At 41.3% G+C, this 70,638-nt stretch overlaps 6 protein-coding genes, 1 non-coding gene and 1 pseudogene across 11 annotated transcripts; 7 read left to right on the forward strand and 1 right to left on the reverse strand.

The window, feature by feature from the left end:
• Window positions 1-4,538: 4,538 nt before the first annotated feature.
• LOC120024579 (alpha-1,6-mannosyl-glycoprotein 2-beta-N-acetylglucosaminyltransferase-like) lies at window positions 4,539-7,144 on the forward strand. The gene is made up of 2 exons (XM_038968864.1): window positions 4,539-4,644; window positions 4,742-7,144. The coding sequence occupies exon 2, from the start codon at window positions 5,030-5,032 to the stop codon at window positions 6,272-6,274; it is 1,245 nt and encodes a 414-aa protein (XP_038824792.1). The 5' UTR covers window positions 4,539-4,644; window positions 4,742-5,029; the 3' UTR covers window positions 6,275-7,144.
• A 2,790-nt stretch (window positions 7,145-9,934) lies between these two features.
• LOC120024580 (BRO1 domain-containing protein BROX) lies at window positions 9,935-17,875 on the forward strand. Of its 4 annotated transcripts, none has more exons than XM_038968865.1 (13): window positions 9,935-10,041; window positions 10,579-10,712; window positions 10,795-10,901; window positions 11,070-11,166; window positions 13,353-13,448; window positions 13,610-13,682; window positions 13,988-14,093; window positions 14,424-14,513; window positions 14,655-14,740; window positions 15,277-15,358; window positions 15,475-15,625; window positions 15,742-15,901; window positions 16,104-17,875. In XM_038968865.1, exons 2-13 carry the CDS (start codon window positions 10,612-10,614, stop codon window positions 16,191-16,193), a joined length of 1,239 nt encoding a protein of 412 aa, XP_038824793.1. In that variant the 5' UTR covers window positions 9,935-10,041; window positions 10,579-10,611; the 3' UTR covers window positions 16,194-17,875. The 4 variants fall into 4 exon arrangements, with proteins under 4 accessions (XP_038824793.1, XP_038824795.1, XP_038824796.1 ...); XM_038968866.1 differs by having other exon boundaries at window positions 9,999-10,041; window positions 10,582-10,712; XM_038968867.1 differs by lacking the exon at window positions 10,795-10,901.
• A 633-nt stretch (window positions 17,876-18,508) lies between these two features.
• Window positions 18,509-21,032, forward strand: LOC120024584 (protein FAM177A1-like). 2 transcript variants are annotated; one of them, XM_038968872.1, is made up of 5 exons: window positions 18,509-18,722; window positions 19,355-19,510; window positions 19,608-19,662; window positions 19,823-19,917; window positions 20,215-21,032. In XM_038968872.1, the coding sequence occupies exons 1-5, from the start codon at window positions 18,702-18,704 to the stop codon at window positions 20,407-20,409; spliced, it is 522 nt and encodes a 173-aa protein (XP_038824800.1). In that variant the 5' UTR covers window positions 18,509-18,701; the 3' UTR covers window positions 20,410-21,032. The 2 variants fall into 2 exon arrangements, with proteins under 2 accessions (XP_038824800.1, XP_038824799.1); XM_038968871.1 differs by lacking the exon at window positions 18,509-18,722 and having other exon boundaries at window positions 19,277-19,510.
• A 2,489-nt stretch (window positions 21,033-23,521) lies between these two features.
• trnas-gcu lies at window positions 23,522-23,603 on the reverse strand. The gene has a single exon. It is a non-coding gene; the product is annotated as a tRNA-Ser (tRNA).
• Window positions 23,604-23,898: 295 nt separating this feature from the next.
• LOC120023975 lies at window positions 23,899-25,517 on the forward strand (annotated as a pseudogene).
• A 679-nt stretch (window positions 25,518-26,196) lies between these two features.
• Window positions 26,197-30,098, forward strand: mep1a.1 (meprin A, alpha (PABA peptide hydrolase), tandem duplicate 1). The gene is made up of 14 exons (XM_038968860.1): window positions 26,197-26,272; window positions 26,411-26,435; window positions 26,533-26,577; window positions 26,709-26,749; window positions 26,904-26,979; window positions 27,120-27,237; window positions 27,467-27,642; window positions 27,851-28,072; window positions 28,286-28,432; window positions 28,559-28,774; window positions 28,874-29,338; window positions 29,459-29,632; window positions 29,753-29,830; window positions 29,994-30,098. The coding sequence occupies exons 1-13, from the start codon at window positions 26,213-26,215 to the stop codon at window positions 29,800-29,802; spliced, it is 1,815 nt and encodes a 604-aa protein (XP_038824788.1). The 5' UTR covers window positions 26,197-26,212; the 3' UTR covers window positions 29,803-29,830; window positions 29,994-30,098.
• A 2,181-nt stretch (window positions 30,099-32,279) lies between these two features.
• LOC120023976 (meprin A subunit alpha-like) lies at window positions 32,280-35,957 on the forward strand. The gene is made up of 13 exons (XM_038968071.1): window positions 32,280-32,295; window positions 32,516-32,572; window positions 32,677-32,717; window positions 32,955-33,030; window positions 33,194-33,311; window positions 33,507-33,682; window positions 33,773-33,994; window positions 34,154-34,300; window positions 34,475-34,690; window positions 34,828-34,962; window positions 35,070-35,375; window positions 35,628-35,798; window positions 35,890-35,957. The coding sequence occupies exons 1-13, from the start codon at window positions 32,280-32,282 to the stop codon at window positions 35,955-35,957; spliced, it is 1,749 nt and encodes a 582-aa protein (XP_038823999.1).
• A 2,165-nt stretch (window positions 35,958-38,122) lies between these two features.
• Window positions 38,123-47,038, forward strand: mep1a.2 (meprin A, alpha (PABA peptide hydrolase), tandem duplicate 2). Its single transcript, XM_038968072.1, has 14 exons — window positions 38,123-38,185; window positions 38,292-38,316; window positions 38,402-38,455; window positions 38,591-38,631; window positions 38,725-38,800; window positions 38,891-39,008; window positions 40,403-40,578; window positions 40,851-41,072; window positions 41,257-41,403; window positions 43,060-43,275; window positions 43,426-43,875; window positions 44,112-44,288; window positions 46,152-46,365; window positions 46,888-47,038. The coding sequence occupies exons 1-14, from the start codon at window positions 38,123-38,125 to the stop codon at window positions 47,036-47,038; spliced, it is 2,130 nt and encodes a 709-aa protein (XP_038824000.1).
• The last annotated feature ends 23,600 nt before the right edge of the window (window positions 47,039-70,638 follow it).

The following is a 70,638-nucleotide window of genomic DNA, read 5'->3' on the forward strand; positions in this document are numbered from 1 at the left end:
CTAGTGGTAGCATGAGACGGAGTCTACAACCCACACAAGTGGCTCAGGTAGTGCAGCTCATCCAGGATGGCACATGAATGCGAGCTGTGGCAAGAAGGTTTGCTGTGTCTGTCAGCGTAGTGTCCAGAGCATGGAGGCGCTACCAGGAGACAGGCCAGTACATCAGGAGACGTGGAGGAGGCCGTAGGAGGGCAACAACCCAGCAGCAGGACCGCTACCTCCGCCTTTGAGCAGGAGGAGCACTGCCAGAGCCCTGCAAAATGACCTCCAGCAGGCCACAAATGTGCATGTGTCTGCTCAAACGGTCAGAAACAGACTCCACGAGGGTGGTATGAGGGCCCGACGTCCACAGGTGGGGGTTGTGCTTACAGCCCAACACCGTGCAGGACGTTTGGCATTTGCCAGAGAACACCAAGATTGGCAAATTCGCCACTGGCGCCCTGTGCTCTTCACAGATGAAAGCAGGTTCACACTGAGCACATGAGCACATGTGACAGACGTGACAGAGTCTGGAGACGCCGTGGAGAACGTTCTGCTGCCTGCAACATCCTCCAGCATGACCGGTTTGGCGGTGGGTCAGTCATGGTGTGGGGTGGCATTTCATTGTGGGGCCGCACAGCCCTCCATGTGCTCGCCAGAGGTAGCCTGACTGCCATTAGGTACCGAGATGAGAACCTCAGAGCCCTTGTGAGACCATATGCTGACACATGCACATTTGTGGCCTGCTGGAGGTCATTTTGCAGGGCTCAGGCAGTGCTCCTCCTGCTCAAAGGCGGAGGTAGCGGTCCTGCTGCTGGGTTGTTGCCCTCCTACGGCCTCCTCCACGTCTCCTGATGTACTGGCCTGTCTCCTGGTAGCGCCTCCATGCTCTGGACACTACGCTGACAGACACAGCAAACCTCCTTGCCACAGCTCGCATTGATGTGCCATCCTGGATGAGCTGCACTACCTGAGCCACTTGTGTGGGTTGTAGACTCCATCTCATGCTACCACTAGAGTGAAAGCACTGCCAGCATTCAAAAGTGACCAACACATCAGCCAGGAAGCATAGGAACTGAGAAGTGGTCTGTGGTCACCACCTGCAGAACCACTCCTTTATTGGGGGTGTCTTGCTAATTGCCTATAATTTCCACCTTTTGTCTATTCCATTTGCACAACAGCATGTGAAATTTATTGTCAATCAGTGTTGCTTCCTAAGTGGACAGTTTGATTTCACAGAAGTGTGATTGACTTGGAGTTACATTGTGTTGTTTAAGTGTTCCCTTTATTTTTTTGAGCAGTGTATATAACCTGTCAGAAATGTCCAGATGATCAACTACTAGCCCATGTTAGCTAGATCGGTAAATTAGGCTAACCAGCTGTCTAAACCTTACAAATACTGTCTGTGTGTTTGTGTTGTGTCCGTATGCGTGTGTGTGTTTTGTGTGTGTTTATGTGGTGTATGTGAATGTGTGTGGGTTTTGTGTGGGAATGACAATGGTGTGTATATAAAGTCTAATGGGTGTTTATAGGGTCAGTGAAAAAGAGTCAGCGGTGATGCAGCCAGTCAAGATGCTCTCGATAGTGCAGCTGTAGAACTTTTTGAGGATCTGAGGGCCCACGGCCCCAAAATTTCAGCCTCCTGAGTGGGAAGAGGCACTGCCGTGCCCTCTGCACGACTGAGCGGGTGTGTGTGGACCATGTTAAGTCCTTAGTGATGTGGACACCAAGGAACTTGAAGCTCTTGACCAGACCCACAACAGCCCTGTTGATGTGGATGGGGGCATGCTCTCCCCTCTTTCTCCTATAGTCCACGATCAGCTCCTTGGTCTTACAAGCACAGAGCTTTTTCCATGGGTTTCCTGAATTTAAGATGGCCCTAGTGGCCCGATACTTCCCCAACAGGTAACCTTTACCTAGATGTTTTCTACATTTCCTCAGGCTCTACATGTTTATGTGTTTTCTTTCTTTCCTGATTCTTGGCTTAATTTCTCTTTTTGAGAGTATGGGTTCCTTCTACTAACAAACCAAAATAGGACGGCACTCATTTTACAAACATCAAATGTTTTCATTTTTACTTGTGCTTTGTTCTAGTAGAACTACATCTATGTCTTGTACTATCTAGTATTGGTATTTCTATCTGATAGTATGACATCAAGTGTCCTATATGGATACGCCAGATTATCACAGGTGTCTATAGCTACCTTACAAGTTGTTTACCGACCCGTGCCTCTGACTCTTTGGCAACACATTTCCCATTTTGTAGACGGTTCTGATTAAGAGGTTGTCATTTGCATCGCCGAGCAGTGACCAATAAATAAATCAATTAAAATGTTAGATGCTAACATTGCTAGATGCTAACATGGTAACACCCCCCTCCAAAACCAAACATGGATTCCATGTTGTCTTCTCACTTTGTGTGCACAGCTGTCTGTGTTTCACACCTGACTGTCCTAGCTAATCAGCCTCATAATATGGGCATCATGTGCCACAGACAGGAAGCAGACAAGAAGTAGAATGGACGTGTGTGCGCAAACATTGACATCCATGTTCTGTTTTGATTTGGAGTTGGGTGGTAGCCTCTAACAATTGGATTTCATAGTTTCTTGGGTACTGCTCGGCGATGCAAATGTCAACCTCTTAGTCTTACAGATGTACATTCGGATGTACATTTGGACATAGGAAAAGTGTCGCCAAACAGGCAGAGGCCCCGGTTGGCAAATAACTCGTCAGACACGTGCTGCTAAACAGGTACAGTCATTTGCCTCCTTCCTTGGGGCCTAAGGCACTGCATTTCAGTGCTAGAGGTATCACTACAGACCCTGGTTCGATCCAGGGCTGTATCACAACCGGCCATGATCGGGAGTCCCATAGGGCGGCGCACAATTGGCCCAGCATCGTCTAGGTTAGGGGAGGGTTTGGCCGGGGAAGGCCGTCATTGTAAAATAAGAATTTGTTCTTAACTGACTTGCCTAGTTAAACAAATACAAATTACTTGAATGCTTCTCCAATGTTATTCCCTAAGATGAAAAGTTACTGTTAAAATAACTGTACTTACTGTTAATAACTGTATATGTGACGGCGAGCTCTGTAGGGCTATGTGGAGATATGCTCTGATGAAGGTTGACTGACCGAAAGCTTAGCCTCTATTAAAATAAATGCGCTAGACTAATTTAGCTATCTAAAAAAAAAATTGCTGACATGGGCTAATTGAATGACTGACAGTGACTGACACCATGAGGAAAACTGCTGATACACAATCAAATTTCGAAATTGCTCCTTGTTTATTCTACTATTCTGTCAACAGTATGCTGAGACCCCGAGCAAGGGGGATTGATCCTGGGGCCTACAAAAGGGGGAGCCGCCAATAGCCCAACCCTGGTCTAGCTACTGTATTTTCTGTCTGCTGTCGCCATCTAGAGGTGAAAGTGATTAACATGTTTTCACTAGTGACTCATTACTTAGTAACTTATGACTCAGCAACATTTTTTAGGCTTGAGTCTGACCTGGAAAGTTGGCTATACTGACGAGGGTTGGTGCCACTGGTGGGTTTGACCATGCTGATTAGGGTATGGGTGGGGGAAACAGACAGATGACAGCAGTGCCGGGTGGGGTGTTAACAGATCCACGCCAGATCCGCTTTCTGTTATGGAATCCAAAACAAACTCCATGTAAATGTGTGAGTGATTATCATCAAATGAATATGGGTGTTTCTCTGTCCTCTGGAATATCATCCAACTGTAGACAGAATTTCACACCCGTCTGGTCAATTAATACCCTATGTAATCACTAGTGTGGAAGACTACAAGTGTACATGTGTACCGAGACTAGTTAAATGTTTGATTGAATAGTTACAGGAGGCTTAGTTTGATGAGGAGCATTTGTCTTCTGGAAAATTTAGGCACAGCTATATCATTCATTCAGCACTGCAGCATCCATCACACTCAGACACACCCACAAACTGACACAGTGAATGGAGATGGTAAATAGCTGTGTTAAAAACAACTTTGTTTTCATTGTGTAACTCTCTAACAAGTATGTTTAGGCAACTAACTACTGTTATCAACAGCCCCTAACACATACACCCCATGTGGGTATTGGGCACTTCTCATTCATACCAGCTGGGTAGCTTTAACCAGTTCAGCCTGACTGAAGAGGCCCTTATTGCCAAGCCTGGACCAAAGCCTGGAAAAATGTAATCTAATGTAGACTGGAATCTCATTCTTCATTGAATTCATATAACACTGAATAGCATAAATCATACCATGACTTGCTGATACTAAAACTTCCTTTACTCTCAACATATCTCCTCCAAAGTAATGGATGCTATGGTGTAGGATTACATAAGCATCGGTAGGACACTTATTCGTTGACGAAGAAGCCAGTCTGTTCCTGTTGGCTGAATAGTACACGTCAGCACTCAATTTTGTAGGTTACTCGTACGCTATACGGCAGATATGCCACGTTCAAATGCTAATGGTAATTATGAAATTCAGACATCTCCGACTTGCTAATAGGTTGTAGTTATACACGTGCCGCGTTTAACCAGTTAGAAAGTCGGATATTTTTGAGTTTTCTAGTTCCCGACTATCACTTGAACGCGGCAATAGTTCTAAAACACCCTTACTTCCTGATAGCGGTTTACTGACACATGACACTCTGTTGGTAAGTCGACTCAACTACTGTAAATGAACTTCCTGAATGGAAACAAAGCTAATATGTCTGACAATACATTATTTCATTATCTTGTTACTTTTCTCAGGTGATACCACCGAACGCTAAACTTCTAAACTGCAATAGCAACAGATTATATCAACCGAACTGACAGATATTTGTGGCAGCAAAAGGAGTCATCATCAATACACTTATTTTTTTCGCGTGCCAGTTTGTAACGTTCTGCGGAAACCGCTGTCTCTGGGCTCTGGGTTCCATCGAAAGTTACAATGTTGCAACTGCAAGTAAGATGAAACACACGATGTGGACGCTTTCAATAGTCAGGTGATTCAAGTCATTGTTATTGTATTCAAAGTTTGCCTTTACCGTTTCTAAAATGAGGTTACGATTCTTTAAAAAGAACCTGCTCATTCTCATGGGTGTTTCTTTAATTATTGCCACTGTCATGATCATAACACGTGTATTAATTTATGATGAAGTCACAGGTGTTGTTGCTCAGGAAAACATGTTGTCTGATGACATGGCGAAGTTTCAGTATGGTTCTGTTCCTGAATTGATGAAGTCGGTTTACAATGCCAATTATCACCAATACGTTCAGAATGCGGACACGTATCCTGGGGAGCCTAAACTGGTCCTGGTTGTTCAGGTTCACAACAGACCAGACTACCTCAAAATACTCATTAAGTCATTGGAAAATGCAGCTGAGGTCCACAACTTTTTGCTGATTTTCAGCCATGACTATTTTTCAGAGGAAAACAATGACATAGTGCAAGGGATAACTTTCTGCAAGGTTTTACAAATATACTTCCCCTACAGCACACAGCTCTATCCTAGTGAGTTTCCTGGGCAGGATCCACAGGACTGTCCACGAGACATATCCAAGGATGATGCTTTAAAAACAGGATGCCTCAACGCTGAGCATCCAGATTCGTATGGCCACTATAGGGAAGCCTCCATCACACAGACCAAACACCACTGGTGGTGGAAACTTCACTTTTTGTGGGAGCGAGTGCAGGTTCTTCATGGTTACAGTGGCTTTGCAGTTTTCCTCGAGGAGGACAACTACATCTTGCCCGACCTCTACCACCTTTACAAAGAGATGGTTGGATACAGGAAGATCAGCTGCCCTGACTGTGACATGCTGGCGCTAGGCAACCACAACAGCCTGGCAGAGTTTGATAAGCTCAGCAACAAGGTGCAGACTGCCGGGTGGATGTCTACTAAGCACAACATTGGCATGGGCATTTCCAGAGAGGTGTATTACAAACTGATGGGTTGCAATGATGACTTCTGCACCTATGATGACTACAACTGGGACTGGACCCTCCAGCACCTGTCAGGGACTTGCATCTCCAAGCCACTCAAAGTGCTGGTGGCCCAGGGATCCAGGGTTCTCCATACTGGGAACTGTGGGCTGCACCAGAACAAGGAGGCCTGTCGGCCTGAGCTGGCCCTACAGAAAGCACAGGAGTCTCTTAAGCTTGCCAAAGTCTCCCTCTTCCCTCAGTCCCTGGCCCTAACAAACGCAGAGTCAATGGAGCACAAGGCTCACATGAAAAACGGCGGATGGGGTGATATCCGTGACCATGTTCTTTGTAATAACTATGCTAAACGTCTATGAACTAAGGGCTTCTCACTTTCATCTTTTTGATGTACTGAGGATTGAGGAATTAAGTGCCATTCATACATTGAGTTCCAAAGACCGCAGTGTGTTTTACTTGTGGTTTTAATGAGGTCTTCCAAGGGTTAGTGAAACTTTGATTTGGAATGTTTTGGTGTGTATGCAGCAGTGTGATTTATAGCTTGGTTGTTATTACCAAAAGTACCATGATTGCCAAATATATTTCTTTCTTTTTTAAAACAGATTATGCAAGCCTATTCTTATGGACTGTAACATCGTTTGCTTTATATTTTCTAAAAATGAAGACCACATTTTTGTTGAAGTAAACTGACTGTGTTAGACTTCATGAAAACAACATAATGTTTCAACGCCAGCAGCTAATTATTATGGTACACATAAATGACTTCATATTGAAAACAAAACTAAATCAGTGATACATCCTTGGTTTCGACTACATGTTAGATCATTGCCATTTGTATACATCCTTCAGAACAATTAAGAGAGTTGAGCCATTTTCCCATTTAATGTGACGCATGTCCAACTTCAGGATCTCTTACCCATTCACACAAAATCTAGAATATAATATTTTTCCTTTAATTTATGTGGTGCATACGGTACAAATAGAAAAATAACAGCAACAGTCATTGTTCGGTATGTAATGAACAAACCTATAGGTTATTGTACAATAAAGTGACAATCTTGAAATTACTTAGTTTTATATATTTGTCAATAAACCAATGTTCACTTTGTATCTAACAATTGGTTTTACTAGTGAAATACTTACTGTACATAGCTTACAGTATGTCATTTGTTTGACATGTGTGGGTACAATAAAACATGTTTTACATGGGAACAACAGGAATTTACTGATATTGGTGTGTGTGTTTTTTTTTATTGTGATGGTTATGATTTCTTATCATTATGACCTTACAATGATGACCGACCTATTCTTGCTAGAGCAAAAGAGTGTGATGGGTCCACACTCAAAAAAACTTACTTAATAAAAAATTTAAAATATACAGTGGGGAGAACAAGTATTTGATACACTGCCGATTTTGCAGGTTTTCCTACTTACAAAGCATGTAGAGGTCTGTAACTTTTTATCATAGGTACACTTCAACTGTGAGAGACGGAATCTAAAACAAAAATCCAGAAAATCACATTGTATGATTTTTAAGTAATTCATTTCTCTCACAGTTGAAGTGTACCTATGATAAAAAATTAAACATCTGGCAGAGCGCAATCCCCTTTTGATTACAATGGCTTGCGAAAGTATTCACCCACCTTGGCATTTTTCCTATGTTGTTGCCTTACAAACTGAAATTAAAATAAGATTTTTTGGGGGGGTTTGTACCATTTGATTGACAACATGCCTACCACTTTGAAGATGCAAAATATATATTTTTGTGAAACAAACAAGAAATAAGACAAAAAAAACAGAACTTGAGCGTGCATAACTATTCACCCCCCAAAGTCAATACATTGTAGAGCCACCTTTTGCAGCTGCAAGTCTCTTGGGGTATGTCTCTATAAGCTTGGTAAATCTAGCCACTGGGATTTTTGCCCATTTTTCAAGGCAAAACTGCTCCAGCTCCTTCAAGTTGGATGGGTTCCGCTGGTGTACAGAGATCTTTAAGTCATACCACAGATTCTCAATTGGATTGAGGTCTGGGCTTTGACTAGGCCATTCCAATACATTTAAATGTTTCCCCTTAAACCACTCGAGTGTTGCTTTAGCAGTATGCTGGAAGGTGGACCTCTGTCCCTGTCTCAAATCTCTGGAGGACTGAAACAGGTTTCCCTCAATAATTTCCCTGTATTCCTTCAATTCTGACCAGTTTCCCAGTCCCTGCCGATGGAAAAACATCCCCACAGCATGATGCTGCCACCACCATGGTGGTGTTCTCGAGATGAGAGGTGTTGGGTTTGCACCAGACATAGCGTTTTCCTTGATGGCCAAAAAGCAACATTTTAGTCTCATCTGACCAGAGTACCTTCTTCCATATGTTTGGGGAGTCTCCCACATGCCTTTTGGGGAACACCACATTTTTTTCTTTAAGCAATGGCTTTTTTTTGGTCACTCTTCCGTAAAGCCAAGCTCTGTGGAGTGTACGGCTTAAAGTGGTCCTATGTACAGATACTCCAATCTCTGCTGTGGAGCTTTGCAGCTCCTTCAGGGTTATCTTTGGTCTCTTTGTTGCCTCTGGTTAATGCCCTCCTTGCTTGGTCAGTGAGTTTTGGTGGGCGGCCCTCTCTTGGCAGGTTTGTTGTGGTGCTATATTCTTTCTATTTTTTAATAATAGATTTAATGGTGCTCCGTGGGATGTTCAAAGTTTAGGATATTTTTCTATAACCCAACCCTGATCTGTACTTCTCCACAACTTTGTCCCTGACCTGTTTTGGGAGCTCCTTGGTCTTCATGGTGCCGCTTGTTTGGTGGTGTTGCAGACTCTGGGGCCTTTCAAAACAGGTGTATATATACTGAGATCATGTGACAGATCATGTGACACTTAGATTGGACACAGGTAGACTTTATTTAACTAATTATGTGACTTCTGAAGGTAATTGGTTGCACCAGATCTTATTTAGGGGCTTCATAGCAAAGGGGGTGAATACATATGCATGCACCACTTTTTTTTTTTTTTTCTATTTTTGAAACAAGTAATTTTTTTCATTTCACTTCACCAATTTAGACTATTTTTTGTGTATGTCCATTACATGAAATCCAAATTAAAATCAATTTAAATGACAGTTTGTAATGCAACAAAATTGGAAAAACACCAAGGGAGATTAATACATTTGCATGGCACTGTAGCTATTTTAAGTTTGAGCAAATATTTCCATGGGCTTCCACGATCTTCCTCTATTGGCAAACATTATTTTCACATAATTTGCCTAAAAGGGAAATATTTGTATTTCCCTCTCCTATGCCTGTGAATATGACAATGTACCTGTGTTTTTGAAAACCAGATGACATCATTGGATCTGTGGTTAAAAAGAGGTGGAAATTTAACCTGCGGTGCTCTGATGAGTTTCCCTTCAGTGGTGGAAATGTGTAGGATGCAGTTACTTTTTTTCTTATTTTTTTAATCAGTGCCTCGTAGAGATGCCCCTTTCTGCTTCTTATATCATGTGTAGTTTAAGATTGCATATGCAATATATTATATGAATGCTGAATGCAAATTAATGCTAAATGTCATGAATGGTTGCTCCCCCACTTTTTTATTATAAAGCACAATTTTTCTGAGATTTTTCATTTTACCACGGTTTCTTGTTGGGTGGCTGATCCACATTCCTTTTGGGAAATTGCTTTATGAAATTATGTTCAGACAACAAGCTTGTAGGCTACTATAGTTCTGTTATAGGTATTATAGCTGTCTATTTGCTTTCTCATCTCATCATTTAATGTTTAACAATATGGGGAAATAAAAGATGGCATTGTCAATCAGTGATACCATTCTTCAGAATCCATGGTTTGTAAATGGGCTTGGTTTGAATAACATGTCTAGATGTGAGCAAATTACTTTATGCCCAAAACGCTCCCATATTTGGTACAGTCTATACTTTTAACAGGTTTATGATCAATTTTAACATTTTAACTTCGATTGATTAACATTACAGCTAGAGCAGAAAAACGGATCCTAGACCTGTCGTAAGAAGCAACGTTGGTCACATGACTCAATACGCTCTTTCCACTGGTCAAGAACCATTCTGTGCCTTTATTTCCGGAAGTGCATCTTCAGATTGTCAGAGTTCCCAGATCCAAGGTTCGTAAACATCACTTTCACAATATTGTACAAACTAGCTTAATGATCCATCATGAAAAATATCTGAATTTTGTGGTTTTAGATTTTCGATATTTTTAGTCCATTAGGCAAATGGCAAGCTAGACGCCAATTTGTTTACATTAGCAAGCTAGCTAGCTAACGTTGGTTGGAGTTGCTGTTGTCACATTTGTATAGATGTTACGTAACAAGCCACTTATTAATATTCATGTCTATTTATTTTTGGTAACATTATCTAGTAACATTATACGAACAATGTGGTGTGTAATGTGTTTACAATAGCTACGTCGTCTTGCAATATGCTAACCCGACTAGCCTATATGGAAACTAACGTTAGCTAGCTACCTACGCTTAGCTATTGTAGCTAGCTAACTATTTGTGTGTCATCAAGGCACAGCCAGCAGTTAAGATACGTTTACTGTCATAACATAAGTATTTTATTTGTAGCTAATCAGGCCGTTATATGTCCAATTTATTTATGTATTAAATTGTTAATTAATGTCCCTGTGCCTAATCTAGCAGACATCCAGCTTTTACCATCCAAGCCACAGAATGACTCATTGGTTCCACCGAAACCCATTGAAAGCAACTGCACCTGTCTCCTTCAACTTCTATGGAGTTGCTGGAAGCCCATCAGCAAACAAGATATGCAAGTATGTAGACTTGGCAATTGATATCCATTCTTAGTATGGCAATTGAAAACAAGTTTGCTTACATGTATATATTCCTCATCAGTGACTTGAGAACAACAAGAGCAAGACTCTTGGAGATGTTCACAGATACCACCTGCAATCCCGAAATCATGAAAAATGGCACTGATGCTTATTTCTCCCTCTTACAAGGTGAATTTGCTGTTTTGTTTGTGCATTTTTCTCCTCTCTTTAGCTGGGCTCACTGTTTTGTAGTGTTTTTGTGTGGTCTTTTAGCTACACTCAGCTCATCATGCTTAACTATTTTCCTCTCGTTGTTATTAACAATTAGTTGGCGGTCTTTTGATTGACATGACACAGGATTCATTGCACCTCTGGATGGCACCACACAAGAGAACAAGCTTCGGTTCATGCAGAACTTCAAGTGGACTGACACTTTGCAAGGAAACACCCCAAGGTAAAGGCTTCTAGCCCATAGGTGGTTTCACAGAGGTGGTTGGTTACCTCCATCTGCCCACAGTCAGGTCTCCAGTCAACACATACATTTTAGTTACAATAGGCTTGTCTTGTTTTTTTTGCATTTCCTGCTGATCCTGTTTTATAAATGTGACGAGTGGCTCGATTCGGTCTTATGAAGCAAAATGTGAAATGTTTTTTACATTGGTTTAAAAGTAAAGACTCAGGGCTAGACAATGGTATATCAAACTCCACAGTTGAGTAACAATGGGAAAGTAATTCTGCTTTGAAAGTTGGCTCTTGAATGTTTTGGTACACCTACTTGTTAGCAATTTATGTCATTCTTCAATAACACAAACTCCAAGCAAATCAGAGGGAGGAAAATAGGTTTATTCAAAGAGGACAAATCATACGGGGAGGTAGATGGTCATTCTCCCCTGTCCTCACTGGTTCTTTCCAGTGATTCTCTTTCCAGAACAAAGGGACAGCATGTAGTTTTATAACCCAGCCCTAGCCTGTGGTTGACCAACTAGAATTCCTTCCATTAAAACTAGCCAATGGCCAAATAACAAGTATCCTATTTCAGAAGATGTCTCTTGATCAATAATTCCCTATTACAGAAAAAACACTATTTCCCTTAATCGTTATTACTCTATTGACTTCTCGTCCTTTTGACCTCTCGTCCTCTCTCTCTGCATTCTGTATTTATCTTTGACATATTCTTACATACTGGAGAGCTCTTGTCTACACCCATTCAGCATATTTCACACCTTAAGTTAGCCAGTTAAAATAATGATCATATAGGTGACAGCGTCTTAACTTTAGCTAATTTGTATTAATTATTACAGGAAAATAAACTCACAAGATCATTATTTACAAGTCAATGGTGAGCATTTTAGAGAATTTTAGAACGTTATATCCTCCTTTGTCTTTGGTGCAGGTCGTGTTGTTTTTCAAATTAAGGTCTCTGGTAAACACACACTATATCAAATAAAATCTGTGTATTTGTCACATGCATAGGATACAGAAGGTGTACACGGTACAGTGGAATGGTTACTTGCATAGTGGAGTCTTTTGTTTAGACATCTAGCTAGCTAAACAATGAGCCATATCAAATTGATTTTATTGGTCACATACACATGGTTAGCAGATGTTAATGCGAGTGTAGCGAAATGCTTGTGCTTCTAGTTCCGACCGTGCAGTAATAGATTTCCTGGGGTAACAGTGTAAGAAATAATACATAAAAAAAAAAATACTTCATAGTTTCCTAAGAACGCAAAGCGAAGCGGCCATCTCTGTCGGCGCCAGATGTACTTGAACTATAATCCCAACTCATAATGTTAATACCCTGCATGGATCTGCTGGTAGCTAAACTAACCAACTAGGTTCAATGTTAGCTAGCCAGCTAGATTCTCTTAACCATATACATGGATGAATGCTTCTCCCTCTCTGTCATTGATGCCATGGTTGCCCTTATTTTGGAGATGTAATCTGGAGACAACTGTTTTATACAACAGCCTTCTGTGTTCTCTTTTCGACTCCCTCCGCATATTTGCAATCAAACGGCAGAATTCTCCATCTCCTTAGTTATCATACTCTGCTTCCACCGGACATTCCACTGATTTCAAAACTTGGTCCTCCAGGAAGTGGAGAGCATTAGCTAGCAACACTTTTGCAGTTTTGCGTGATGTCTTTCGAAAAAGCTATGTTAGAAAGGATTACCTACACATACCAAGCAGCTCATGTTATAGACAGAAGCGTGGTACATGTCAGCATGTCCAGCCCAGCCATTATCTCAGCCAATCATGGCTAGCGGGAAGATTCCTGTTTTTTTTCCCCGTGGCTAAACCAACTAGGCTTGTAATTTAACAATTGTATTCATATTTACAGATGGCATACAAGTTTGTTATTAAGACACATGAAAGTTCACATGTTCCAGAAGGCATTTCTGTCAAACACATTTTGATAGAAAATGTATGTTTACATTCAAATGCCTCTCCTGTGAAGTGACGTGCGACATACGCCTTGTTTCCTGAAACAAGTCACACGTGTTATTACATCATTACTCAGGTTCAACATTTGCATAGTTCTCTCACTGCAAACAGATGTCTCCGTTCATTATGGAAATACAGTCTCTCTCCAATATTATTATTGTTATTAACATCCTGTCCCATTGCCTCTTTACAGTGCCCAACAAGATGCTATTTTTGAACTGATCTCCATGGCCTACAATGTTGCAATTTGGCACACCAAGTTTGCCTCAAGACTTGCAGGAAAGGAAAAGTAAGTGTTTATTTTCTGCGTTACTAATTTATTATCTTACAATGCATCTGATTATGCAAATTAGGTCATTTATGACTTTGATGTCAATTCACACTCATTCTATTTACATATCAATATTGTAAAGGGTACACATTGACATTGTACATTTCTTCCCTTTTCAGTGTAACAGAGGTAGATGCAAAAGATGTCCACAGGAGCCTGAAATTTGCTGCTGGGATTTTCAAACACCTCAAGGTGATATTATTATTATTATTATTATTATTATAATAATAATATTATTATTATAATAATAATAATACATTTTATTTTAAGCACTATTCAAGACACCCAAAGTCACTTTACATAGATATAATCAGCAAGTTAAAAAGTACACTCTGATAAACCTAACAAATATGGTTCTTATATTGCCCACTTTACATTAACCTCAACACATGGTGAATAAATTACAGTATCATCAACTTGGACACAGGTCACTGGTTGTTGGTGCATGGTTGTGTTTAGCAGCAGACTCATTCTCCTCTCTGGTCTCTCCTCTGTAGGAGGTCCACATCCCCCGCCTCATCACCCCAGCAGAGAAGGGCCGGGACCTGGAACCCAGAGTCATCGACACCTACATTGTCCAGTGCCAAGCAGAGGCACAGGAAGGTAGCTACACTGGACCCAGTCAACTGTTCTGCATTATGCTTAGGGTCAGGAGCTGACAATGTGACTTGGCCAGGAAAACTTCTGGGGCCTTAGGGCAAACTCATGTTCCCATGTATTAGTCAAATCAAATTTTATTTGTCACGTACACATGGTTAGCAGATGTTAATGCGAGTGTAGCGAAATGCTTGTGCTTCTAGTTCTGATCATGCAGTAAAATCTAAGTAATCTAACAATTAGTGTGTATGTGAGAGAGGGAGAATAGCCTACTTATGAGTGTTTGCATTGAATATGATATTAGCAATTATTAACCCATTTATTTTCTGTTTGCAGTGACGATTGCCAGAGCGATTGAGCTCAAGCATAACGCCACTCTCATTGCAGCCTTGGCCTTCGAGACTGCAAACTTCTACCAGAAAGCTGGTAAGTATTTAGGTCTGTCCTGTCACTTCATTACAAAAATGCAACACAGTCAAGATCTTAAATTGTGTTGGAATGTCTGGATCTAACCATTGTTGGTCCTCCTGATCACTCAAATGAATGTTATCCTCTCTGTTTTCCCAGACGGCACACTGAACACCCTGGAGCCAGAGTGCAGCAGTAAGTGGAGGAAGTACCTCCAGCTGAAACAGCACTTCTACATGTCCTATGTAAGTCATTGTGCAGTTCTAGACCGTTGAGAAAGTCTTCGTTTTGTTTTTGACTGTTCTGTAAATTTCGTGGTATCGAACTGGTAATTACAGTCTTGTCTCATCGCTGCAACTCCTGTACGGACTCGGGAGAGGCGAAGGTAGAGAGCCGTGCGTCCTCCGAAACCCAACCAAGCTGCACTGCTTCTTGACACAATGCTCACTTAACCCGGAAGCCAGCCGCACCAATGTGTCGGAGGAAACACCATACACCTGGCGACTGTGTCAGCGTACACTGCGCCCAGTCTGCCACAGGAGTCGCTAGTGTGCAATGGGACAAGGACATCCCTGCCGGCCAAACCCTCCCGACCCAGCACGACGTTAGGCCAATTGTGCGATGTCCATGGGTCTCCCGGTCGCGGCCGGCTGCGACAGAGCCTGGACTCGAACCAGGAATCTCTAATGGCACAGCTAGCACTGCCTTAGATCACTGCGCCACTCGGGAGGCGAAATGTGTTTCTAATGATGCTTATGCCCTTCATTTGTCACTTTTTCAGGCATACTGCTACCACGGACAGACTCTCCTCTCTAGTGACAAGTGTGGGGAGTCAATAAGATCTCTCCAAGAGGCAGAAAAATGTTGGTATTTCTGTTCTAGAGATGATACATCATGTTTTGCCTTTTTGAAGCACTTAACAGGTGTCTCTTCATCTTAAGAAGTGTAAATATTTACAGGTCTTGTTAACTGTGTTTAGGCTACTCCAGAGCCGAGACTCTGTGCAAAGAGTACCGTCAGACCAAAGGGCCGGGTAGCACGGCCAAGCCCTCTGAGCAACTCTTCTTCACCAAGCTGGGTGGCTTGATCAAAAATACCCTGCAGAAGTGCGAGAGAGAAAACGGATTCATGTGAGACCAACACACACAGTGCGAGACACACACACCTCCCGAAGAATATTGATTTGTTTAGAGTAAATAACATTAAGCAATTGTAGCATTTATACACAAATGTTTAATTTCTCCAGATACTTCCACAAGGTCCCAGCCGAGGCGCCCCAGCTGGAGCTGAAGGCCAGCTATGGCCTTGCCGAGCCAATCTCCTTTGAGTTCCCAGCGCTCAGCGAGCAATGCACCCCTGAAGTCTACGCCACCTTTGACCTCACCAAGGGGGCCAAAGACGAGAAGGTAATGCTGCTCAGCCATTTGGGACTGAAACATAACTTGATTACTATAGTTTTTGTGCTCTGATTTTGTTTTGAAGGTATGTCTTCACATATTTTGTCTTGTTACTGATAATAATCATATAAAGACACTGATAGGGTTTTGTTTATTTGCTTGGCTGGGACAAAAGGTTTCACATTTTTCCCCCTCACTATTTTGATTGCAGGCCAAACCAAAACGGGAAGAAGAGGTTATTAAGCCAATGAAGGAACCAGATTTGAAGCCTCAGAAAGATACAGGCTGCGTCATCTCTTAAATAACAGGAAGACACTACTCCCATACTGTACACAGGCTTAAATTCCACCTAACAGAGATATGGAGTCCCATTTCCTTTCCATGAAAAGTCCTTGTTGTTTCTTTGAATTATGGTAAAATGTTTTACATTATGCTGATATGCAGTGCTACCAAGCCAGACTATTCAGTCATTGAGTATAAAATGGCCTCTGAGAAAAGGTTATTGGTGATGGGGGGGATAACATAATAGATATGGGAGTAGAAATGTTAATCAACAAGGAACAGAAGAAAAGCATGGATTTATTCATGCATTGGCTTGTTTTATCTGTAGTGTTTTATGGTCAGTGATTTACGGTAGCATCTGTTGTACTTCATTTTATACGTAGCTGTTTTCACATTTTTTTGGGACCAAATATTAATGGGTCAGACTTACAGCTGAATTGTTCTCTCACTAGTGCTGTTGGGGATTTTGTTAAAAGCCCCCGTCATATTGGATCTTTATTTATTGCTCATTTAAGAAACTGACAAATCATATAGTAAGAACTTAACACTCCATGATGAATATCTAATCATTTGAGCAAATCGTATGTTTTCATTTATTTTCTTTTTCTGTCTCTGAGATTCTCTAATTGAATCAGTTTTCTTGTAACTGAAAGGACACTCCTGTACATACTATCATATTATTCCTATTCTCTCAAGACTCTCCATTGCTGGGTAGGGCCTGTATTTATTATAGTAACCATTGTGAAATATTCCCCTCTTTTTATTAGAGATTTGAGGACAAGGCAGGGGTTGTCTTGGGTCATAATAACCATAGCAAGGCCAACAGTTCAGCAGGAACATGGAACAACATCTGGGAAGCACTCAGGAGAGCGCAATGTGCTGAATGTTGCAGATAATAAATGTAATTTATAAAGCTGATATGAGCATGTCTGAACGTTCCATAACATTGTACCCTACGGATCTTCCTGTGATCTCAAACTGTTTTAAATAACCCAGGCTAGTGGCAATGGTTGCTGTTAAGACTGATTGATGAGCGCAGGAACAATAGAATAATGGTTAATGAAATTCAAATATGATGTCAATCATAACCTGCTCAAACCATTTCAGTGAAGGTTTGTTGTACTTTGGCACATAGATTTCCATACATAGTGTAAAACCATCAAATTCATTTACTCATTTATATTTTATCTGTAAATGACTGATATACTCCATATGTATGCATTACTGTAGCTTTCTGAGTACTGATTCGCCATCATTTCCTAACTGTTTTTTAGAACTAATGACAACTAGCCTCTATTGAGGTAGTACGATAGGGGGACAAGTAACCACTAGTATAGTATACTAATTTGCCAATCAAGGAAGACAATTTGGCATTCTTTCTGTGCAACCTCAGAGCCCATTTGAATGGCATTACATTTTAAATCGTATTAGTCACACCGATGTCAGAACTCAGTGTAGATGTACTGTATCCAGCTCTAAATTAGAATGAAAATAACACAGACTATATATTATCTTTACAAGCCCTTTTTATTCTTGGAACAATGGATTTTCACATTCAAGGACCAATTGTATTTATTTTAATGAACACATGTCATTTGCTGTATCATAATGTATACACCAGTCTAACATTACTCTTCTTCGAATGGTGTCCTTTGTTGAAAATGTGTTTCAAATGGAAATAAAAACATCAAGAAACCTGAATTACTATTTTATGTTAAGTTGAAACACTACATTTCCTGGTGTGTGTTGTAGTTAGGGTTGCAGAATTTCAGGAACTTTCAAAATCCCTGGTTTTCCGGAAATCCCAGCCGTAGAAAGACATCACATCATTGTATGTCCCATTATGGTGTATGTGAGGGCATGGGCAGTGCCATTGAGGCCATCTCCATTTGAAGTAGTCAATTTTGTTCTACTTTTATGGGTTGGCAAACAAACTGCCACCTGTAGTGTTGCTTGAACAGGTATAAAGACAAGGTTGGTGATTTACTGCCACCTGCATTCATTGAATGTTTGCTCAAGAGTACAATTCATTGGCTGATCACTCCTCGTGTGATCCTTCCTTAAACCATAGGAAGTCCCACCCAGTTGACTACCTCAAAATTGTGAAAGTCCTCAATGGCTCTACCCATGCAAAAAATTGGCTTTTGGGCACTAGCATCCTCTTTCTATCTCTATGGTTAGTATCATTAGCCAGAGGAACAACAGTACTGCATATAGCAGTTAACAATAAAACTTGACATTTAAAAAAGCCCAACCCTCAGCCTTAGAAGGAACTGAAATGAGTAGCCTGTCATCCAAAGGCAGCGTCTGACTGGTGTACACAGTAATCATGACTCAAATGTGTGTTTCTGGTGTGTATTAGGTTTCAAAACTAATGAAGGACTTGGTATTTTTCTTTTTTCTTTTGTCTTGACTGACCATTCCAGTAGCATCAAAGTGGAGGAAATGTATTTACTCTGAGCTGAGAAAACATTTATACTCTACAGGCAGCAGCACAAGGAAAGGAAAACATTTTCTTCAGTGAAGAATGAGCGAAAGTTTCAAGGAAGTAAGTGCTGTTCATATGTATGCTAAAGGGTTTAACTGTCGGAGGGTTATAGGCTTTTCTTTATAATTACTTTTTCAGTATCTCTCAATTCAGAGCTACTTTTATGATTGCTACCTGTATGGATCATGCTAATAGTGCCTTAAAGCTAGAATCTGCAGTTGCTACATCCATTTTTGGATTTATAGATGTATGATATATACTCATTGAATATAACGTATACATGCCTCATGACCTTAGTTGAACTGTCGTACACTATCAGAATCAAAAATGTAAGCTTGTTAATGTAAACAAACACTGTATAGCCTCAAAACATGGTTAAAACTATCATATCGATATCATGGGTGCATCCATAGCGCTATGTATTTGAGTGGTTGTATTTTTCTATTCCCTTCCCTCAGCTTTTTACCAAAACAGATGTGGGGTATCCACTTTACTATTGTTTCAACTGCAGATTCTAGCTTTAAGACTATTCCTTGACTAATAGATGGTGCCATTGGAAATTGCTAACCATAAGCTAATGTAGTACGCACACAGACACCATTATCAAGCACAACCACAGACCTTATATGAATTGTTTATGCAGAACTGGGGTATTCGAGAAGATATGGAGTAATTCACAGTGTGTCTCTCAGGGCCCTGACATTCAGGGGACACAGTTCAGGGGTCCCTCTCTGTCCCAGCAGAGGAGGGTCATCCATTTCTCCAGCGGTGAGACTCTGGAGGAAGATAACAGTGAGGAAGAGGAGGATACATCACATGAGCAGGTGTTTAGGGAGCCTGAAGACATGGTATGGAAGTATTCAAACAGATAAGATTTAGATTCTTAGTAGAAATACTTTTTTGTCCATTAGTAGTCTAAATGTAGCACTAACCTGTGTGTTTTAGCTTAAACTCCCGTGGAAAGCATATACTTGGTCTCTGGGCAGGAAGTCATTGCGCAGTAAGTTGCATTCCATTCCAGTGTGCTCTTGAAACATTCAAATTCAGCAAGGCAGTGTACTCCATATAATTCAGTTATTGTATAGAAATAATGCTTTACCACTGTATGTCCATTAAATACATTTTTGAAAAGGTCTTACATAAAGTATTTTTGTCTTCAGCTTGTGATTTTCTTGGGGAAAAACTGGCTGGTCTACTTGGCCTTAACACTGCCAAATACCAGTATGCTGTAGACGAATATCAACGCTCCATTAAGGTAAGGTAGTTGTACACATAACATAACACATCACATAGTCTTTCTTGACCACATAGGGCCAGGCATGAGTTTTTCCTGACAATGTGAGCTGACCAGGTACAACCTGGTGATAGGCATTAGGCCCAACAGTTGTTCCTGTTCTGGTCAAGTGGCCAGGAAAAGCTCCTAGACCTACATATAAAGTCTGCACTACATATTCAGAAATGTACATATGAATGTTTCCATTCATCAGTCTGATGTCTGAGTTTCTAAACCTAATTGAAACATTGATAACCCAACGGTTTTGATCACTTCTAGACCACAGCCAGTAAAGAAACTGAATGCTCTTATGAGGAAGGCACAGAGAGAATTCACCTTTCTTCAAGGATGAGCAGTGAATATGGGGCCACAAGCTTCTACAGACTCCCTGCTGGTTCTCAAGCCTCCCAAAACATTGAGCACAGAACTACAGGATCCCACAACAAGGGCTATCAAAATGATAATGAGCACTGAGAAAGAACTAGCTATTATGAATTTAACATATTAACATGTGTTAAGAAAGCTAATATTAATGTTGATGTGTGTATTTTTTGCTGTTCCTCTCGCTATGGTTTCTACCAAACCAGGGTTCAAATACATGTATATTTGATATTTAAAATACTTGTTTCTGTGTATTTGAGTATTGCCCAAAACCAGTACCTTTATACTCCTAAGACCCAGGAATACCTTTTTGTCCTCTCTGGTGGACATCAGTTCTTGGTCCATATCACTGAGGCCATACAAGCCACTGTATTGAGTCCTGCTGCCGTCAAAATTAGGCAATTTTATGGAAAATTTTAAGAGTGTGTAATTATTAATTCTTTTTGTGAGTTTGATATTCAAATTGTTTCTAGAAAGTGAATATCTCAGGAATAGTTAAGTGAGTTGTCAGGACGGTGTAATAATTGTTTCACATTAAATAAGGGCTAAATAAGAGCTTATCAAGAAATATCCTCTGTAGTGGACCACCCGGATGCCGCAACTATGTTTTCACCTACTGTACCCATTGACTGCAATGTCCATTTTTTTCATATTTACGTCCTAATGACCACCACAGGGAACAATTTTGCACTTACAATAAAAGATAAATAACAATATTATTTTCTTGGTAACGTTTTTTTTTCTCACCCTAAACACATGTTATGTAAAATATATATGTATTGGTCAAGAATATAAATGCAACATGTAAAGTGTTGGTCCCATGTTTCACGAGCTGAAATAAAAGATTCCAGACATTTTCCATTTGCACAAAAAGCTTATTTCTCTCAAATTTTGTGCACAAATTTGTTTACATCCCTGTTAGTGAGCATTTAGCCTAGTGGTTAGAGATTTGGGCCAGTAACCAAAAGGTTGCTAAATTGAATCCCCGTGTTGACGAGGTAAAAATCTGTCGTTCTACCCCTGAACAAGGCAGTTAACCCATTTTTTCTAGGCTGTCATTGTAAATAAGAATTTGTTCTTAACTGACTTGCCTAGTTAAATAAATAAGAAAATGTCTCCTATGCCAATATAATCCATCCACCTGACAGGTATGGCATATCAAGAAGCTGATTAAACAGCATGATCATTACACAGGTGCACCTTGTGCCGGGGACAATAAAAGGCCACTCTAAAATGTGCAGTTGTGTCACACAACACAATGCCACAGATTTGTCAAGTTGAGGGAGTGTGCAATTGGCATGCTGACTGCAGGAATGTCCACCAGAGCTGTTGCCAGATAATTGAATGTTAATTTTTCTACCATTAGTCGCCTCCAACGTCGTTTTAATTTGGCAGTATGTCCAACCGGCCTCACAACTGGAGACCACGTGTAACCACACCAGCCTAGGGCCTCCACATCTGGCTTCTTCACCTGTGGGATCGTCCGAGACCAGCCACCTGATGAAACTGGGTTTGCACAACTGAAGAATTGTCTGCACAAACTGTCAGAAACCATCTCAGGTTAGTTCATCTGCGTGTCCGTCGTCCTCACCAGGGTCTTGACCTGACTGCAGTTCAGCGTAGCAATCGACTTCTGCGGGCAAATGCTCACCTTCGATGGCTACTGGCACGCTGGAGAAGTGTGCTCTTCACGGATCAATCCCGACTTCAACTGTACCGGGCAGATGGCAGACAGCGTGTATTTTTATTTTATTTATTTATTTAACCTTTATTTAACTAGGCAAGTCAGTTAAGAACAAATTCTTATTTACAATGACGGCCTACCAAAAGGCCTAAATAAATAAATAAAATTAAACAAAAATATAGGACAAAACACACATCACAACAATAGAGACAACACCACAAGATAGACCTAAGACAACAACATAGCATGGCAGCATTACATGACAACACAGCATGGTAGCAACCCAACATGACGACAACCATGTATGGCGCTGTGTGGGCGAACGGTTTGCTGATGTCAACATTGTGAACAGAGTGCCCCATGGTGGCGGTGGGGTTATGGTATGGGCAGGCATAAACTACGGACAATGAACACATTTGCATTTTATCGATGGCAATTTGAATGCACAGAGATACCGTGACGAGATTCTGAGGCCCATTGTCGTGCCGTTCATCTGCCGCCATCAACTCATGTTTCAGCATGATAATGCACGGCCCTATGTCGCAAGGACCTGCACACAATTCCTGGAAGCTAAAAATTTCCCAGTTCTTCCATGGCCTGCATACTCACCAGACATGTCACCCATTGAGCATTTTTGGGATGTTCTGAGATCAACGTGTATGACAGCGTGTTCCAGTTGCCGCCAATATCCAGCAAGTTCACACAGCCATTGAAGTGGGACAACATTCCACAGGCCACAATCAACAGCCTGATCAACTCTATGTGAAAGAGATGTGTTACGCTGCATGAGGCAAATGGTGGTCACACCAGGTACTGACTGGTTTTCTGATCCACGTCCCTACCTTTTAAAAAAAGGTTTCTGTGACCAACAAATGCATTTCTGTATTCCCAGTCATGTTAAATCCACAGATTAGGGCCTAAATAATTTATTTAAATATACTGATTTCCTTATATGACCTATAACTTAGTAACATCGTTGAAATTGTTGCTTGTTGTGTTTATATTTTTGTTCAGTGTATACATATATATAATATATCCCTTATTTTTTCTCCCAGCTGTCAGAATGTTATTTTAGTATTTGAATGGTTGTTTGACAAAACAAACAAATAGTCTTCCAAATTGTATTTGAAAGTACTGTATTTTCAAATACTTATTTCAAATACCTGGGTTAAATTCATGGGAGTCAGAATTGGATCATTTTCAAATACTTTCCAAAATTAAACTACTTGTTCTTTCAAATAAAAGTTATATGAATAATTGTTTTGAAATGTATTGAAAAGTAATTTAAATACTTGAAATAGCATTTGACCTCAGGTTGGTTTCTACTCTATTGCACTTTATCTGCCTATATTAATAAAATGCTGGATTTGAAAAAAATTGACATTTTCCATGCATCCCTTCAAATTGATTGCATTTCTTACAAAATGCGTTTGTACAGTATGCGAGCAAATGTCAGACATATTTTTTAGAGCATAGCTAGTTGCTACATATGACTAAATTCAGGACAGGGCCAAAAATATTCGACGAGGATGGGATTCGAACCCACGCGTGCAGAGCACAATGGATTAGCAGTCCATCGCCTTAACCACTCGGCCACCTCGTCGTTCTACCCAATGCTAAACAGTTAGCTTTATCAAACCAAGCTACATATATTGCCCCGTTACATGTTTTCACAACATATAACGTTGCATTTCAGGATAGTTCTGATTTGTATAAATAAAATGTATACATTTTAGCTAGCTACATCTGTCTTAATCATTCCATTGTGGTAGATAGCTAACGTTAGCCAGCTATAATTTTTAAACTGGACCTATCAGCGTAAGAAAACACTTGAAACGCAGGCGCATTCTGAATTCAACAAATATCCAGTAGCAGCAACGAATGCTTTGAAAGCCAATATGCAAATGATTGAGAGAGTAATTTAGGCTGTTTCGGATTATCGTGAGTTGTATAACATAACTCTAAACTCGTACAAGGACTCACAGAGAAAGGCAAGGGCATGGAGAGCTGTAAAATCTGCAAGTGGAAATGCCTGGTAAGGACAGCTTGCTGATAGCAAAATAACCTTAGTTAGGTAACTCGTAAGGGTGAGGACTAGATGGTATACAACTACGAAGATAATGGACTTTTCGTAGCAGGTTAGGATAATTAGGTTAAGGGTAGGACAATTGTTAGGTTTAGGGATAATTAAAATGCAGAAATTCTCCCGAAACGACATTTTCTTTTTAACATTTAGACGCTATTTGCGTCACTTCCGTCCGTAGCAGTATAGCATCTAGCCACAACCGCAAGTAAATTAGCCAACTTGCTAGCTACTTGCTTGAACTGTGTTGTTGACCAAATACACAACTTTCTCTCACCTATTAGTTAGCTAGCTGCATACATAGCCAGCTACATACCTGCCAATTATTATTTCCCTAATCAAACAACAATGTGATCCCTGCAATAAGGTAAATTAGAAATAAACATATTGTAATGAAACAGCAGGGAGCAGGTCTCGAACCCTCGACCTTCTAGCCCGAGGTCCGGCGCGCTATCGATTGTTCCGCAAAAGCATGCTCATGCGGCAGAATCGATTTCCGCGCTTATAAACCCAGGGTCGTTGCACTACTCCCTCCTTTCAAAGAGCGCGTCCTCGCGCTAGCTTGCGAATCTAAGTCTTACAGGAACGCGCTCACCGGCCAAGCACACGCGCTGTCGTGGATGCAAGATCCGATCACTTCGACCTTCTAGCCCGAGGTCCGGCGCGCTATCGACTGTGCCGCAAAAGCATGCTCGTGCGGCAGAGTCGATTTCCGCGCTTATAAACCCAGGGTCGTTACAATATGTTTACATAAGATTCAAGAAATGGCATGGTGTGTATTTCCCTCAACCTTTGATAGCTCAGATTGAGATTGCTCTATTTGTGTAAGATGCAGGTGTCCTTACCTGTCTCCCCTCTTCTTTTTGTCTGACGAGTCATTTGGTGTGTTCAGTTGATGACTGTCAGAAGAAATGGAAGAACCTGAGGGACACATTCGTCAGACTCAAGCGGGCTGAAGAGCAGAGGAAAGCCTCTGGGGAGCCGGATAGTCACAAGAAGAACTGGATGCACAGCAGGAGAATGTCCTTCCTCACCCCCTTCATCCAGGCCAAGAGCTGACATGAGACACCACACTTGACTTGGAGGATAGGGGAGAGGATGATAAGGAAATGGAGAGGAACGGGGAAAGTGCCACAGAAGGCGTGGATGATAAATCAGCCTTCATTATCCATGAGATCAAGGGGGACTAGGAAGACGATGAGGACGCTCCCTCTCCTGACACTGCATCGGGATCCAATGGGCCCAGCCAGAAGAGGAGGTGGCAGATGGATGGGATGGATGGAATGGAGGACATAGAGGACGAGATGTTCTTCTTTAGTTTGCTCCCGTATTTTAGGAAGCTCCCCCATGGAAAGAAGAGTGCTCTAAAACTGAAAATACACCAACTTTTACATGAAGCAGCATTCCAATAACCCACTGCCCTGCCACGCCCCCTCCTTTCCTCCTTGTTTTGTAAAGCATAAGCCTACATTTTGTCATGTTACCAACTATTGTTCTATACTCAGTTTGATACTATGCCTGTTGTTTATGGTGATTGCAAGGTCAATTGTTAACAAATAAATACTTAATATATTTGAGGGCCTGAATTGATTGCTGTGTCTGCAAGCAATTCTCCCAAACGCTCCGAATAATGAAACACTACACCCTTCCCTCTGGGCAGATGTGGAAACCATTGGCAATGGTGATGCTACCAGTTAAGCAAGGTTAACCATTAATGTAAATCATTGGCAAATCCGGGGAGGGAAGATCTCACTAGCCAGCTTTGACTCTGTTTTGCATGCTTTTTTAGAAGAAGCACCAACACAAGTCAGTATTTGTTTTTAACACATAAGCAGAGCGGGGTAGTTTTCAATACTTACCAGGTGGTGGCAGTCTCACTGATTGTCATATAAAAAACGTGTTATTCCCCCCCAGCCAATGAGTGTTGTCTCCTATTTGTTTTCCCTGAGTTGTTTGGGAAGGCACTCTGAACTGGTTTTATAACATCCCACATATCAGCAGCACTGTAGATTCAAGGCCCCCAGTTACTTTTTACCAAAGCAGACATAAACTTTATCAAGGGCTAAAGGTCCTCTGGTTCACTTAGACACTTAAACCAAAGCAGAAACTCTAGTCTAGCCATATTCATCATGTCCATGCAGACACTTATCTTCTTGACAGGGCTGGTTGCGCTGTCCAGTTCATACACTGTAAGTACAGTCAATACATTTGAATTATGATTGTGAAGATGATTACTAGACATGTAAAGGTAGTGCTTAAAGGAATAGTGGAATTGAAATTATAGCATATTTATTATTTGCTAAATATTTGTTTCTCTGGGGGGACAGATTCCTCTGTCATCTCGTGTGCATGGTATGTCAACCAAATATCTTACCATAAAGTCAATTCCAAATACATCAAAATGATTCTACCTCCATGTCTTGATCTGAGCCATGCTTTTTATGTGCAGAGGTATACGGAAACGGTGAAGATGATAACCCCTTACTTAACTTGGGTGAGTTTGAGGAACTTAACCGGATGTTTCTATGTGGTCATTTTGATTAAACATTTCATGTTTGATGTTCATGACATGAATAGTGATCAAATGTTGAATTCATTGTTTTCAAATTATATTTGGCCTGACAGGAGCAGAAGAAGACTTGGTCGAAGGGGATATGCTCATTCTGGTAAGAACCAATGGCGTTATTTTGCTATATGTTATCAGATTGCTGTTATTGCTTAAAAAAACTGATTGTCCTTTGATAATCCTTATAATGTCTTCCCTGAGTCCAGAAAGATTCAGTCCAATTAGTACATGACTCTTTTTCTTCCTTTTAACAGCCAGGACGCAATGCCTTGATTGACACTAAATACAGGTGGAAGTTTCCCATACCCTACATTCTGTCAGATGACTTGGGTAAGTGCAAGTTGAATTTGATATAGAGCCCAACTAAAATGACTTGAATTCATTTATTTACATGCATAAAAGGCATATTATCAATTTATTACACTGTAAGTAATTGTAATGTCTTAGCTTTGTTCTTCCTTGTCTTTCAGATTTGAATGCCAAAGGTTGTGTCCATCAGGCGTTTGAAATGTATCGTCTGAAATCTTGCATAGACTTCAAGCCCTACGAAGGCGAGAAGACATACATCAAGTTTGAAAAGAGAGGCGGGTATGAGCTGACAGTGTACATATTGTCCAACGGCCATTGCTTTTACACAGAACACTCTATAGCTTTCATGTATGCATTCACCAGGACAGACTAAATGAACAAATCTCAGTCAATTTGTTACGCAAAACAATTGCCTTCTTGCATAACTGCTGCAACGTTTTAACATTCGTCTTTAAACATGTCTGCCCTCACACATCCATATAACTTAACGTTGAACTGTGTTTGCCAGGTGTTTCTCCAGCGTTGGGGACCAGCAAAATGGACAGATCCTGTCCCTGGGCGATGGCTGTGACCACAAGGCTGTGATCGAACACGAGCTCCTCCACGCTCTGGGCTTCTACCATGAGCAGTCTCGCCAGGACAGAGACGACTATGTCAAGATCTGGCTGGACCAGGTCACTCCAGGTCAGTATCAGTCAGCCCTCTGGTTGATGAGAGACAGCAAGGGTAGTGGATCTTGGCCACAAAGGGCCAAGTGGAGGGTTTTGTTACGGCCTAGCACTAACACTATTCAGCCTAGCACTATTCACAACATGTGACTGTCTAGATGCAATACCATTATTAGTTAAGTGGGAACATTTTAGTATGACATGTTTTTTATCCTTTCTTGCAGGGCTGGAACATAATTTCAACAAATACGATGATTCCTTCATCACTGACCAGAACACTCCTTACGATTATGAGTCTGTCATGCACTACCGGCCATACTCCTTCAACGTGGACCCCAACATTCCCACAATCACCACCAACATCCCAGAATTCAACAACATCATTGGCCAGTACCTGGACTTCAGCAAACTGGACATGCTGAGGTTGAACAGGATGTATAACTGCTGTAAGTGTTGTGAGACATATGACAGAGAGTATTACCTACACTGCTGTGTGGCAGCAGTGTAGGAAAATGCAAACTACTCGTTTTAAGAACAAGCTGATCACCTCTCTGTTTTTGTCAAGTTGAAATGTTCTAGTGTTAGATGAGATGATCAAATTATAGTTGCTTTATTGTGATCCACGTGTCAACTGAGATATGCCCCTCCTCCATTGCCAGCCTCCCCTCTCACTCTCCTGGACCAGTGTTCCTTTGAGTACAACAACATCTGTGGGATGATTCAGAGCCCCACTGATGATGCAGATTGGGTCCACACCAAGAGCAGCACTGGGAACGAGGATCACACTCTCATTGGCCAATGCAGAGGTCAGTTCAACAATACATCACCTCAGATCAACCACTTCTAGGAGTAGAGTACCATACCCCCAATCCTAACCATTAGAGTGAAGAGCTCTAACATATTGCATGTGTGATATCTTTGTGGTCTTTTAGATGCAGGTTACTATATGCACTTCAACACTAAGACCGGGAAGGAGGACGAGTCAGCTCTGTTAGAGTCTCGCATCCTGTACCCCAAGAGACACCTGCAGTGTCTGCAGTTTTTCTACAAGATGACAGGCGGACCAAAGGACAGACTTGTGATTTGGGTGAAGATGGACGATGGGACTGGGACAGTTCGCAAACTGAAGAAAATACACACCATCTGGGGTATTCATTTTCATATATACAATCACTGATATATGTATTGTTTATCCTCTTTGGTTGAAACTTTGTTACTGCATGATTTCATTTCGATTTGTAAACTAGGAGATGCCGACCACACATGGAGGATTGTCCACGTCTCCATGGAGATCGAAGAGAAGTTCCGCTATGCTTTCCAAGGTGTCCGAGGAGATCCATCTACAACCAGTGGAGGAATCTTCATTGACGACATCAGCCTGACTGAGACTCGCTGTCCCAACGCTGTCTGGCAGATCAAGAACTTCACCGGAATCCTCAACACTGCAAACAATACCACCGTCATGGACAGTCCAGTCTTCTACAGCCCAGAGGGCTATCGTTATGGTGTACGTGTGCGTCCCATCTCTGACTACAGTGACCACACTGGTGGCTACACTGGGATGTACTTCCACCTGGCCAGCGGGGAGAATGACGTGGTCATGCAGTGGCCGGCCCTGAATAGGCAGGCTAAAATCGTGGTCATGGACCAGGATCCTGACATTCAATTGAGGATGTCGTCTGCTCGCAGTCTGACTACAGACCTGATTAAGAGTACGTCATTATTAGTTTGTTATATCTCGCCCATAATCTGGTCATATTACGACGGCAATGAAACAGCTATAATGTGATTTAATAGTCTAATGATATACAGTATGTTTCTGTGTTCTCCAGCTCCAGATGGGAAGCTGTGGTGGGACAATCCAACCAATGTGGGGATCTACGATCCAGGGTGTGGGTGCTACAGGGGAGAGTCGCGGGGATGGCGCAACATGATCAAGCATTTCGACTTGCAACGACGGAACTACCTGAAAAACGATGACCTCATCATCTTTATCGACTTTGAAGGTAAGAATTTGTTCTTAACTGACTTTCCAAGTTAAATAAAGGTTACAAAAAAATATAGGAGCTTGTTAGATTTTGAGGTCAGCTGATTGAATGGCCACACTGCTTTTAATGTCTCTATAGACATAACATCTCTGATAAAAACAGAGGTTCCCATCAACCCAAAGGAGTGAGGACATATTTTACTGCCACCGAGGGGAGGTAAGCTGGTTATTTTACATTTTTTCAAATTTATTTTCTTTTTGTGCTGGGGATTTTGTGAGATATTTCCGAGAGTCACTTTTTAAAGTAGACTGACATTTGTATTTTCATTAATATTGTTCCAATTCAGTTTTTCGTGTCTTTGTATTTGATATTTTGGCAGAACCGGCAGTCCTGAGGATTTGGACAGACTCAAGAAGAGTACAGAAAATAACAGCACAATCTATGTAAACTAATGTTGTGAGTAAATATAAATTATTTTGTAGGAAATTTGATTGGTTTGAAAACTTTATAAAATGACTAAAAACTCTTGAAATGTTATTTGTTTTTACTGTTCAAATATTCTTATTCACAAATTCTTTCATTAAAGTTTGAGTCTTCAAATAAATGCTTCATTATGTTTTTTCTGTTGGACAGGATTTTTTGTTATGAAATAAAAATCAATATCACATAACACTTCGTAGATATGATCACAGTAAAATATACTTTTTAAAGTCATATACGTATGAGGATCATGGCTCCTTTATATGTCACTTAAATGACAGGGGATTATTATGATTCACTTTTAGTATCTCAAAATGTCCATTTTGTAATACATTTTATCTCACACACTTCAATCATCATATACATCATCTAAAATATGTTTGCATTTGTTACCATAGCGTGTTATATTACCCATAGAAATATATACTGAACAAAAATATAAACGCAACATGTAATGTGTTGGTCCCATGTTTCATGAGCTGAAATAAAATATCCCAGAAATTTTCCATAAGCACAAAAAGCTTATTTCTATAATATGTTGTGCACAAATGTGTTTACATCACTGTTAGTGAGCATTTCTCCTTTGCCAAGATAAACCATCCACCTGACAGGTGTGGCATATCAAGAAGCTGATTAAACAGCATGATCATTACACAGTTGCACCTTGTGCTGGGGATAATAAAAGGGCACTCTAAAATGTGCAGTTTTGTCACACAACACAATGCCACAAATGTCTCAAGTTTTGAGGGAGAGTGCAATTGGCATGCTGACTGCAGGAATGTCCACCAGAGCTGTTACCAGATAATACAATTTTCATTTCTCTACAATAAGCCACCTCCAACGTTGTTTAAGAGAATTTGGCAGTATGTCTAACCGGCCACACAACCGCATATTAAGTATAACCCTGCCAGCCCAGGACCTTCACATCCGGCTTCTTCACCTGCGGGATAATCTGAGACCAGCCACCCAGACAACTGATTAAACTGTGGGTTTGCACAAGCGAAGAATTTCTGCACAAGCTGTCAGAAACCATCTCTTGAGTCCCTGTTTCAACTGTACCGGGCAGATGGCAGACAGCATGTATGGTGTCGTGTGTGCAAGCAGTTTGCTGATGTCAACGTTGTTAACAGCGTGCCCCATGGTGGTGGTCAGGTTATGGTATGATCAGGCGTAAGCAATGGACAATGAACACAACTGCATTTTATCGATTGCAATTTGAATGTACAGAGATACCATGACAAGATCCTGAGGCCCATTGTCGTTGCATTCACCTGCCGCCATCACCTCATGTTTCAGCATGATAATGCACAGCCCCATGTCCCAAGGATCTGTAGCATATTCCTGGAAGCTGAAAATGTCCCAGTTCTTCCATGGCCTGCATACTCCCCAGACATGTCACCCATTGCGCATGTTTGGGCTGCTCTAGGTCGACGAATACGACAATGTGTTCCAGTTCCAGCCAATATACAGCAACTTCACACAGCCATTGAAAAGGAGTGGGACAACATTCCACAGGCCACGATCAACAGCCTGATCAACTCTATGCAAAGGAGCTGTGTCACGCTGCATGAGGCAAATGGTGGTCACACCAGATACTGACTGGTTTTCTGATCCACGTCCCTACCTTTTTTAAGGTATCTGTGACCAACAATTTATTTCAATTGATTGATTTCCTTAAATTAACTGTAAAATCTTTGAAATGGTTGCATGTTGGGTTTATATTTTGGTTCAGTGTAATTACTATGTTGTTACCAATGGACGCTAGCAGAACTCAAAACCCCACTATTGCACTCTTGAACACACTTATCAACACTTATCACTTTCATGGCCATATCTGATTATTAGCCAAAACTTTCCACTGAACCTGACAAGACAGTTTCCACACAACAATAAAGTATTGGTGTTGTATTGAAGCTTTAAATATGTAACATGATCGCCTGTGGGTCAAAGTTTCCCTTCCAGCTTGATGTATTAAGAGTATTTAAAGGGCTTTAATTAGTGCTGTGGTATCAGGTCTGTGGTCAACCTCTCCAAAATGTCACTACTGGGGGTCTTGTGCTGTCTGGGACTGCTGCTGTCTCCGTCCTCTGCATTCACGGTAAGATCTCTCTCTCTATCTAATACATTTGCCATGAATGCGTGATTTTGAAAACAACATTCTCATCTCACTTCACAGATTAGGCGGATGTCAAAGGAGAAATGTGAGAACGATTTTTTATTTAACCTATAATTAATCAAATCATATGGTATGTATACATTTGTAATGTATCCCATCCTTATGGTGCTTATGTCACATTGGTGAGTTATTTTACATAACAAGACATATTTGTAGTTCAAGACAGGTCTAAGAAAAAGTGTTCAAATGGGTTTATAGCAAAATTAAAATACATTCATCGTCTAACGTTGTGGATCTTACTGTAGCCTTTGCCATTGATGCTGATGAGGTGATACGACGAGACATCCCCTTTGTCAACTCAGGTAACTTTCTTTGTGCGTACTGGTATACAGTGTATGTATTTGATATTATATTTTGTGGTGTTTTAAAACTATCTTCCATGTCTATTATCTTTGATTTTCCATAGGATTGAAGACCCCTGTTGTCGAGGGCGACATTGCATTGAATGTAAGTTAATACTGTGCTAAACCTTTCATTGTATGTTCGGTGTCTTTCCACTTAGAAGAAAAAATAGGGGTTTCAATAAAAAAAATAAGTGTGATAAATAGCCCGCACTCTATAAATGAAACTTTGACCTTTTAACTATCTAGATTTTGATGGATGTGATTTCAATAAAGATAACGATAGTACCTCCGGTGCAATCAATAATTATGTGTTGTAATAAAAGTTATATCACTCTATCAGCCTGGGCGCAATGCCCTTGTGGATCCAGCCTTCAGGTGGAAATTCCCCATCCCTTACATACTGGCTGACAGCCTTGGTAAAAATGTGCACCATCTCTCATCCTAATAACATGATATACACTGGTGATAAACCATGATTAAAGAAGACTAAACTATGGGTATTGCTACCAATACCATTATAATCAATACACATACAGATTATAATATCTCGAGTCCGTTAATCCCTTGTTTGTATTTCAGACCTGAATGCCAAGGGGGTCATTTTCCAGGCCTTTGAGATGTACCGGCTGAAATCCTGTGTGGATTTCAAACCCTATGAAGGAGAGAAGAGCTTTATCAAATTTGAAAAGCTAGATGGGTATAGTTTGTTTTTCTGATATACGAGTCCACTCGATTCTGCTAATGATCACAGTCTTAACAGCCTTAGTTGAATCTTGTGTATTACTGCTTGGCTGGAACAAAGGTCTGCACCCACACTGGCACTATGTGGATAAGATTGGTCTCTGGTGTTCAAGAGATAATTCACTGCTGTGGCATCACGGAATTGTTGCAGGTGCTGGTCTATGGTCGGAGACCTACAGACAGGGCAACAGCTGTCATTGGGCCCATCCTGTGACTACAAAGGCACCATAATGCATGAGCTCCTCCACGCCCTGGGCTTTTACCACGAACAGTCTCGCACCGACCGAGATGACTATGTGGACATCTGGTGGGACCAGGTCCTGCCTGGTAAGTTTCAAGAGCTGAACATCCAAAACATTTTCGCATGGCAAGCCTTATTTTAAAACTTACCACAACCTTTGTATGTACATTCTACAGGTATGGACCACAATTTTGATAAATACGCTGATAATTTCATCACCGACCAGAACACGCCATACGACTACGAGTCTATCATGCATTACGGTCCATATTCCTTTAACAAAGACCCACGGTACCCAACCATCACAGCCAAGGACCCAGAGATGACCAAAGTGCTGGGCCAGTACAATGACTTCAGCAGCCTGGATCTACTGAGGCTCAACAGGATGTATAACTGCTGTGAGTTTTTCCTGATCAGGTCACATGATCAGGAGGACCATCACGTTTTTCCTAATCACTTGATTTGACCAGAAAAACTGCTGATGTTGTGTTTAACTTATGTTGTGTTTAACTGATTAAGTTTGCTTAGTGTGCTTGTGTATGATGTCTGTCCTGTAGCCTCCTCTCTGACGTTGTTGGACCAGTGTGCCTTTGAGACCGTCAACACCTGTGGGATGATCCAGAACCGTAACGATGATGGTGACTGGGTACGCATCAAGAGCCAGCCAGGGTCTCATGACCACACTCTCATTGGCCAGTGCAAAGGTAGGGTTAACATACAGTATTACTAGGGTCAGGATCCCTGACATTGTCCGGAAAAAAACTCCTGCCCCTACACATCGCAAGGGTGGACACAGGTCTATCAACCATTCTGAATGGCATTCATGACTATTTTACCATAACACATCTATGATAACATCTTGTTTGTGATCTGTGTAGACGCAGGGTTCTTCATGAACTTTTACACCGACACCGGCCGGGCAGGCGACTCAGCCTTTCTGGAATCCAGGGTCCTGCACCCCAAGAGGAATCTGCAGTGTTTGCAGTTCTTCTACAAGATGACAGGAAGCTCCAAGGACAAGCTGGTGGTCTGGACCAGGAAGGAGGATGCTAAGGGCAAAGTCTTATCCCCTACTGCAGCTGGGAATTTCATAGGTAGGCTTGAGAATACTGGTGAACAGCCATGCTCAATAATCTGATAAACCACGGCTGTGCTATGCGTTGTAGCATCATAATATAGCTTCAACAGGTACTGTTTGAAAATGATCATTACCCTGCATCTGTTTTCACAGGTGATGACGACCACTCCTGGAAGATTGCCCACGTTCCTTTGACGATGGACTCCAAGTTCCGCTATGCCTTCCAGGGGATCAGGGGCGACCCAGCCAACTCCTTGGGGGGGATCCAGGTGGATGACATCACCCTAGGTATGGTACTCTGTCTTAACATTTTAAGTAACTGTAAAACCCTTCGGTGTGTATGACAGGTGCTATGTGAATGAAGTTTTTATTGTCATTATTCTTATTCTTATTAGCGGAGACACGCTGCCCCAGTGGAACATGGCGTATCAAGAACTTCAGCAAGTACATGAAGAGTTACGCCACAGGAGAGTACATCCAGAGCCCACGTTTCTACAGCCCCGAGGGCTACGCCTTCGGCATCCAGCTGCTACCCAACTCCTACTACAATGGGTACATTGGGGCCTTCTTCCACCTGAGCACCGGGGAGAACGACCAGGCCCTGGAGTGGCCGGCAGGGAACAGACAGGTCACCATCACACTGCTGGACCAGGACTCTGACGTCAGGCATCGGCAGTCCTTCTCCTACAGCTTCACTACCAGTCCCACTCATCTCATCCCAGGTATGGGGCAAGCTAATGTTGGTTCAAAGGGGCACATAACATTTTTCTCCTCACACTCAGATTATTGTGGCTATTAAAGCTTTTGGTTAAACAATCGTCATAGCATTTCCAACATTTTTATGAGTCAGCATAACAAGACATCTATACATCAATATATGTCAGGACATGGAAATCAATTCACTTCACATAATCTATATGCAGATTATCTGCTGATATATAACAATCTTTCAGACTCCAACATACTGTACTGGGATAACCCGTCCAAGATGGGGACGTACGACCCGTCCTGTGACTGTTATCATGGCTGGACCTGGGGCTGGAACGCCTACTTCTCCCACTACCACCTCAATAGTAGGAGCTACCTGAAGAATGATGACCTCATTCTCTTCGTTGAGTTTGAAGGTGCGTCTGACTCTACTTTCAAAGGGCTCTGAGATTTTTTGGACCACTCGAAACTATGTTAAACATGTACCCTGTTGTTTTGTATTTCCAGATCTTACTCCGCTGATCAAAAGTGAAGTTCCAATTAAGTCTCCAGTTCAGCTCCGGAGTCAGGACTGAGGCTGTCCAGAACATTTATCAGATGCAGACTTTATGCATTTTTAAATGTCAATGTTCACTTTTCTTTTTATTTCAAACATTTACAGAAAGGCAGTGGAAGTGAACATTGGCAGGCCTATACAAGTAAATTTGTCAGTTGTAATGTTAAACACCACATGTAAACACGACACCACATTGTTCTCTCTCATCCTATTTTGATTTAAAGGCACATTTCTATACTTTCATTTCTGTCATCCTGACAAAAAAATCTAAATACAAATGTTGCATATATGGTAGGGCTGCAACAAATTTTCAAGAACAAGAAATAAATAGGTAATTAATAATTATAGAAAATAGCCAGCATTTTTTCATTATCTACATTGTTTGTATAAAATTACATATGATTTATTAGTATAATATAAATAATTTTGAATCAATTTTCATGATTAGTATTAATGACATACTATAAATAACAATATAATAATATATACAGACTGTCAGCTTTAATCTGAATGAATCGTGAATAATGATAAGTGAGAAAGTTACATACGCACAAATATCATACCCCCAAAAAATGCTAACCTCCCCTGTTATTGTAATGGTGAGAGGTTAGCATTTTTGGGGGTTATGATATTTGTGCATCTGTAACTTTCTCGCTCATCATTATTCACGATTCATTCAGAATTATCCGTAATCATGGTAGCATCCACATTAATATAGAAGTGTTTAGAAACATATTCTATTCTTATTTACAATAAAATGAACAAAAAAATGGCACATTACATTATTTACCATTCCTTTCTTTTGGGCACAAAATAATCTGAAACACAACCAAAACAAACAGCAAATGCATCCAACAAATGTGTATAGTCACAAGCTTGATGTAGTCGTTACGTGCTAAGAATATGGGACCAAATACATAGTTTTTTACTACTTTAATACACATAAGTGAATTTGTCCTAATGCTTTTGGTACCCTAAAATGGGGGGACTATGTACAAATTGTGCTGTATCTCTTAACGGTTTATCCGATATGGATGGAAATACCCTCAAATTAAAGCTAACGGTCTGCACTTTAACCTCGTTGTCATTGTATCATTTCAAATCCAAAAGTTATGGAGTACAGCGCCATTAAAAAAATATATATATCACTTTCCCTATACTTTTGAACTCACTGTACTGTATGTGTAACTGATGTGAAATGGCTGGCTAGTTAGCGGGGTGCGCACTAATAGCGTTTCAATCGGTGACGTCACTCGCTATGAGACCTTGTTGTAGTTGTTCCCCTTGCTCTGCAAGAGCTGTGGCTTTTGTGGAGCGATGGGTAAGGATGCTTCAAGGGTGGCTGTTGTCGATGTGTGCAGAAGGTCCCTGGTTTGAGCCCAGGTAGGGGTGAGGAAAAGGACGGAAGCTATACTGTTACATATGTTCAAACTTTTGGAGCTCACTGTATGTTCAAACACACTGACACACTATTACCCACTCTGCCTGTCTTTAATAACACCATGTAGCTCAGGATAAATTAAGACTAGTAAATACATAAACCTGGAGAAAACACAACTGCAATTAATACACTATTTGTTTTATATTAAAATCATTTTGAAATAAGTTTAAACTTAAGAAACTTAAACCTGCATGCTAAAGTGCATGTCAGAAACTCAATCGAAAACACTAAATCATGTTTGAAACTGTTGCTGACATAGTACCAAAACACAATAACATATTTATCTGCCAAGGTTACAAGATAAGATCATTGAAGATAATGATATGACAAGACAAATCTGACTGAACGGCAAAGTGAGAGAGATGTGATGGTCAAGTGTTAAGTTCACGTTACTCATTACAGTCATTATAAACAGATGTAGGATCTTAATTTGAGCCAGTTTGTTACAACAGGAAAATAATCCTCCAGCAACAGTAAATGTGAATTATTATGTGGATTATAATTAATGGACATTTTTGTAGGGATTGATACATTTTCATTAGAGCAAATCAAGTCTGATATTTTAAAGTGGATACATTGTTTATAGCTTTGCATTTCCTGCTGTGCAAGAAAATTCTTAGCAACAAAATGGTGGTCAAATTAAGATCCTACATCTGTATAGATCAAAGTTTCATCCAGACTCTGACTTTATTGGCCTGTTTACAATAGCAGATAAACACATATCCAACTCCTCCAGATTAAACATGGGCTCTTTCAATGCGCCATGGAGGATCACCGCTTTCATTGCAATTCTGGTTGTGTTCAAGGTAGGGCACACATCGTATGTTATTAAAAGTAATTGACTTCATTATAATAATTGTACATTTGATCAATTATATGTTGTGAGTCAAGCAGTGTCTCTTTTTGTTGTAGGTGCAAGCTGTTCCGACACGTTATGGTAAGTTCTAGATCGTCTCGTGCATAAGGGTGTATGTGTGATAACGCTCTGTGTTTACAGAATGGTTTCTCTGTTGAATGAATAGGTGGTGATGCAGATGCAGGTGAATTGCGAGAGGATATACTTGATATCAATTCAGGTAATTATCTCTACACTCTCTCAGTTAAACTGTAACATTACTGAAGTTATATAATAATATGTGCAATAATCTCACAAATCTGGCAATATGTTTTTTACTGAGAGTGATAGATTTGTATATTTCCTGATATTTCAGAAGCAGATCTAAACCTCTTTGAGGGAGACATTGCAGGTGATGTAAGTACACTTCTCTTCAAAGCCTTGTTCTATGTAATAGTTGACTAAACATAAATCAGTTAGCCTAATATATTTAATTTATGGATTTTGCAGCCAAGGCGAAATGCAATCCTGGATGAAACGAGAAGATGGAAGTTTCCCATTCCTTACATCTTGACAGATTCTTTGGGTATGTAGGCTCTACCAACCATGTCTCAATGCTGAGTGAAATACAGTCATTGACAACATTCTGAAAACCAGTTCATATTCACTCCCTCAGAGCTGAATGCGAAAGGTGTTATTCACCAGGCATTCGAAGCATACCGCCTGAAATCCTGTGTGGACTTCAAGCCCTATGAGGGAGAAAGCACATACATCTCCTTCACAAAGCTGAGTGGGTGAGTTCAGCCAAATTCACTGTAATGTCATGAGCTCTTGGTTAACTTTATGTACCGTCTGTCCCTCCAAAGCATAAACGACAAGGTTTTATGGAGAGCACAGATTAGAAAATGCTTATCTAAGGAAATGACATTCTATGCGTCTACAGATTCCAAACCTGTAATAAACGGTGACCCCTCTTTTAGTGTAAAGTCGAGGAATGTGCTAAAGCATTTTGTTGAGTACTGTCCTTCATGTCACCATTGTTATGATGAGGTACATATTCTGTGTGGACCACAGTGCAGTAATGTTATGGTGAAATATGAAGTAAGATGTACGATCAGTAAATCAGTACGATTGTTCCTATTTTTCCTTTAGCACAGGGGTGTCAAACTCATTCCACGGAGGGCCGAGTGTCTGCAGGTTTTTGGTTTTTCCTTTCAATAAAGCCCTAGACAACCAGGTGTGGGGAGTTCCTAACTAATTAGTGATGTTAATTCATCAATCAAGTACAAGGGAGGAGCGAAAACCCGCAGACACTCGGCCCTCCGTGGAATGAGTTTGACACCTGTGCTTTAGCACATTTTTCTTACTTACTTTTTTAAAACTCTTCATTGTTGGTTAAGGGCTTCTTGGTTAAGAGGATCCTTTATGGATCATTTAGCGATTTGATTTAGAATTTTAGGACCCCTTCGGCTCAAAAAATATATATATAAAAAAATGATTGATAAAATATTACATTAGGCTTTTACTACTATAGCCCATAGAAACACATTGAAAAACACATTCATAAATGTTTTTTAAGTGTCTGTCATATATCTAGGAGCTCAGAAATATTGCGCTTTTTTTATACACATATTTAACCCCTTTTTGGGGGTAGGCAGAAAACTACCTTCATACTTCCATTCATTTTTTGAAACTAGTACCGGTTACCTTCAAACGAGTCCCATGACACCATCGTTTTCGTGAGAATCTCCCCTTTCCACAGTGGGGTCACATTAGTTTGTAGCCGTAATGGTTTGGACACTAACAAACAGAAGTTGACACATCAACGGTTCCAACTTCAGATGAGTCCCCTGACACTTGTGGGGGTGATAATAGGTATATAATAGGCAAAATAGCAGGCGTTTTCGTGGGAAGACCGATTTTTTGGGATGTCTCATGGTGTGACAAACACCTTTCACCGCGACATCTGCGGAGGTGGATTGAGAAACATCCAATGCAAAAAAAACTGATATCTCTAGCTTAAATTGACAGATTTTGATGGGGATTGTGTCAATCGACACTTAGGGATAATTAAGGTCTATTAAGTAAGCATTTCTCGGTATGTGACGAATAACATTTGATTTAATTTGATTTGATTTTGTGTTTACTCTTGTGTCATAATGCGTAATCCTGTCTGTGACGGCCACAGATGCTGGTCATTTGTAGGAGATGATAAGGTAGGACAGAACCTCTCCATAGGGGCGCGCTGTGACACCAAGGCCATCGTGGAGCACGAGCTCCTCCACGCTCTGGGCTTCTACCATGAGCAGTCACGCTCTGACAGAGACGACTATGTCAAGATCTGGTGGGACCAAATCACAGAAGGTGGGTGTGATGGAATTAACCACAGACGGTGGCAGATACAAGTATCAGTTGTGTATCAAATCAAAGTGTATTGGTGGTGTACACAGATTTGCAGATGTTATCGCAGGTAGAGCAAAATGCTTGTGTTTTCAGCTCCAACAGCGCAGTAATACCTAGAAATAAGAAAAAAACACAATCCACACAAAAGAATAAGAGCAAATCTTACTTGGAAAAGTGATTTACAAGCATCTAACAATTTTGAATAACACATTCTGTAACCTGCATATCTACAGGAAAGGAGCACAACTTTAAAAAGTATGAGGACGACTTCATCACAGACCTGAACACGCCATATGACTATGAGTCCGTCATGCATTACAGGCCATTGTCTTTCAACAAGAACGCCACCGTCCCTACCATCACCACAGCCATCCCAGCGTTCAATGAGATCATCGGACAGCGTCTGGACTTCAGCGCAGTAGACCTGCTCAGGCTGAACCGCCTGTACGACTGCAGTAAGTGACCCAGATGGAATGACCTATATGATCAAACTGCAAGAGCTATCAACTTTGTTAAGTAGCATCAAATAAAGTATAAGGAAATTATGATGAACAACCACAGCCTTAGACATTGCCATTCTGATATAGATTTGAGGATGGTGATTATGAATAACAGCTAACAGAGTTTCTGTTGTTGCAGCCAATACACACACTCTCCTGGACCAGTGTTCCTTTGAGCTGATCAACATCTGTGGTATGATCCAGGGTGAGACTGACGAGGCAGACTGGGTCCAGACCCTGAGCAGCGCTGAGGAGCCAGACCACACACTGGCAGGCCACTGCAGAGGTTCCTACAGTACTACCTACACACATGGACAAAATCTTTCACATTCTTCATCCTGTCGTGACTTTACTTTCATTCATCTGATGACTGTTATTCATCTAATGAACTGACTATGTTTAATTGTTTCCTGATTAAATGAATAATGTTACAATTAACTTATAAGAAATTTGGGGCACCGCGAGAGCGGTTGTTTATAGAGTTACCATCTTCCGAATTAAACTCTAAAAGGTCTTTACTTATCACATCTATAAAACAGTCAATGTATTAATCAACCCCTCGTATAATATTATCATTCTGAACAGTCGTAACCTCCTGCATCTGCAAAAACCTCAGCCTTACTTATGATTCAGTACTACACAAATTGGATTAATTATTTATTTACTAGCTAACTAAATGATAACACAGGATAAACATATACGCTTAATACATTAGAAACAGGTCCCTAGCGGACTGTCACAATATTGCAGCTTGTTACAAAGGAGATGGAGAGGGCGAGAGAGAGGGGCAGAGACATAACACGTTGGTACATTTAGAAACTACTCTCACAGTAATCATATACTTTGCACACGAACCGCCGTCCATTTGGAGTAAGAAATCATGAATGTATTCACGTGTAAATGCCTTGGTTCGCCGGGTATCTCGGTTGGAACCAAGCCTTCTTGGAAGGGGTTTTGTTTGGGCCTTTCCGCAGCACGCTTGTAATGCTCCAAAAGGGTCCCCACCCGTCTCTTCTATTGTTGTCCTCTGCCGTTCTCCAGTATCCATTGACTTGTCGTATAGTCCTGAACAGAACTACAGAGTTTATTCTACTTTCCATTCGCTCCTGAACCTTTCTCTTTGAATATAGGCTAGCCAGCAGTGTCGGTGGTTCCCATTGGGGGATGAGATTAAGAAGAGTAGTAGTATGGTCCCACTTAAGTTCACTTTTCTAGATACTTTACTTAGGACAACTAATCAGCTGTACCAGTGATTGTCTAGGAGGTGACTATCGTCTCTACCACGTGTTGCGATTTCAGAGTTCGAACCATTTGAGACACCTTTCTGTTCTCATATGTTAATTTTTAAGCCCTCATTTTATACAGTTCATTCAAAATGGAGTTGTTCGAGTGGCTGACACGCTCTCTGACCTCCCTCAAGGGGCGGTGACTACTCACTTGTACAACGTTATAGAAACAGTTTCCTCTTATATTTTCTAACATCACATCGTTCTCTTAACAAAAACACTTTCATCATTGTTCATATTTCATGCACAACGTATTGGATGGAGATTTCGCACATGTAGTGGGTATACTTTCCAAGTTACAGTATTTCCTTTATAACATTTTTAATGACATCACAAAATAACCAACAATATGACCATTCCCACGTTCTCTGTTAGGAATATTGTTCCAGTATTCGCTTTTGAATGAGTTAAAGTTTCAGTGGGAAAAGTCTCTGGAGATAAAGCACATTCCTTTGTGAATTTGGAGAGGGAGACACTGGATCTCCTCTCCTTTAATTTACAGCAGGGCGTGAGGTGTCAACCCCCCCACACCAATTCCCTCCTCCCCCTATACATTTGGATCCTCACAGGACAGTCATGACAATCCTTCCACTTGATGTTAGCAATCATATATGGTTGGTTAAGTATTTGTACTGTATCTATGACCCTCTCTGTAGATGCAGGCTATTTCATGAGGTTTGACACATCTAAAGCGACAGTGGGGAAAAGCGCTCTTCTAGAGTCACGCATCCTCTACCCTAAGAGGAAGGAGCAGTGTCTGCAGTTCTTCTACAAGATGGTTGGGCCTGCTGGGGACAGGCTGTTTGTGTGGGTCAGAACAGACGATGGGACAGGAAATGTCTGCAGTGTCAAGAAGGTCCATACCATCACAGGTACTGTATTCAGGATAACCCCACTTTCAACGAAATACATAAATATGTTACACATATGGTTTGTAGAGTTTTGATAGTGTCTGTGTTGCATGTTACTCCAGGAGTATAGGAAGGTGATCAGGAAGCTGATCAGATGTCTTATTTCCTCAGGTGATGGAGATGACTCCTGGAATGTAGCCCACGTGACCTTGAAGGTCAAAGAGAGGTTCCGCTACTTCTTCCAGGGTATGGTAGGGTCCAACAGCAATGCAGAGGGGGCCATCTTGATCGATGATATCACATTAACAGAAACCACCTGCCCCAGCGGCGTTTGGAGAATTCAGAACTTCACTGGCCTGCTCGCCATAACTCCAGCCGGAGGGCGCATCAGGAGCAAGCCGTTCTATAGCGCTGAGGGTTATGCTTACGGGATCAGCCTCTACCCCAAGGGAAGAGATGGCACATATCCTGACTATGTGGGTGTGACCTTCCATCTATGCAGCGGGGAGAACGACGGTGTGATGGAGTGGCCAGTGATCAACAGGCAGGCCACCGTCACTGCCATGGACCAGGACCCTGACGCTAAGCTGAGGATGTCTGCCACCAGAAGCTTCACCACCGGTCAGTTAATGTAATCATGTGCTTATGAGTCCCTTACGTAAAATATGTCTTGCATCGCATACAAACAGGCACAGTATTGTTCAGTATTTACTGATTCGCTGTGAAAATGTATACGCTTGTCTGACCTTAGTCCACCATAAAATATAATATCAAATGTATACACCAGGCAATCTTTTGATACATGTAAAATAATTGGCTTTGTAACATGTTAATACCTTAAACTGTTTTTTCCCCAGATACTACTAACCCATATTGGGTCAAGCCCACCAACACCAGTGGGGCGGAGTGGGACGCGAGCTCCAACTGCTACAGAGGATCTGAGTATGGATGGACTACGTTCCTCTCTCATGACCAGCTGCACAGGAGAAGCTTTCTCAAGAACGATGATCTCATCATTGTTGCCGACTTTGACGGTGAGGGCCTGTACATCAAACTTGACAACATCAGTTTATTTGCTCCACATACAAAATAGCGAGACATACAGTGCATTCGAAAAGTATTCAGACCCCCTTCACTTTTTCCACATTTAGTTACGTTACAGCCTTATTCTAAAATGGATTACATAAAACATTTTACTCATCCACCTACACACAATACCCCATAATGACGAAGCGAATGCAGGTTTTTAGACATTTTTGCAAATGTATGAAAAAAAACAGAAATACCTTAGTTATATAAGTATTCAGACACTTTACTATGAGACTTGAAATTGAGCTCAGGTGCATTGATCATCGATCATCGATCATTGATCATCCTTGAGATGTTTCTACAACTTGATTGGAGTCCACCTGTGGTAAATTCAATTAAATGAACATGATTTGGAAAGGCACACACCTGTCTATATAAGGTCCCACAGTTGAAAGTTCATGTCAGAGCAAAAACCAAGCCATGAGGTTGAAGGAATGGTCTGTAGAACTCTGAGACAGGATTATGTCGATGCACAGATCTGGGGAAGGGTACCAAAACATTACTGCATCATTGAAGGTCCCCAAGAACACAGTGGCCTCCATCATTCTTAAATGGAAGAAGTTTGGAACCACCAAGACTCTTCCTAGAGCTGGCCGCCCGGCCAAACTGAGAAATTGGCGGAGAAGGGCCTTGGTCAGGGAGGTGACCAAAAACCCATGGTCACTCTGACAGAGCTCTAGAGGTCCTCTGTGGTCATGAGAGAAACTTCCAGAAGGACAACCATCTCTGCAGCACTCCACCAATCAGGCTTTTATGGTAGTGTGGCAAGACGGAAGCCACTCCTCAGTAAAAGGCACATGAGAGCCCGCTTGGAGTTTGCCAAACGGCACCTAAAAGACTCTCAGACCATTAGAAGCATGAATGCCAAGCGTCATGTCTGGAGGAAACCTGGCACCATCATTACGGTGATGCATCGAGGTGGCAGCATCATGCTGTGGGGATGTTTTTCATCGGCAGGGACTGAGAGACTAGTCAGGATCGAGGGAAAGATGAACAGAGCAAAGTACAGAGAGATTCTTGATGAAAACTTGCTCCAGAGTGCTCAGGACCTCAGACTGGGGCAAAGGTTCACCTTCCAACAGGATAATGACCCTCAGCACACTGCCAAGACAACGCAGGAGTGGCTTTGGGACAAGTCTCTGAATGTTCTTGAGTGGCCCAGCCAGAGCCCGGACTTGAACCTGATCTAACATCTCTGGAGAGGCCTGAAAATAGCTGTGCAGCAACGCTCCCCATTCAACCTGACAGAGCTTGAGAAGATCATCAGAGAAGAACGGGAGAAACTTCCTAAGTACAGGTGTGCCAAGCTTGTAGCGTCATACCCAAGAAGACTAAAGGCTGTATTCGCTTCAAAAAGTGCTTCAACAAAGTACTGAGTAAAGGGTCTGAATACTTACAGTATGTAAATGTGATATTCAGTGGTTTTGCTTTGTCATTATGTGGTACTGTGTGTAGATTAATGAGGGGGAAAAAAACAATTTAATCCATTTTAGAATAAGGGTGTAACGTAACAAAATGTGGAAAAAGTCAATAGGTCTGAATACTTTCCGAATGCACTGTACACTGTATATTTATATATTGTGTATATTGTTATGTGATGATTTGAACAGTTTCTGACTGTTACTATTTAACCTAACCCACGTCACCCTAAAACTGTGCAAAGCAATCAATTGACAGGGTCACTTTACAGCAAGAGACAAAATAGAGTTGAATAATTTAGCAGTTGGATTCTTACACCACAAAACAACAAAAACAACAACATTCTCTCTCCTAACACTAAACAATTATTATTTGTGGATGTGTTCCAGATTTGACCCACCTGGTGAAGATGGAGGTCCCTGTCCAGCCAAAGAGTCCCAGTGGTGACCTCCCAGAGGAGGAGACCCCCAGACAGGAGAAGGAGATGGCTGACATTCCCAAACACAGACAGGCACGGGCCGTCCCTAGTGACCCGTGTAGCCCCGACCCCTGCCTCAACGGGGGAGTGTGTGTGGTTGAGAAACATGGGAAAGCCACATGCAGGTGTGTTTATAAGTATGACCTGCACAACCCCATTTCAACACCTAGGGCTCAATTCAATCTGTATTTTGGAAATTCCGTGCTGCAGCGTGATTGAAATTTAAAGACAATGTTCCCATGTTTGCAGAGACTACATTCACGGTAAACGCTGCATATGTCGGCTCAATCTGAAATTATCTTTACATATTAATTGCGCTATAGTGCTGAATTGATACTGTAGTTACTGTGTGACAAACCATACACTAATTTACTTTTCTGTTTTTTCATACACACATTTCCATTCGAAAATCTGCCAGATCTTTGTCTGTGTTGACTGATTTTGTAATTGTGAAGTTTGACATGGGCACATCACATCTGGGTCACTACTTGCAATTTACAGTACATTATCATTTTGATATGCTCCCTGCATTTTTACTAGAGTTTTTGCTTCCATGAAAGCACAGTACAATATGGTATAGGAGACAAGGAGTGAGTATGTGTATTCACTGTTATCACTGACTCATAATGGCTGTTATTCTCACTAAGGTGTGCCACTGGCCAGGCCACATACTATGCTGGTGAGACGTGTGAGAAGCAACATATCGATGGCCGCATTCTGGGCGTTCTGATTGGTGGAGCGGCAGGGACGATCGTTCTGACTCTGGCCATCTTCTCAGTCATCCGGAGAGTTCACTGAGTCACCATACTGCGTCACAGCTATACTTATGTACCACCTCAATCCCAATGCCTCTCTAAGAAACAGTGATAATAGATTGCCACGCGTATTGTATATTTGATATCGTTAGTTTGAATCAATAAGAACTCCTTGACCATGGCTGGTATTCAATCAATTAATTGCAGAGTGACTTTTCATAGACCAGTTCACTCTCCACTGTATGTGAAATTATTTATTAAATTACTTATGTTTATGTTAGGTGTGGACGCTTGTAATTGTCTATAACATGAACAAAAATATATATTGTGGCAAGTTGCTCAATAATTGTTTATTTAACTAGGCAAGTCAGTTCAGAACAAATTCTTATTTACATTGACGGCCTACCCCGGGCCAATTGTGCGCCGCCCTATTGGACTCCCAATCACGGCCGAATGTGATTGGGAGTCACATCCGGCCGTGATTACAGTCTGGAATTGAACCAGGGACGGTAGTGACACCTCTTGCACTGAGATGCAGTGCCTTAGACCACTGCGCCACTCGGGAGCCTGAATGAAGTAATAAAATAATTGCTTCTGTGAGATTTATGTTTCTTTATTTTATTGATTATTAGATGATTGCAAGAGCACACACACACACACATACAGCTAACAATGTAAAAAATAAACATTAACATAGGGCTAGATTTAATTCAGACTGCGGAAGATCCATGTTACAGCGTAATTGACATTTAAAGGCAATTTCCGATTGGACTGACATTACTGTGAATGCAGTCCCTGAGAAATGTGGGAACATTGCCTTTAAATGTCAATCACACTCTGGATTGAATCTAGGCCATAGACTAATGGAGATACTACCCTTCCCTAATAAAGCTAGTTAATCTAGGGGCTCTATTCATTCTGTAGCACTGAAGATCTGCTTTATCGTGCAATTGACAATTAAGGCAGCGTTCCCATGGAACAATTGACAATTAGGCAGTGTTCCCATGGTTGCAGAGACTGCATGTCAGCTCAATCAGATATTACCTTAACATTTTTATGTGGATCTTCCACAATACTTTGTCGAAATGGATTGAATCCAGCCCTAGGTTTCTCATTCTATTACATAAATGCATTTGCTGTAGAGCCACAAATGATACTCCTATATTCCTAACAATAAATTGGTGGCAGCGGGTTCAGATTAAAAAAACAATTAGGCCGGGATTCAATCAAAGGCACGTTGTCTACAAGTGCATAGCACTTGAAGGGATTTTCAAGGTAATTTCTGCTTGAGCCAATATCTGCAGTGTTTACCATGAATGCAATCTTTGCAAATGTTGGGGAAATAGCCTTTAGAAGGCACTTTGTCAGTATGCAATGTGTTTGTCTACAACATGCCTCTGATTGAATCCTGGCCTTCCTTTATTACAATAACTTTGATTGACACATACCATCGACAGTCATAAATAATGCAAGTACAGGAAAACTCAATAAATTAAATCATTAGTTATATTTAACCAAATGCCATTGACCAACACAACAGTAATATTATGACATCTCTTCTGACATCATAGTATGCTACTGTACTGTTTGTAGAAAATAAGTTTACAGGAAATCACAAAGATGTGTTTAGCAATTGATTCATGTCTACGAGTTCAGATATTAATATGAAACTTGATAGGTAATTGACATAATATAATGAAATCATGAAAAGACCTGTCTAAACACCACCTAAACCACAGCCATCCCTGTCTTTGAGGAACCAACCAGGTGGATGTTTCTGTATGGGTGAGTGTAGTGGCAGACATATGGGTTGGTCCTGATCCAGTATATAGCTTGATCCAGTATATAGCTAGTTTTCTGAGGCAGAAAACATATGATGAGTACAGTGTCTTTCAATCCCCAATCGTGCAGACCCTTAAAGTGTGCAGGCTTTTGTTACAGCCCAGTACTAGCATGCCTGATTTAACTAATTAAGGGCTCGAGGAGTTAAGAGTTAGGTGTTAATTGAATTATTGAAATGACACGTGTTTAGTAGCAGACATGCTTGTCTTGTATCAAGACTGTACAAACCTTGATGTTCATCAATTATTTGAAGTGGACTTTGTCAGGTTTTTTATACTCTCACTTTTCCCTTTGGTAGTAGGTGCCTGGTGAGAGAGGTGGGAAGATTTATATCTGTGCTTTCTGTAACAGATGACATTATGTTGCTTTTCTGTGTAGTAACACTGTAATTACACTGGCATTACAATATTGATACATAGTGCTTTATTTTGCTTTGCTTTCTAATTACAAAGGAATTTAGTTATTAAACCGTCTTTATAAACTGGGTGGTTCGAGCCCTGAATGCTGATTGGCTGACAGCTGTGGTATATCAGACTGTATACCACGGGTATGACAAAACATTTATTTTTACTGCTCGAATTAAGTTGGTAAACAGTTTATAATAGCAGTAAGGCACCCCGGGGGTTTGTGATATATGGCCAATATACCACGGCTAAGGGCAGTGTCCAGGCATTCCGCGTTGCGCCTTGCCTAAGAACAGCCCTTAGCCATGGTATATTGGCCATATACCACACCTCCTCGGGCCTTATTGCTTAAGTATTCCATTTGTGTAAAACCCTTCACTTCCATTACTATGTCATTACAAGACAATTACCATAGTACTATGGAAGTACAATGTTGTAACTAGCGTAATCATAGCATTCCTACACAGGTATAAGAGCAACTTGAAGAAAGATTTAACCACATTTCACTGCTCTTTAAATGTTTTCATTTTTTAAAATGTATCCGTGGTTTTACCAGGTAAGTTGACTGAGAACACGTTCTCATTTACAGCAACGACCTGGGGAATAGTTACAGGGGAGAGGAGGGGGATGAATGAGCCGATTGTAAACTGGGGATTATTCGGTGACCGTGATGGTTTGGACACCGGGGTTAACACCCCTACTCCTACGATAAGTGCCATGGGATCTTTAATGACCTCAGAGAGTCAGGACACCCGTTTAACGTTCCATCCGAAAGACGGCACCCTACACAGGGCAGTGTCCCCAATCACTGCCCTGGGGCATTGGGATATTTTTTATACCAGAGGAAAGAGTGCCTCCTACTGGTCCTCCAACACCATTTGAAAGGAAAGACAACAAAAGCAGGAAAAAAAGAGCAGAACTCACCCCAGCCAAGAAAAGTTTCAACACCTCATCTCTCACCTGGTATTAACATGACAAAGAAGGAGTAGTAGTAAGGGTACATAATATCTATACAGTTAGTGTACATTATTCACTATTGTAACACTATTAAATTATATAAGATCTTTAAGGATGGACAAATACCCTTTTCTCTGCAAAACATCCAGTCAACAAAATGAAGAGGCCCTGAAAAACACCACACAATGAATACAATGGTACAAATTAATTACAGCTAATTTCACTGAATAGTTTCAGACAGGAATATCTGTAATGGAAAATGGATGAAAAAGTACCTGAAAGGAGTTTATGATGGTGAAAGCATAATGCATCAGAACACCCATTGGTGCTTTGATATCAATGAGGTGCACACAGAATCCCAAAACCCATGTTACCCCAAAGACTGGTGTTAAAAAGACCATCACTTTCATGATGCTTTTGGCTGCCTCTTTCTCATCGGCTTTACTCCCATCAGAGACAGTGGACTTTAGGAGTGTCATGATGACAACACCCATGGAGAAGAGATTCATCAAAACAATTGTCCAGACAGGCAGAATAAATGCGTGAATGGACCCCTTCAGAAGTCCCTCGTAAGTGAGCCAGCAGGTTTCCGTGTCGTGGTAGGGTTTCCCTGTGTATTTGTAGTACACATAGGTAGCTGACACTATCAGTGTGGGACAGATGTAGCCGAGGATGGGGGACAGGAGCAGATATACCCTCTTCCTCAGCGGGTGGAAGATGAAGATGAGCTGGTGTAGTAGCATGATGCTGAGGCATAGCATCCAGCAGAACATAGCCAGGAAGAAGAACTGCCTGGTCACGGTCAGAATGAGGCACCAGGTAGAAGTTTTGATGCTGGAGATGCAGGCGGCCAGGAAACTGCAGTCGGCCAGTAACAGGCACAGAGAGATGTTGACCAGCGCCGTGTGGCGGAAGTGCGAGAGGTTGGACTTGACGACGGCCGACCACACCAGCGCCTCAATGATGAGGAAGATGAGGAGGGAGCAGATGGACACGCCGAGGCCCACGTAGGTGATCTCATCCAGAAAGAGCAGGGTCACCGGGAACTTTGACATCAGCACTGAAAAGGAGGTCAGGTGGGTGCACTCGCAATAGCTTCTATTGTTGACGCTTTTCTTCCACTTGCAGCCTTCTTCAGACCATTCGTTCAATGTGGTGTTCCAGAACACACAGAGGATGTTGGAGTCTTGAGCCATCGACTGGTTGATGGGAAAGTCCAATTTGATGTCTATTATGGAGTCATTGCTGTTTTGCAGTGTGGCTGACACCACAATGCTAGGGAACTTATAGCCTGAGAATTTTGAAATGTTTAATTTGTCAGCTAGATTTTTTACTCCCACAATTTTCACTATTCCCGAGGACAGGGCCAATATGACCTCTACGTCAAACACAATGTCATTGCAAGATGTGCTGTTTTGAACATTGCAGAGTTTGAGTTGTATATTTGGGGTGTCATTTCCGTCACTGGTATTCATTTTGATGTTATTCACTAGACCCTCGATAGACGTGAGGTATTTTGAGGACATGTCGTATTCAAGGGTTTTGTTGACTGCCTTCCAAGAGTTATTCAACATGTTGCTTGCTGCATCAAGAAATGCCTGAAAAATAAATATAAATGTATGTTTCTGTATGAAATATATTGTACACGATTGTATAACTGTTGTTTGGGGTATGGCTCACATCTAAAATGGAGTTATCCAGGGTGATGGTTTCTGATGCTCTCGACATGATGTCCAGAACATTGATGGATGCACTCAGATCAGCAACTGAGTCAGCAACCATGCTATTCTTCAAATCAGAAAAGATTTGAATAGCAACCTGCAGAGTGGCCCCAAGTCCCTCTTTAAAATCCTGTGATGTAAAAAACAAACATGGAATAGTAACTTTGTTTCCCATACCAACACATTCTACAGGCCCAGAGTATTTCAACGCAAGTCACACATCATTCCAGTGGCTGGATGTGTAGTTGAAGAATGTGAGATATCATATGACCAACCCGTGAGTAGTGTTGTCATATTACTAAATGGCAGGAATGCACTTTTACAGAAAATGTAGGCATTCACCAAAACATTACCAATGTTCCATATCAACTTTACAGTATAAGAGTTGTGTGAGTGCAGAATGTGAAAGGCCATACTCACTGCTGCTGCATTGACAACTTTGTTTAGCTGCTCATTGACACAGTTATCCAGCACTTGCATCCATTCAGGCCCCTTGCATGTCCGCTCTTTGTACCCCACTCTATTCACCTCACATTTTCGGATGGTAACAGTTACACCTTTTGGAGTTTTTGGCCAAACATTATTTTCTTCAGGACAAGCCTGGTTCTTGTCCTGAGCTGAATATAAACAGCAGTAAAGAGTATTAATAGGAATTAAGCCTCCACTTCATTGTGTGAACTTAATTCATCTTCTTCATCCCTTCTGGATGTAAGGGGACTTTAACAAATCACTTAAGAAACACATTTGAAGGATAGTAATTAACTGGTGTGGCTTTTCTTTTGTTCATCTTTTTTTTATGGACTCATACAATCTGAACATACCATATATCACTGGGATAGTTATGTTTGCAATCTTGTTCTCATCCATCTGGTTTTTAAAGTTGACGGTGACAACATGGGGTGAGCTTGATGGACTGCAATTTATATATATCTCTGTGGTGTAGGCTATCCCCGCTGGTGGTACTAGAATAGAATGGTGTCACACTTTATTTGGATAGTGAAGATGTTCCATCTGTAGATGCTCTACAGATGGTCAAACTATCCACAAACTATCTGTTGATAAGCAACTGCTTATTTTTATTGAGTTACTGCAACTTTAATCATTTTGAGCACAAAAATAAATAAGGTGATACATAGTTCAAGACACAAGACTAAGAGTTCCTGGTACCTGGTTGAGTTTGGAGATTTGTAGTTTGGAGATTATTTTGGTAAAACCAAGTGACCGTGTATTGCTCTGTGCTGTTATCGATGGTTGCGGTGACTGTCACATGAGGCGCTGCATCTTGGCAATCTACAGTCAGTGGGTCACTCGTCATGGTGATCTTATCTGGTAGCAGGGCTACCTTCAACTCTGCAGAGGCTGCGTGCACAATGGACCCTTTGGAAAATCCACACTTATAAATCCCTTCAGAAACATTTAAAAGAGGGATAGAATAGTTAATCATCACTCAAAAAGTAATAAACATTATCATCAGTAGGCCTATTTCAACATCGAACAAAATGAGATGCTATATTTACAATGACTTCATAAACATGAAATAGAATCCTACACCCTCGACTTATATTGGCAAGCATCATAGGTCTCTCAGACTCACCTGCCCAGTTCCCTGACAACTTTAATATTTGGACTGTGGTATAATTGGATGGCGTTTCATTGGGGAATGAGACGGTTATGCTGCTTCCAGTGTTCAGATCAAATGTCTTATTTCCTTTTAACAGTTGCCAGTTCCAAGAGCCGTTTGCTTTCTCTTCAAATCTGCAGTTTAGCGTCGGTGTTGAGGAGAATTTCACTGTGTCCATTGGATACTGAATGCTCACGAGTCCTGTGGAAAAGCAAAAACATACAGTATCAATGCAATAAATAATACAATACATCCTTACACGCTTTACATAATCATTTCCAACATAACATCATCTATTTCATACCATAATCCTTGCCACATTTCTCAGTATGAAACTGTCTCTGCACTTGTTTGTATGGTTCGGCGAAGGTCATCATAGTATCGAAAGCTTAGCAAGTTAAACTCTGAAACTGCAACTGATTGGAGTGTGCAGAGACTCCCTTTTTAAAAATATATATATACTGTATATAATATTTTCTCGTGTGACTTATCTGAGCCTAATGCCCGGGTGTTTTTGGCAGATCTACTCATGGTCTTAATATCACTACGTGAAATGACTACTGTATTGGAAGGGGCAGGGCATTTACCTGATGTTTCAACAGCTATTTTGCCAACAGTAGGTTCCAGGTCAGCTATTATTTTTGCAAGTGTATCAGTCAGAAATATGACACTGAGATCCACTTTGAAATCAACAATTTGGCCATCATCCCTTATGTGTCAGTATTGAGTTGCCAATGGGTGAAAGGGAGACAAAAACAGAAATTGAAGTTGCACCTTTGGGGAGAAAAACAAGCACTCTGCCAAATATTAAGCAATGAGAAAATACATCTAATACATTTAGATTTCATTACCTCGGTCCAGACACATTGAGGCACCCAAACCCATGTAATTGTTTAAAACCATCTGTAAGCTGAGAGAAAAAGGACGTTTTATCATCAATATTACATATACTGTGTGTTCAGGTGTCACTTTAACTCATTATACATGTTAATCATTTTTCTCAAAACCAAAACTACTATTTCAGCGAATTTGAATTCCCAAAAATAAAAATGAAAATGTACCTGTTTTTTGATAGTATCAGTTTGAGTAATTGTTAATCTCACTTGGACTATTCCATTTAAGCAAACTATGTCAACAAAAACAAACAATTATAATAGTGTAAAATATACAGTAACACTGCAACAATAACAATAACTACATTAATAATAGCAGTGGATGACAATTAGTAGAAACAACAGCAACAATGATACAATGAAGAAGGAATCATAACAATACTTTTTTAATAGTATCAACTAGGGCTAGGCTACTGATCATATAGAAGAATGATAGTAGAAATAACAGTATCAGCAGCAGTACCTTTCACTTTGGGTATGCAGAAGGCTGGGTAGTGAGAAATATTTGCGTTACAATATGAGTCATTGCAACACTGGAAATTGCCACACACGTCGTTACTCCAGATGTACGCTGATGAACAGTTACACGTAGAAGCATTCCCGACAATTTGACATTCTACAAAGAAACACACATGATCATTCGGGCTATGGATGAAATACTGATAGAGAAGCATTTTAAACACATTTTTCTCTATGAAACCATATTTGGTAGAAATAGTGATACTGTACCTGCTGTTAGTTCAAGCAGTTCAATAGTCACTGTTGTATTAGGTGTTGCTATTTGCTTGATTGCTGATAGAGCACCAGAGACGTACATCGTAGCATTGCTTTCTATCATGAACTCAGCCATGTAGGTATCTAAAACAACCAGTGACATAAAGGAAACATTTTGTCAAATAGGCATGAGAGCCTGTTCGACTTCTGATTTAAATCATAAGAGGAGAGGGTCTTCAAGTGTGCATCTGCTTGTGTGAGTTACTTAGTAATTTCACATTTCCTCATGCATTCCCTTTATGGTTCTTTTCATAGAGAGTAAGCTGCTTGGTTTGTTATGTATTCAGACATACATGTATAAATAACTCACCCACTGCTAAGGCCTGTGTGAATGAAGAGAGAGACACATTATATTTCATCACTAAAGGAACATTATAAACTGGCTGATTTGAGCCCTGAATGCTGATTGGCTGACAGCGGTAGTATATCAGACCGTATACCACGGGTATGACAAAACATTTATTTTTACTGCTCTAATTACGTTGGTAACCAGTTTATAATAGCAGTAAGGCACCTCAGGGGTTTGTGATATATGGCCAATATACCACGGCTAAGGGCTGTATCCGGGCACTCTGCATTGCGTTGTGCATAAGAACAGCCCTTAACCGTGGTATATTGGCCATATACCACACCCCCTCTGACCATTAGAACTAATCTGTGAGATAATATACATTAATTAAGTTACTTCCATTTCTCTATAACATGTTTTGTTTTTATCTGTGCTATACTTGATTTACTTGGCTAACATCCATGGCTCCTGTGTAAATTGTCTTACCGGCTCATTCCAAATACCATTACAATGTACTGCTTACCTGCTGGTAGTGGAATACCACACCAATGAAAAGTATTACAGCTCTGGCCCACATCGTTTGTCTGATGGAAGTAAAGAAGATGGACACTGCTTCAATAATTTGGACACATTACTTAATTACAATGTTTGGCTCTTCGAGTGAAACAAAAAGTGAAGACATAACATCAATTTTCTGATAGTCAATACCCATTGTTGTTATATTTGTCTCATTTGAGTCTGTGTCTATTTGTTGCTTTTATTATTCTATTCAGATGTTATTATCCATCTCTGGGAATGTATTTCCTTTTCTTTTTAATATTTCCCTGTGAGGTAGCTACTTAAATAATGAATACACGTCATAACCATTATTAACCTCTTATCTCATGTGCTCCTTTCCCTGAAGTACACAAAGTCATAATTTAACTAGACAAACTTTCCTTTGCATTACTTTGCATTTTCCCCGTAACACAAACACAGCAGACAGTGAGCTTGTCCTGCTGAACTGCTGATGGTGCACTGAATGATCCTTGTCAATCTCTCTGATCAATAAACAAAACCCAGAACAATGCACGTACTATGTACACTGTTCGGTATGTCCTTTCAACAATTTACATGCCAGAAGAGTCCCTTCAGAAAGTATTCAAACCCCTTGACTTTTTCCACATTTTGTTGTGTTACAGTCTGAATTCAAAATGGATTACATCTTTTTTTTCTCTCACCCATCTACACACAATACCCCATAATGACAAAGTGAAACATGTTTTTATAAAATTTTGCAAATGTATTGAAAATGACATTCAGAAATATCTAATTTACATATGTATTCACAACTCTGAGTCAATAAATGTCTTTCTGGATAAGTCTCTAAGAGTTTTGCACACCTGGATCATAAATTATTATTAAAAAAATAGCTTTGACAGACATTTTGAAGTCTTGCCATAGATTTTCAAGCCGATATAAGTCAAAACTCTAACTAGGCCACTCAGGAACATTCCATGTCGTCTTGGTAAGCAACTCAAGTGTAAATTTGGCCTTGTCTTTTTGCTTATTGTCCTGCTGAAAGGTGAATTTGTCTCCCAATGTCTGTTGGAAAGCAGATTGAATCAGGTTTTCGCTAGGATTTTGCATGTGATTAGCTTCATTCCGTTTATTTTTATCCCTAAAAAACTCCCTAGTCCTTGACGATCACAAGCATACCCATAACATAATGCAGCCACCACATTGCTTGAAAATATGAAGAGTGGTACTCAGTGAAGTGTTGTGTTGGATTTGCCCCAACATAACATTGTAACAATCGTCTGTGGTGGTAGAAGGATCGGACCAAAGCGCAGCGTGGTAAGTGTTCATGTCTTTTTAATAAACAAAACTGAACACTGGAACAAAACAATAAACGAAGTGAACAAACGAAACAGTACCGTGTGGCGACAAACACTGACACGGAAGACAAACACCCACAAACCAAAAGACAAAACAGGCTACCTAAATATGGTTCCCAATCAGAGACAATGACAAACACCTGCCTCTGATTGAGAACCATATCAGGCCAAATGACAAACCCAACATAGAAACACAAAACATAGATAACCCACCCAACTCACGCCCTGACCACACTAAAACAAAGAAAATACAAAAGAACTATGGTCAGAACGTGACAAACATGTTGTATTCAGGACATAAAGTAAATTTCTTTGCCACATTTTTTGCCGTTTTACTTTAATGCCTAATTGCAAACAGGACGCATGTTTTGGAATAGTTTTATTCTGTACAGGCTTCCTTCTTTTCACTCTATCATTTAGGTTAGTATTGTGGAGTAACTACAATGTTGTTGATCCATCCTCAGTTTTCTCCCTTCAAAGCCATTAAACTCTGCAACGGTTTTAAAGTCACCCGTTGGCCTCATGGTGAAATGCCTGAATGGTTTCCTTTGTCTCCGGCAACTGAGTTAGGAAGGACGCCTGTATCTTTGTAGTGACCGGGTGTATTGATACACCATCCAAAGTGTAATAACTTAATAACTTCACCATGCTCAAAGAGATATTCAATGTCTGCTTTTTTTTCTTTTTATTTTACTCATCTACCAATAGGTGCCCTTATTTGCGAGGCATTGGAAAACCTCCCTGGTCTTTGTGGTTGATTTTGTGTTTGAAATACAATGCTCGACTGAGGGACCTTGTAGATAATTTTATGTGTGGGGTACAGAGATGTGTTAAACACTATCTTTGCGCACAGAGTGAGTCCATGCAACTTATTATGTGACTTGTTAAGTAGTGATGGGTCGTTCGTGAACGAGTTGGCTCTATGAGCGTTGGGAGCCGGCTCGCATATCAGAAGAGCCATATCTATTTATAAAACTATTATAAAATTAAGATATGAATAATCAAAAGATTTGAATGAATAGAATTAACTAATTCAAAGAATGAAAAAATTAATTGAATAATATAGGCCTAAATGCTCAAGCGCACAGACATTCGTTCTGACTGTCTGCTCAGACTAACAGCCTCACCTGTTGTTCCTGTCAATCAGACACGCAGTGTCAACCAATGAACCAAAGATGCGTGAGGGAGGGCCGAGCCAACTCACTCACAGTCACACACTTAGCAGCCGAGGAGAGAGAGGAAGGACAGCTGTGAAAACAACAGCTGGAAAATGAGTCGGAAGCACAGTAGCATTTGGATGCATTTTAATAATGTAGACAATGTTAGAGCACAGTGTAGAATTTGCCAAAACAAAATCTCATATAAAGCCGGTTCTACGCACAACCTACAGCGGCATATGCGATCTGTGCACCCAACTGTGAAGCTAGCTGTAGCGGAGCTAGTGATAGTGGTGGAGCCAGCATCTCCACATGTGGTGATGTATCCACTCAGTCAAGTAGGCCTACTCCGCAACCCACAGCAACACAGTCTTCTATTGACCAGTTTATGCCAAAGTCTATGTCTGTAGCAAAACAAGGCCAAATTGATATTGCATTGGCTAAAATGACTGCCACCGATTTCCAGCCATTTTCGATCATGGAAATTATAGCAATAGTCTAAATCCAATGTACACAATTCCAAGCAGGAAAACCCTTTCAAAATCACTTATTCCACAACTGTACGAGAGTACACAGGAAAGAGTCCAAAAAGCTACTGCAGTTTGCCTTACCACTGACTGCTGGACATCAAAGGTAACCACTTTTTAGATGTCGGTTACATGTCACTTCATTGAAGATTTTTCGATGTCTAGCTGTCTTCTGGACTGCTTTGAGTTCAGCGACAGACATACCTTAGGGAACTTGACAGAGGAACTGTTGAGAGTGGCCGTAGAATGGCAAGTAGATGGAAAAGTGGTATGTTGTGTTAGCAACAATGCAGCTAACATAACCTAATCCATAAAAATGTTTAAATGGACCCATCACCCATGTCTTGCCCAGACAATCAACCTGATTGTAAGAGATGCTCTGAATGTGATGAAGCCCACTGTGGACAAAAGTGAAAGCAGCTGTGGAATACTTCCACAGGAGCACAGTAGGTGCTGAAAAACTAAAGTCTACACAACGCCAGATGGGGATGCCTGAGCTGATACAGTAAGCAGTTATTACTACATCATTATTTAATCCAGTAATTATATATGTATATGAGCAGTAGATGAGAATGTAGTATCAGTAGACAAAACATGAACCTGAACTAATAAGTTACTGTTCTCTCTTTTCAACTATGTGACAGCCTCAAAAATGATATTCCTGTGTAAGGGTCTGCAGCGAATCACAGCCAGTCGCCAGAGAGAAGCAAATGTAACCACAGGACATGTGACAGAGTTGATGGACACCCTATGTTCATCAATGGACAGAAAGTTCCACAGAATGGAATATAATCACGTGCTATCAGAAACCGCTGAACTTGACCCCAGGTTTAAGAAGTTAGCCTTCAGTGATGCGTTGAGCGATTGATGAGGCTCTTCAAAGAATAACCTCTGCAGCAGGGAGGGACAGCCCCAGCAGTCAGCTGGCTCAGGCACCAGGGCAACAGGAAGAAGAGGGATCAGATGGAGCAGAAGCACCAGCAGTAGTGCCACAAACGTCTGCTGTTTGGATGTTGTTTGACGAGAGAGCAACTGGGGATGCAGCACGAAGGAATCCCTCAGCAGATGCCATAATGCCATAATGGAGGTCCGCTCCTATTTGGAGGAGCCCCTCCAATCTGCAGATCCTCTGAGCTGGTGGAAGACCAAGGCCTCTGTCTACCCACGGCTTACTAAAGTCATGACAGGGAGACTCTGCATAGTGGCCACATCCGTTCCCTCTGAGAGGGTCTTCTCGAAAACGGGACAAATAATTACTGAGAGAAGAAACCGCATCAGCCCCTCGAAAGTGAGGCAGCTTTTTGGTGAGCTGAGCCGAACGAGCCGGCTCACTGAAAAGAGCCGGAATGCCTATCACTATGGTTAAGCACATTTTTACTCATTAACTTATTTACGCTTGCCATAACAAGCTTTGACCTTATGGAGTATTGTGTGTAGGCCAGTGACATAAAATCTCAATTTAATACTCAACAAAATGTGGAAAAAGTCAAGGGGTTTGAATACTTTCTGAAGGCAATGTCGGTATTGATAAAAACTATTCTAAAAATGTAACTGCAATAGAGCATGCTGGGAAATATAGTGATGGGTGTAGTTTTGATTCAACTCTGGTTATTGACACCTACACTGGGGGTAATTGTACTTCTTCACAGTGTTAATTTAACTGATATGAAAGGGACACATTTGTAGGCTTCCATATATTTCAAGAAACTTTTAGAATTCTGAAGAACCGTAGATGCCACGTCAAGCACCTCACACTTAACTCAAAGGTTCTTTATCGCGTAAGAGTTCTCCAAGGAACCTTAAGAGCTGAGGATGAACCATTAAAGAATGTTCATTTTTTCCAGTGTAGACCGCCATGGCACACATAAATGCATATGGTTATTAACTAAATATCCTCAACATTTTACTTGAGGTAATTTAACAGTGAAAAGGGTTGGCCTACACATTCAGCTGGATCTTACATGATACTCAAACCTATGGGCTAGCACAATTACACAATAAAAACAAATTGTTCTATATAGTGCCAATTAAAGGTTATTTGGCTTGTAACCATAGCAGAACCCTTGTATATAAAGAACCATGCTCATAAGGTTCTAAATGGAACTTGTATGGTGCTTTTGTCTTCTACATAGCACCAAAAAAGGGTTCCACGATGGTTACAACCCTTTTCGGGCTGTATAGATTTTTTTATTTTATGGTTGTAAATATAGAACCTTTATGGAGGTTATAGGGGTTACAGAACCTTTATGGAGGTTCTCTATCTCAAAGGTTATTTTTAGAACTATAACGTTTTTTATTCTGGTTTAATAGCCATATTATATTGTTAAAACACCATATGTTTCATTATTGTGTTAATTGTGTTATTGTGTTTATTAACTAATTGAATCAGGTGTGTTAGCTCTGGAATGGCTGAGGAGAGAACTGAGAACTACTGACTTAGTCAAACATTCTCAATTGACACAAGTCTATACATTAATTTTTCACAAGACACCATCACTGGACATATACTGTACAAAATGTAATAGCATAACACAACAGATCAGATAAACTGGAATGACAGTCTCACTCACGGTTGCACAAAAAGAGCTGTGAAAAACCAGCCTCAAATATTCTAATAAGCCACCCCTTCATTTTTTATAATCACTGAAAGAGGATAGAACCCTTTTTTGAATGGCAATGAACCATTGAGTCAGTATGGTTCCACATTCTTTGTTACTGCAGATATAGATATTACTGCACGGTCGGAACTAGAAGCACAAGCATTTCGCTACACTCGCATTTTGCTACACTCGCATTACCATCTGCTAACCATGTGTATGTGACCAATAAAATTTGATTTGATTTAGAACCATCACACTTCCCAGAGAACCCGTGTGTACAACACATCCTGGTGCGTTTAGAGGTTATCACAGCACAGAAAAAGTAATTATGCCACTTTTATAAAGTAATGTATGGCCTCTCAATATGACATTAATTTGAGCATTAATGAGATGGTACACCAGGTAGTGTGAATAGAACATAATACTATGCAATAGCAGCCTGTATAAACAGGCGACATTATTCCAGACACATCTTGTTTCTGTCTATAGAAGCTCATGTTATTTAAAAAGAACTTGAGCAGAAATAAACTGGAGTGTCTCAATTGAAAGCACTTTTTAGGTCTTGGGTCTTGGAAATCTCCCTTAAAAGTAAACTATTTTTCAACATCAATACAACACAGCCATTTTGCTAGCCTAACTAATTATTGGTAACTAAATTTTGAAAAATGTCACAATATTCAAAATGTTTCACTCACACAATAAAATGTTCTGTTTAAAGTTATTTTCAAACTACGTATTGGCATACGTTTGAATAAGAATATACAGAGCAACGACCAAGTATTAAGCAGTATGAACCATTTGTAAATGCAGTCCTTCATAGAAATTCTGAAAGATAACATATTTTCAGGAAGAGGAGATACTGACCTTGACTTAAGAAATCTGCTCATAAACCTGGGTTTTACTTGTGAAACCAGTGATCAATAGGTGGGATGCAGTTTGTAATCCATGATCACCAGGAGGCCTTCAGGGTAGACTGAACGCTCACAGTGAAAAAAGCTTGAAAGCAGCACAGGAGATGCGTCAGATGACGATAAGAAGCTGCTTTGAAAAAGTGTTCCCTGCCATTTGCATGGCTGGTATCTCCCAATGCCATCTGGACTGGTCAACACGGGCCTTCAGGCCTTCAACTTTCCATCCACATTTGGCTAACAAATCCAGCTTTTTCTTTCAGAAGGTTACAGACTATATCAATAGGAAATTTTGCCTGGACATTACATGTAATTCATATACATTTAAATATTATACATTCAATTGAGGAAAGACAGGTGGAACAGTGAGAGGCCCAATGTGTTTAGTTCTTTTATTGCAAATATTTACCAGCTAGACATTACAGAACACAGTACTTGATGAGGCCTGCCTGTATTGAGCCACAGTTACCTCGTAACTGCTTCAATACTGGTTAATTAAGTGTCTTTTGACGCACACATGTGTCAATCTAAGCAACGTAATACAAAAATACCCACCACATCTGCCTGTCGGACTTCCGCATCTGCAGTGGAAGGTGGTCGAGCTACAGCGGTGTTTGTCAGACCATGAGACATCCTGAAAATCGAATGAAAACGTCTGTAGTGTCTGAACGTGACTCATCTGAAGTAGGTAAAGCTGATGTGCCAACTTCTGTCTGTAGTGTCCGAACCGTTTGGGCTAAAAACACTGTCATGACACAAAACCAACAAAATCTACCGTACAAGGCAAAACATCCCATTACACCAAAGCCTACTTGCAAACAGTATGTTTATGTTATACACTGCTCAAAAAAATAAAGGGAACACTTAAACAACACAATGTAACTCCAAGTCAATCACACTTCTGTGAAATCAAACTGTCCACTTAGGAAGCAACACTGATTGACAATAAATTTCACATGCTGTTGTGCAAATGGAATAGACAAAAGGTGGAAATTATAGGCAATTAGCAAGACACCCCCAAAAAAGGAGTGATTCTGCAGGTGGTGACCACAGACCACTTCTCAGTTCCTATGCTTCCTGGCTGATGTTTTGGTCACTTTTGAATGCTGGCGGTGCTCTCACTCTAGTGGTAGCATAAGACGGAGTCTACAACCCACACAAGTGGCTCAGGTAGTGCAGTTCATCCAGGATGGCACATCAATGCGAGCTGTGGCAAAAAGGTTTGCTGTGTCTGTCAGCGTAGTGTCCAGAGCATGGAGGCGCTACCAGGAGACAGGCCAGTACATCAGGAGACGTGGAGGAGGCTGTAGGAGGGCAACAACCCAGCAGCAGGACCGCTACCTCCGCCTTTGTGCAAGGAGGAGCACTGCCAGCGCCCTGCAAAATGACCTCCAGCAGGCCACAAATGTGCATGTGTCTGCTCAAACGGTCAGAAACAGACTCCATGAGGGTGGTATGAGGGCCCGACGTCCACAGGTGGGGGTTGTGCTTACAGCCCAACACCGTGCAGGACGTTTGGCATTTGCCAGAGAACACCAAGATTGGCAAATTCGCCACTGGCGCCCTGTGCTCTTCACAGATGAAAGCAGGTTCACACTGAGCACATGAGCACATGTGACAGACGTGACAGAGTCTGGAGACGCCGTGGAGAACGTTCTGCTGCCTGCAACATCCTCCAGCATGACCGGTTTGGCGATGGGTCAGTCATGGTGTGGGGTGGCATTTCTTTGTGGGGACGCACAGCCCTCCATGTGCTCGCCAGAGGTAGCCTGACTGCCAATAGGTACCGAGATGAGATCCTCAGACCCCTTGTGAGACCATATGCTGACACATGCACATTTGTGGCCTGCTGGAGGTCATTTTGCAGGGCTCTGGCAGTGCACCTCCTTGCACAAAGGCGGAGGTAGCGGTCCTGCTGCTGGGTTGTTGCCCTCCTACGGCCTCCTCCACGTCTCCTGATGTACTGGCCTGTCTCCTGGTAGCGCCTCCATGCTCTGGACACTACGCTGACAGACACAGCAAACCTTTTTGCCACAGCTCGCATTGATGTGCCATCCTGGATGAACTGCACTACCTGAGCCACTTGTGTGGGTTGTAGACTCCGTCTCATGCTACCACTAGAGTGAGAGCACCGCCAGCATTCAAAAGTGACCAAAACATCAGCCAGGAAGCATAGGAACTGAGAAGTGGTCTGTGGTCACCACCTGCAGAATCACTCCTTTTTTGGGGGTGTCTTGCTAATTGCCTATAATTTCCACCTTTTGTCTATTCCATTTGCACAACAGCATGTGAAATTTATTGTCAATCAGTGTTGCTTCCTAAGTGGACAGTTTGATTTCACAGAAGTGTGATTGACTTGGAGTTACATTGTGTTGTTTAAGTGTTCCCTTTATTTTTTTGAGCAGTGTATATACTTTTCTGAAATTGACCATATAAAATTATCACTGTAATTGCACACACATTGATGTCAGAAATGCAAATACCCCAATGCTCTGTTTCTGATGACTGGGATGAATGCAGGGGCAGATTTCAGGAGCAAGACAAGACACCCTCTTTTTGACTGATGACTGATTAAGGGCATGTACGTGATAGGACTATCTGGCTTATATGATTATGATGGTCATAATGCTTCTTGACAGTGTCATAAAAAGTATTTTCTTAGTCCAAGTAAAGTGACACAAGATGGTCATAATGCTTCTTGACAGTGTCATAAAGTGTATTTTCTTAGTCCAAGTAAATTGACACAGGATGGTCATAATGGTCAGGATGGTCATATTTTCTACAAGTTATTTAAAATATGATTAAAAAACATGACTGTAAAGAATGCATTACAACAACAACAAAGGACTTAAGACAGGAAAATTCTTGTCAGGGAAAAACACATCTTACTTTACTTACTGACTTTATTGTCCCAATGGGGAGATGTTTTTGCAGTGTCATGTACACATTTAAAGTGGCATTTAAATACAGCAGAAAACAAATTGACAATACAACATTCATAGCAGTTACATACCAATAAAAAGAGACTAGCTTGCTGGCCTTACTGGGTATCATAACCGGCCGTGATCGGGAGTCCCATAGGGCGGCGCACAATTGGCCCAGCGTCATCCATGTTATGGGAGGGTTTGGCTGGGGTAGGCCGTCATTGTAAAATAAGAATTTGTTCTTAACTGACTTGCCTAGCTAAATAAGTTTAAATAAATACAAATAAATAAAAAGATAGGAATATTAGCCTGAGCTGTTTAAGAGGGATATCACACCTGGCACAAATTATCGCCTTGTTCTGTTTTCCCTGCCGGGGGGATACCCTATACCTGCACCCAGAGGGGAGGAATTCAAAGTCCGGGGGGATACCCTATACCTGCACCCAGAGGGGAGGAATTCAAAGTCCGGGGGGATACCCTATACCTGCACCCAGAGGGGAGGAATTCAAAGTCCGGGGGGATACCCTATACCTGCACCCAGAGGGGAGGAATTCAAAGTCCGGGGGGATACCCTATACCTGCACCCAGAGGGGAGGAGTTCAAAGTCCGGGGGGATACCCTATACCTGCACCCAGAGGGGAGGAGTTCAAAGTCCGGGGGGATACCCTATACCTGCACCCAGAGGGGAGGAGTTCAAAGTCCGGGGGGATACCCTATACCTGCACCCAGAGGGGAGGAGTTCAAAGTCCGGGGGGATACCCTATACCTGCACCCAGAGGGGAGGAGTTCAAAGTCCGGGGGGATACCCTATACCTGCACCCAGAGGGGAGGAGTTCAAAGTCCGGGGGGATACCCTATACCTGCACCCAGAGGGGAGGAGTTCAAAGTCCGGGGGGATACCCTATACCTGCACCCAGAGGGGAGGAGTTCAAAGTCCGGGGGGATACCCTATACCTGCACCCAGAGGGGAGGAGTTCAAAGTCCGGGGGGATACCCTATACCTGCACCCAGAGGGGAGGAGTTCAAAGTCCGGGGGGATACCCTATACCTGCACCCAGAGGGGAGGAGTTCAAAGTCCGGGGGGATACCCTATACCTGCACCCAGAGGGGAGGAGTTCAAAGTCCGGGGGGATACCCTATACCTGCACCCAGAGGGGAGGAGTTCAAAGTCCGGGGGGATACCCTATACCTGCACCCAGAGGGGAGGAGTTCAAAGTCCGGGGGGATACCCTATACCTGCACCCAGAGGGGAGGAGTTCAAAGTCCGGGGGGATACCCTATACCTGCACCCAGAGGGGAGGAGTTCAAAGTCCGGGGGGATACCCTATACCTGCACCCAGAGGGGAGGAGTTCAAAGTCCGGGGGGATACCCTATACCTGCACCCAGAGGGGAGGAATTCAAAGTCCGGGGGGATACCCTATACCTGCACCCAGAGGGGAGGAATTCAAAGTCCGGGGGGATACCCTATACCTGCACCCAGAGGGGAGGAATTCAAAGTCCGGGGGGATACCCTATACCTGCACCCAGAGGGGAGGAATTCAAAGTCCGGGGGGATACCCTATACCTGCACCCAGAGGGGAGGAATTCAAAGTCCGGGGGGATACCCTATACCTGCACCCAGAGGGGAGTAGTTCAAAGTCCGGGTAGGTTAAGGAACATTTTACAGTTGTGCCTACTAAAACCTGTAAAATCTTCCCTAACAATAAGCCTTCGATATCAAAAAATATTAAATTACAACTTAATAGGAAGAAGGCAGTTCATGCTGAGGGTGATAGACAGGCTGTAAGAGATGTACAACATGAGATCAAAAGACAGATGACTGTAAAGAATGCATTACAACAACAACAAAAATAGAACTTAAGACACAAACTTTCAAACAAAAGGAAACTTTGTGGCAGGGAAAAAAACACATATTATGTAGGTGTCATAACCAGCCATAAAATAATACAATATACTGTACATCACAACAGATGTAAATATATGGGTCATGACAGTGTTATGACCATATAATGACAGGTTATGACACGTTATGTCAGCTGTTATGACATATTATGACATGATTATGAACGTGTCATAAAGTGTTATGACTCTGGTTGTCAAGTAAAGGCTTACCTTTTTAGTACTACATTTATATTGATTACTGCATTTTTGGGTTTAGAGTTTGCAAGAAAGGTATTTCACTGTACTTATGTACGTGACATTAAAACTTGAAACTGTAATAGGTTGACTTTCATACCTCCACAATCTTCAACTGATGCAAAGGCAGGTTGAACATGAACATCTATCATGCTAGACTCATTTACTGATCTCACTCATGACATGACTTGTAGTCTTATTTTAGCATTAACTTTTGCTTTGGAGTCAGTTACCACTTTACTGTTATGTCAACCATAAATGTGGTTATACTGTCTATGGGTAGGCCTATGTGTTTTCCTGACCTCACAAATTTGCATTACTACAGTGCATTTGGAGAGTATTCAGAGCCCTTGTCTTTATCCACATTTTGTTATGTCACAGCCTTAATCTAAAATGGATGAAAATGTTTTTCCCCCCCTCATCAATCTACACACAATACCCCATAAAGACAAAGCAAAATACAGTTGTTTTTTTTGCAAATGTATAACAAATAAAAATAAATGAAATATCAGATTTACATAAGTATTCAGACCCTTTACTCAATACTTTGTTGAAGCACCTTTGGCAGCGATTGCAGCCTCGAGTCTTCTTGGGTATGACACTACAAGCTTGGCACACCTGTATTTCATTAATTGTTCTCTGCAGATTCTCTCAAGCTCGGTCAGGTTGGATGGGGAGCGTCGCTGCACAGCTATTTTCAGGTCTCTCCAGAGATGTTCGATCGCACTCAAGGACATTCAGAGACTTGTCCCGAAGCCACTCCCGCGTTGTCGTTGCTGTGTGCCCAGGGTCGTTGCCCTGTTGGAAGGTGAACCTTAGCCCCAGTCTGTCACACCCTGATCTGTTTCACCTGTCTTTGTGCTTGTCTCCACCCCCCACCAGGTGTCTCCCATCTCCTGTCCTTATCCCCTGTGTATTTATACCTGCGTTTTCTGTTTGTCTGTTGCCAGTTCGTCTTGTCCCATCAAATCCTACCAGCGTGTTCCCTGTGCTCTAGTTTTTGTTTTTCTTAGTCGTCCCAGTTCTGACCTTTCTGCCTGTCCTGACCCTGATCCTGCCCGCCCTCCTGTACCTGCCTGACTCTGATTTGGATTACGACCCTTTGCCTGCCTTGACCTACCTTTTGCCTGCCCCTTGAACTTTTATAGACTGAGACTCGTACCATCTGCCTCCTGTGTCTGCATCTGGTTCTTAGCCTGAGTCGTGATACAGTCTGAGGTCCTGAGCGCTCTGGAGCAGGTTTTCATCAAGGATCTCTCTGTACTTTGTTCCATTCATCTTTCCCTTCATCCTGACTAGTCTCTCAGTCCCTGCCACTGGAAAACATTCCCACAGCATGATGCTGCCACCACCATGCTTCAACGTAAGGATGGTGCCAGGATTCCTCCAGACGTGACGCTTGCATTCAGGCCAAAACGTTCAATCTTAGTTTCATCAGACCAGAGAATCTTGTTTTTCATGGTCTGAGAGTCTTTTAGGTGCCTTTTGGCAAACTCCAAGCGGGCTGTCATGTGCCTTTAACTGAGGAGTGGCTTCCGTCTGGCCACTCTAGCATAAAGGCCTGATTGGTGGAGTGCTGCAGAAATGGTTGTCCTTCTGGAAGGTTCTCCCATCTCCACAGAGGAACTCTGGTGCTCTGTCAGAGTGACCATCGGGTTCTTGGTCACCGATTGCTCAGTTTGGCTGGGCAGCCAGCTTTAGGAAGAGTCTTGGTAGTTCCAAACTTCTTCCATTTAAGAATGAAGGAGGCCACTGTGGTCTTGGGCCACTGGGGACCTTCTATGCTGCAGACATTTTTGGTACCCTTCCCCAGATCTGTGTCTCGACACATTCCTGTCTCGGAACTATACGGACAATTCCTTCGAACTGATGGCTTGGTTTTTATTCTGACATACTGTCAACTGTGGGACCTTATATAGACAGGTGTCTGTTATACCAGTGCCCCCTGGTGGTGATACAAAGTAACTTTTTATGAACACATACCTTTTATTTAAATAATTTCTGTCCTACTCCTAACTTTTTATTACACTATTGGGCCATTACCCAATAACCCCCACCATAATCCACAGACAAACAAACAATGAAACATACAACGCACTATACATAAACAACTCAACTCATTCACTGGGTACCTCTACAAAATAATAAAAAATAACTAGTATCTGGGTAATTACCTCAAATAAAATTAGGTGATTAATGCTGAATCACCTCTGCAAAACTAACTAGTATTTAACTCATAAACGGCCAACCCCCGTAGGATAGGGCTAACCTCAGGTAGCTTCGTCAAACCACCTCTGCACAATAAAATAACTAGTAAACAAATTAAAATTAAAATCATCAAGCTTTCATTTCATTCATCCTATATTGACATCATGCATTTCACCAATAGCCCGTTACATAAGTTTACCAAACTAGGATCCGACTATGTCATATTCAAAGTGAGGTGCCACTTACTTGTTAGAGGGAAACCACACCAGTGAATGCCATTTAATTACAGACTTAGATTAAACGGGTGTCTGCTTACCTTATTTAATTTTGAGCTCTGGCACCGTGGTGTAGAATCTCCGCCAACCGGGGTGACACTCACTCCTGGCTAGCTCGCCAAATGTTAGGGTTCGTTCCTTGGTCCTTGTCAGTCATTGGCTCATTGGTGAAATTAGCATTATGACAATATCTTTAATGAAATAATTCAGAAACCTTTATTAATGCAATTGCAGACAGAAGTTGACAATCAGGAACATAGCACGCATGTTTCTGAGTAAGTTCTGCATCAAAGAAAAGGTCCCATGTTATTTTATCAAACCCGAAGTGATTTCACTACCTACGTCATTCTCTTTTACTCATGACACCAAAACCATGCCTACACAGCTATATAAACTAGGCTTTTAGTGTGTTATCTAAAATCTTAGCAGTAAATGTCCAAGTTGATTTATAGTGGAATGTCTGACTAGTCTTATCTCCTACACTCCCCTGCAGAGTTCTGTCTCAGTCACACATTTCTCAGAGGGGTCT

The sequence above is a fragment of the Salvelinus namaycush genome, chromosome 29 (genome assembly GCF_016432855.1).
Source record: "Salvelinus namaycush isolate Seneca chromosome 29, SaNama_1.0, whole genome shotgun sequence".
NCBI lineage: Eukaryota > Metazoa > Chordata > Actinopteri > Salmoniformes > Salmonidae > Salvelinus > Salvelinus namaycush.

Coding starts and splice junctions, on each gene's coding strand:
- LOC120024579 (XM_038968864.1), top strand. CDS start 5,030: ATGAGGTTACGATTCTTTAAAAAGAACCTGCTCATTCTCATGGGTGTT.
- LOC120024580 (XM_038968865.1), top strand. CDS start 10,612: ATGACTCATTGGTTCCACCGAAACCCATTGAAAGCAACTGCACCTGTC. Junction 11,167..13,352: donor TTGCAAGGAAACACCCCAAG/GTAAAGGCTTCT, acceptor GCCTCTTTACAG/TGCCCAACAAGATGCTATTT. Junction 15,902..16,103: donor AGGGGGCCAAAGACGAGAAG/GTAATGCTGCTC, acceptor TTTTGATTGCAG/GCCAAACCAAAACGGGAAGA.
- LOC120024584 (XM_038968871.1), top strand. CDS start 19,289: ATGAATTGTTTATGCAGAACTGGGGTATTCGAGAAGATATGGAGTAAT. Junction 19,663..19,822: donor GGGCAGGAAGTCATTGCGCA/GTAAGTTGCATT, acceptor TTTTGTCTTCAG/CTTGTGATTTTCTTGGGGAA. Junction 19,918..20,214: donor AATATCAACGCTCCATTAAG/GTAAGGTAGTTG, acceptor GATCACTTCTAG/ACCACAGCCAGTAAAGAAAC.
- mep1a.1 (XM_038968860.1), top strand. CDS start 26,213: ATGTCCATGCAGACACTTATCTTCTTGACAGGGCTGGTTGCGCTGTCC. Junction 27,238..27,466: donor AAGTTTGAAAAGAGAGGCGG/GTATGAGCTGAC, acceptor TGTGTTTGCCAG/GTGTTTCTCCAGCGTTGGGG. Junction 27,643..27,850: donor GCTGGACCAGGTCACTCCAG/GTCAGTATCAGT, acceptor CCTTTCTTGCAG/GGCTGGAACATAATTTCAAC.
- LOC120023976 (XM_038968071.1), top strand. Junction 34,301..34,474: donor TCTCATTGGCCAGTGCAAAG/GTAGGGTTAACA, acceptor TGATCTGTGTAG/ACGCAGGGTTCTTCATGAAC. Junction 34,691..34,827: donor TGCAGCTGGGAATTTCATAG/GTAGGCTTGAGA, acceptor CTGTTTTCACAG/GTGATGACGACCACTCCTGG.
- mep1a.2 (XM_038968072.1), top strand. CDS start 38,123: ATGGGCTCTTTCAATGCGCCATGGAGGATCACCGCTTTCATTGCAATT. Junction 41,073..41,256: donor GAACCGCCTGTACGACTGCA/GTAAGTGACCCA, acceptor CTGTTGTTGCAG/CCAATACACACACTCTCCTG. Junction 44,289..46,151: donor CATTGTTGCCGACTTTGACG/GTGAGGGCCTGT, acceptor GATGTGTTCCAG/ATTTGACCCACCTGGTGAAG.